Source organism: Helianthus annuus, chromosome 3 (assembly GCF_002127325.2).
Source record: "Helianthus annuus cultivar XRQ/B chromosome 3, HanXRQr2.0-SUNRISE, whole genome shotgun sequence".
In the NCBI taxonomy this organism is placed as follows: Eukaryota; Viridiplantae; Streptophyta; class Magnoliopsida; order Asterales; family Asteraceae; genus Helianthus; species Helianthus annuus.
The window spans coordinates 101,446,844-101,518,932 of record NC_035435.2 but is presented as its reverse complement, the minus strand read 5'-3'; the positions used below and the strand labels follow the sequence as shown (position 1 = coordinate 101,518,932).

General features: G+C 37.9%; 3 protein-coding genes and 1 non-coding gene across 16 annotated transcripts in view; 3 read left to right on the top strand and 1 right to left on the bottom strand.

The window, feature by feature from the left end:
• The window catches only part of LOC110929436 (ribosomal RNA small subunit methyltransferase E), a 6,263-nt gene extending 5,526 nt beyond the window's left edge, over nt 1-737 (top strand). For both annotated transcript variants that reach the window (XM_022172595.2, XM_022172596.2), the window contains exon 8: nt 363-737. In XM_022172595.2, coding sequence (XP_022028287.1) covers nt 363-514 — 152 coding nt within the window. In that variant the 3' untranslated portion in view covers nt 515-737. The remainder of the gene's footprint in view (nt 1-362) is intronic.
• Nucleotides 738-43,430: 42,693 nt separating this feature from the next.
• On the top strand, nt 43,431-44,003 carry LOC110927884. Its single transcript, XM_022171230.2, has one exon. It carries the CDS (start codon nt 43,579-43,581, stop codon nt 43,777-43,779), a length of 201 nt encoding a protein of 66 aa, XP_022026922.1. The 5' UTR covers nt 43,431-43,578; the 3' UTR covers nt 43,780-44,003.
• A 1,418-nt stretch (nt 44,004-45,421) lies between these two features.
• Nucleotides 45,422-51,304, bottom strand: LOC110929434 (carboxypeptidase SOL1-like). Of its 12 annotated transcripts, none has more exons than XR_004889621.1 (9): nt 51,177-51,304; nt 50,357-51,013; nt 50,023-50,276; nt 49,721-49,825; nt 49,336-49,611; nt 49,213-49,260; nt 48,914-48,938; nt 48,680-48,834; nt 45,422-46,111 (listed from the first exon to the last, which is right to left on the bottom strand). XR_004889621.1 is itself a non-coding variant. In XM_035988382.1 (8 exons), exons 3-7 carry the CDS (start codon nt 50,149-50,151, stop codon nt 49,213-49,215), a joined length of 381 nt encoding a protein of 126 aa, XP_035844275.1. In that variant the 5' UTR covers nt 50,152-50,276; nt 50,357-51,013; nt 51,177-51,304; the 3' UTR covers nt 48,559-48,938. The 12 variants fall into 12 exon arrangements, 5 of the variants coding, with proteins under 5 accessions (XP_035844275.1, XP_022028284.1, XP_022028286.1 ...); XR_002587086.2 differs by lacking the exon at nt 45,422-46,111 and having other exon boundaries at nt 48,559-48,834; nt 49,336-49,437; nt 49,565-49,611; XR_002587088.2 differs by lacking the exon at nt 45,422-46,111 and having other exon boundaries at nt 48,559-48,834; nt 50,023-50,129; nt 50,220-50,276.
• A 13,874-nt stretch (nt 51,305-65,178) lies between these two features.
• Nucleotides 65,179-65,285, top strand: LOC118490915. The gene has a single exon (XR_004890140.1). It is a non-coding gene; the product is annotated as a small nucleolar RNA R71 (small nucleolar RNA).
• The last annotated feature ends 6,804 nt before the right edge of the window (nt 65,286-72,089 follow it).

Below are 72,089 nucleotides of genomic sequence, written 5' to 3'. Positions count from 1 at the left end.
TTTATTTTATTCATTATAGGGTCGCCCTGTAATGTATATGTATTGTATTTAGGATGTGTCCTTATCATCCTTGAAAAATCAATTAAAAAAAGTACACATTAGAACCATGAAAAAAATTAGTTCAAACCACCGAACTGCCAAAATTAATCGCCAAACCAGCCAACCCGACCAACCCTACAGGTTTGGTTGTCGTTTTCCAAAACCTTAGTTAGCGGTTTGCTAGTTCGGTTTAAATTTTTCCTTCAAAACTGGCGGACCGGACCGTGAACGTTCCTAGGCTGACTCAGATACACACACATTTTGGCCCGTAACACAACCCATGACTGGTCCATGATGTTACATTTGTTGGTTTTATATTCCAGACTTCACAGAAGCCGAAGTAAAGTCGATAGTGGAAGCAGGAGCAACAGCAGTTGGGCTCGGGCCACATCGCCTTCGAGTTGAAACCGCGACAATCGCGCTACTGTCCACAGCGATGTTATGGTCCGATTCTCAGGGGTTATTTGATTCTTAATATATATTCACGAGATATGTCTTCAAATTTTGCTTTTGAAATTATGTGTTAGTTATACAAGTCTTCAAGATTATTAAATAGAAGAATTTAGAGCCTGCCTATGAAGTCATAAGTCATAACCGAATGTCTTTGTAGCGTAAGTATTACCCCGTTTGACTTTTGGGGTGCTATTTTTTATTAGTGAAGACTAGAATTATTTAAACCGGTTTCTCATTTATTCAAACTTTAATTTCCAAAAATAAGGAAAAAAAAAAATACTAAGTCGGCAGTCTATCTCGGCTGCGTCTATTCAATTTCAAATCAACAATAAAGATGATTATTTTTTTCATACCAAAAGGTCGTGAATGCAATCAAAGGACGTTTTAGTTATTGGGAACTTTGCTATTTTGGCTCCTATGCTATTCTAAGTTGGATTATTTAGCCCCTCCATCAATGTTCTCACAGTTTTGGTCCTTTGACTATTATTCGTAAAACATCACATTAAGCTTAAGCTCGGTTTGTTTAACTTTAGACGGTTGAGATTGAACTTGTCCTGTTTTAAGCTAAGGGGTTTATATCTAAAGTATAGGCTATGCTCGTTTATAGATAACTTTTGTTTTATTCTTTTAATTATATGATCATATTTTTATGTATTGTATCATACTAGTAAATTGTTTCACGCGTTGCCGCAATGTTTCGTAAAATTTTTACGTTAGAAACGTAGATCAACCGAAAACGTACATAAAGATAAGCACGAAAAACATATTATGTATGACCCGACTCATTTCTGGAAAAAAATACGTTGAAGTGTAAATCAACTTGAATTTACACACACACGTACATAAAAATAGAAATAAGCATGTAAAACTCGATTACAAAGTCTTTAGAAAGCTAAGGGGTTGTAAATATCAATGATGAAATTCTAGAGGTAAATGTATACAAATATACAAAAAGACAGAAAAAGTCAAAACACTGTTCACAATAGTTGGTATGTATATTATATATAATTATATTTATATAAATGTAATAGGTTCGTCACTCTAATCACGTTTGAGATAACGAAGTTTGGGCTCGAGCTCACTTATCAAATGAGCTACAACTTGAGCTTGGTTATGCTTGGCTTTTATTTGAGGATTTCAAGCTTTTATCAGGTGATCTGGAGTAACTTGTGATTAGCTTGACTACTTTACCCTTTAAACTATATGTTTGGTCAAAGATAGCTTTGGTCAATCCCATGCCTTTTTTTTGAAAATTACCTTTGGGCTTTGGCTCCATCCACGTAGTTTTTACCATCAACGCCATGGCTCAAGGACGCCTTGCCCCAGTAGAAGCATCCGTCATAGATGCTCACAAGGGTTTACGGATGAATGTGGCGAAACTTGATATTTTCGACCGGGGGTCGAAAACGTATATACCGAAAATTTTCTATAAAACCGGGGGTCGAAAACGCATATACCCAAAAATTTCTATACGAAAACTACATACTCTCCACTACTGAGTGAAAAGTTTGGGGGTCGGCCGCCCCCACCCGCCCCCACAAAGTTGCGCCCTTGATGAATATCCCCTGTTATGAATGCTCTTACTAAGAATTTATGAAGCCACATGCCTCATAGCTGCATAGTAATTGCGTATGAAGCCACATGCCTCAAAGTTGCATACTAATAGTAATTGCATATGGAGAATTTAATAAAAACGAATTATTTGGGACAACTTTTTATCTAAAACCTTAAGTTTAACTTATAAATTATAAGCTAATACTAAAGAGCTTATAGCATGTGGTATCAATGTGACGAAATGTGTCCTCCTTATGAGATTGAGGATTTAAGTCTTACAGTAATCAAAAGTCTAGATTTATAAGTATGTGTCCTTATGAGATTGAGGATTTAAGTCTTACAGTGATCAAAAGTGTAGATTTATAAGTAGCATTAGAGGTGTGTAAGTTAACAGGTAAATAAATGTTATAATCCTTTATAAAGCAAAAAGTCACACATCAATAATACACCACTAATTTTTTTAAGAAAATTTGTATTATATACTTTTATCCTATTTTTTATCATAAAAGGTCAAATCTATTCTAAACTAAATTTTGTAGAGAGCTCTAGTTGAGCTCCTTTTCGATTATTATTATTATTACTAGGTTATAATCCCGTATATTACACGGGTTGAATAAATATAATTTTATATATTAAATAATAAAAATTTATATCTTTAGAACCACGTATATTGTACGGATTAAATAAATGTAATTTTATATATATCAAATAATAAAAAAATTATATCTTTAAAAACCATGTGTATTATACAGATTAAAGAGTGAATTTCAAGGATTGTCCTTTATCTTTATACCCATTTTCAGGCGTTGTCCTTTATGTTCAAAATTGACGAGTTTTGTCCTTTATGTTCAAAATTGACGAGTTTTGTCCTTTATGTTTTCATATCATACACGTTTTGTCCTTTAGGCCTAACCCAGTTAGTTTTTTTCAGTTAAATTTGGTCATATGCTTTGCACATGAGGGCATTTTTGTCAATTCAAAGGTAAGTTCAACGACAGATTTACAGCTCAAAGCTTCTGAAACCTTTGAATTGACAAAAATGCCCTCATGTGCAAAGCACATGGCCAAATTTAACTGAAAAAACTAACTGGGTTAGGCCTAAAGGACAAAACGTGATTGATATGAAAACATAAAGGACAACGCTTGAAAATGGGTATAAAGATAAAGGACAATCATTGAAATTCACTCCAGATTAAATAAATGTAATTTTGTATACTAAATACTAAAAACGTCATATCTTTAAAAAAACCCGTGTATATCGGGTTGAATAAATCTACCAAATAATAAAAAATTACATCCTTAACCCCGTATATTACACGTGTTGAATAGATCTAAAAAAGAGTTATATCTTTAAAAACCATGTGTATTACACAAATTAAATAAATGTAATTTTGTATATTAAATACTAAAAACGTCGTATCTTTAAAAAAACTCATGTATAGTCGGGTTGAAAAATCTGCCAAATAATAAAAAAATTATATCCTTAAAAAACCTCGTGTATTACATGTGTTGAATAAATCTAATTTTACATAGCATGTTAAAAAGTTATATCTTTAAAAACTTCGTGTATTACATAGATTATATAAATGTAACTTTGAATAGCAAATAATAAATTTTTTTTTAAAACCCCGCGTTCTACACGAGCTGAATAAATATAATTTTGTATACCAAATAATAAAAAATTTATATTTTTAATAAATTAGGATAACATTTGATATTAATTTATTATTTATATATTTAATATAAAAAAAGTAGGAAAGAGAGGTATTTGTTTTAAAAATATATTAAATTAACAAGTTAGATTTGAGAATAATATTTTATTAAAGTATGATAAGATTTAATATTAATTTATTATTTATTTAGTTAATATATAAGATAAGTACAAATTTGAGGATACCTCCAATGAATGACACGTGTTAAAAGTTAGTTTCTTTTATTATAGTAAATACATTATTATTATTATTATTATTATTATTATTATTATTATTATTATTATTATTATTATTATTATTATTATTATTAAGTAATTAAATAACTTTGTTCAACTCAATATAAAATTGATAATGATCTTATTATATTATTTGACTTTTGGGAAGAATAGAGCGAAGTGTTCAATAAAAGCACTTTGATTTCGTAAAGAATAAATTTTATATTTCATAAATATGGTTTTTGTTGCACTCACTTGTTTCAAGAATACTTATACACAGTAACCTTTTTTTTAAACCTAAACAAGTTTAGAACATATCGAACCTAAAAATCGGGACGGGAAAGACCAAACACACTACATAATTACAAATATTACTTGATTTTCTTGTTCGTTACTAAGATCATTTCCAATGCAAGATTGAATTTTTTGTATAAAATTCTGACACATCATCTCACTATTCACTCTCTTTCTTTTTCTTCATTTAAGACTTCAGTACTCGCAAACCTTATTCTTTCTCCACAAATGCTTGCACTTAGCCAAAACTTTCTACTATCTCTCCACTCTCTCTCCTCCAACTCATCATCCATTTCACAAATGCATCTCAAATGTATTTTATTGAGTTTGGTCTAAATCATTTTCTTCGTCATTAGCATCACAAACAATCATCTCAAACTACCTCCTCAATCACCACTACCAACGCTTATGAGATATGACACATCTCTAAGCATCACAACCCACATACAAAACCCTTTTCTAGTTAGTAAAACACGTGTGAACGCTAATTAGTTAAAACTCACACAAGAACAATGCAAATCCAAACATGTCAAATGTACAGCTGAAACACACAAGAAAACAAAATTGTAAGTCAAATTAACCCTCCAATTTCTTTAAAACAAACCCCTAAATTGAATCCTCCAAAACCCATTAAAGTTCTTTCAAAACAAAACCCTAAATTTTCTATTGTGTTCAAACGTGTGTTCAAAGCCTGGAGCGTGTGCCATTGTGTTGGGCTAATATGTGAATAGGTGAACACGAACACGACTTGTATATTTATCTGTTTCATTGTCAGGCACACTTCAAATCGTGTCGTGTTCGTGTTTTGTTTAAGGGCGACCAATTTAATGTTTATTTGCGAATATGAATAACACGAAGTGACTTAATAACAATTTAAACAACAAACGACTTCAATTTGAACAAACCTTTTTGCAATTGTTTAATTTTTAAATTATTTTTGTTCCCGTGTCTCTCATTCTCACTCATTCTCATTTAACAAACTTGGTTTTGTGTCACACCCCCAAAATCCACAAGCGGAGTATCACCGCAGGAGGCGTGACTGACCAGGATCCAGCCACCAATCATATTGAACAACGTAATTTAATTAATAAAAGTCTAACCACACAATATAATTGATCTTCAAACAGTTAATCCAATTCAAATTATCAGCGGAAGCAATAAAGTTTAAAACCAAAAACAAAAGTATAAGTTTAAAAGTTCAAAGTTTACCATGGAACTCAACAGTCCATGTACCACAATGACTCCTGCTCCCCTGCAAGCTCCAGCTAAACATCTAACGACCTGCAAGGCATGTAACAACAAATCAACAACAAAGTTGAGCGAGTTCACAGTTGGTTATCCAATTTATAGTTGTTTCAAAAACCACGACGTCATTCAAAAACCTAGAGTTGTCCAATTCATTGTTTCCCAAACCGTAACTAGTGGGGGCTACCCCATGTAACCACTAGACCGTTACCATATCGACAACTGACTGAGAAAATTGTGCCCTACGTCAATGTCTATCATCATTGACTAAGTGCCCAGATCCATTAGTCCACGCCCGTCCTCCCGGCACGGTGTGAGGCTTGTCAACCCTAATAGCGCTATTAACTAATGACCCGCTCGCCATTGGCCCGGCGATTAAGTCGATATAAAAATGAGGGACTTAATGATAGAGTTTTGTCTAGTAAGTTATAGGTTGTCGTCCTTCCAACTGAGGACGGAGGTACGTAATCTATCCAAGGAGAATACGTAGGTTAATGTTGTCATCCTTCTCAACGAGGATGGAGGTACATATTCTATTAAAGGTGAATATGTAGGTTTCTTTTAGCTTTTTAACCCATTCCCAAACCACCGGGAATCCCATGCCTTATAGAAAGTGTGAACTCACCTTGGTTTGCTCGGTATGGTTAACTACTTGTTCACAAATATTCAGTCAAAGCCTATAGTAATCATACATTCGCAATCAGTTGACATCCACATTGTTCTCGTATAAGTCATGATCATAATGTGTATTCAGGCAACACTATCACATAGTACTTAACAATTATTCTAGTTCATATCAGTCTACAGTTCACATTTGTGTTTTGCATGCAAACTCATATTTCCTCAATCATGATCAACATCACAAACAGTCAATTAGTGAGCATTCAAGTTTCATACATAAGTTAAACACAGTCTGCTGTGAATCATACTCTGGGCGGCGAAACTCCAGGCGACGAAACCTCAAGGTGACGAAACCTCCCATGTTTCGTCGGCATCGTATGTGACAAAACTCTACAGAGTTTCGTCGTCAAGGGTGTTTCGTCGGGTGGGACTTTCATCGTTACTGTAACAGTTTGGCATACTCACACGATGAAAACCCTAATCATCATCAACTGTTTCACCATTATCATCAATCATACAGTTATCGTCCAAATACAATAAACATTACTGTTATTTATCATCAACACAAATACATCACAGTACTTAACATCTAGCATGAACCCCTAAATCCTAAAGTAACCATATATGATTCAGATTGCATCATGAATGTATTCGGTGATCAGTTCCATTCAACACAAGTACAATATCAAACAGAAGCATGGCTCCAATTAGCGAACATGAATACAATTCCATGAGTTACCATCATGCAGTTTCTAAACAAATCGATTTGCACAAGAACATCAAAACCCTAATTACATGATTTTCAATTTAAGCATTAATCGTAGCCAAATCATCTAGCAAACAATCTCACTTATAATGATAGTTATCTACACACGCAGTAACACGTAATCGAATCGACCAACGAGACTAACCGGTTGAGAGGTGAGACACAAGAACTTCTAGAGCTTCTAGAGAGATGATGGTTGTCGTCGGGTGCCAAAGAGAGAAAGAGAGTCAAGGGTTTCATGTATTGTGGCGTGTATAATATATAACGTAACTGCTGAATTGATTGGGCTATACCTGGGCCGAAGTCCATTTTGGCGAAACTCCCTAGTTTCGTCGTGAAGCACATGACGAAACCTCTAGGTTTCGTCGAGTGATAGTTGTGGCGAAACTTCCTAGGTTTCGTCGTGGAGTGTGTGTGGTGTGTAGCTCCCCATGTTTCGTCGATTGTGGAATTGTAATCTCAAGCAGTTAATAAATTTCTATCACTCATCAATCAAACAATAACACAACACCTCGGGCATAATTAAACATGTACAAATACAAAGCAAACAAGTTATACAAACACAACTGTGAAAAAATAACGTGTAGATGAAAGACCTTGAAAACTCGGCTTGTCACATCATCCTCAACTTGAAAGAAATTTCGTCCCGAAATTTAGCACGTGGTTACTGAGGAAGCTAGTTAGGTTGCGTGGTTTCTTGGTTTTCCTGGGATGTCACATCATCCCCCGTTGGTTTGGAATTTCGTCCCGAAATTCCACAGTAGCTTCAGCCTCAGTAGTGGTTGTACTTTCTCGAACAACTGGGGATACTTGTGTTTCATTTGGTCTTCTCGTTCCCAGGTGAACTCTGGGCCACGACGGGAGTTCCAACGAACTCGAACAAGAGGTATTCTGGTGCGCTTGAGAACCTTAACGTCTCGGTCAGTAATCTCTACTGGTTCCTCGACGAATCGCAGCTGATCGTCGATAGTGAGCTCCTTGAGAGGAACTATGAGGGTCTCATCTGACAGGCACTTCTTCAGATTTGACACGTGGAATACGTTGTGAACTCCACTGAGTTCTTCGGGTAGGTTTAGTTTGTAGGCTACCTTGCCTATTTTCTCTATGATTTCGAAAGGTCCAACATATCGTGGGTTGAGTTTGCCTCGTTTACCAAAACGAACTACACCTTTCCAAGGTGAGACTTTAAGTAGTACTCGATCCCCAACCTGGAACTCGAGTGGTTTCCTTCACTTATTAGCGTAGCTTTTCTGACGATCACGAGCTGCCGCCATTCATTGTCGTATCTAAGCAATCTTCTCTGTTGTGTCTACGACGAGTTATGGGCCAGTGATTTGGCTGTCGCTAACCTCTGCCCAACAAAGGGGTGATCGGCACTTACGTCCGTACAATGCCTCAAACGGAGCAGCCAGGATGCTGGTGTGGTAACTGTTGTTATACGAAAACTCCACTAACGGGAGGTGTCTTCCCAGCCATTACCAAAGTCGATTACACATGCCCGAAGCATGTCTTCAAGGGTTTGGATGGTGTGTTCAGACTGCCCATCCGTCTGTGGATGACACGCCGTGCTCATGTCTAATCGAGAGCCAAAGGACTTATGCATCGCTTGCCACAATTCAGATGTAAAACGTGAGTCACGATCAGAAATGATGGAGGTTGGCACCCCGTGCCTCGAAACTATTTCCTTTAGGTAGATGTCTGCTAGAGTAGAAAACTTATCCGTTTCCTTGATAGCCAGGAAATGTGCAGACTTGGTCAGTCGATCCACGATCACCCAAATGGTATCGTTTCCTCGTTGAGATCTAGGTAACCCAGTAACGAAGTCCATGGAAATTTGCTCCCATTTCCATGTCGGTATCTCTGGTTGTTGAAGTAGGCCTGATGGTTTCTGGTACTCGATTTTGACTCTCGCACAAGTTAGACATTTACTAACATAGGTCGCTATGTTAGCTTTCATGTGGGGCCACCAGTACGTAGTATTGAGATCGTGGTACATCGTATCCGAACCAGGATGTACCGAGTAACGAGACCTGTGTGCTTCATCCATCACAAGCTCACATAGATTTCCATACAATGGAACCCAGATGCGCCGTGTCACGTAGTAAGCGTTGTCTTCCTTTTGTTCTAACCGTTTCTTCGACCCTCGCAGGGACTCAACCCTGATGTTCTCTGCTTTCAATGCTTCAATCTGAGCATCTCGTATCTGAGCGGGAAGACTAGAGTGGATGGTAAGCTGTAACGCATGTACACGCTTAGGTTTAGTCTCGTTTTGACTGAGGGCGTCGGCCACAACATTGGCTTCGCCCGGATGGTACTTGATCGCGCATTCGTAATCATTCAAAAGTTCGATCCACCGACGCTGTCGCATATTCAACTCCTTCTGATCGAAGATATGCTGGAGACTCCTGTGATCGGTGTAAATGGTGCACTTGGTACCGTACAGGTAATGCCTCCATATCTTGAATGCGAAAACAACAACTCCCAGCTCCAGATCGTGGGTAGTGTAGTTCCTTTCGTGAACCTTAAGTTGGCGTGATGCATAAGCAATGACTTTCTCACGTTGCATCAACACACAACCAAGCCCTTGGATTGACGCGTCGCAATAAACCACAAAATCGTCGGTGCTTTCAGGTAACGAGAGAATAGGTGCGCTACAAAGTCTCTTCTTTAAGTGCTGAAATGCGGATTCCTGTGCATCACCCCAACGATAGGTGACGCCCTTCTGAGTTAGTGAAGTGAGGGGTTGCGCAATCTTTGAGAAATCCTTGATAAATCTTCTGTAGTAACCCGCCAAACCCAAGAATTGGCGGATTTCGGTTGGTGTACGGGGCGCAGGCCAGTTCTTGATTGAGTCAACCTTGGATGGATCCACATGAATCCCGTCCTTATTCACCACGTGCCTAGGAAATGGACTTCATGAAGCCAAAAGTCGCATTTTGAAAACTTAGCGTACAACTGCTCTGCTCGAAGAAGTTCCAAAATGAGTCGTAGGTGATGCTCGTGTTCCTCCTGGCTCTTAGAATAGATCAGGATGTCGTCGATGAAAACAATAACGAACTTATCCAGGTAAGGTTTGCACACTCGGTTCATGAGATCCATGAAGACTGCAGGTGCGTTTGTCAATCCGAAGGGCATAACCAGAAACTCGTAGTGCCCGTAACGAGTCCTGAATGCTGTTTTGGAGATGTCCTCGTCTCGGACTCTCAGCTGATGATATCCTGATCTCAGATCAATCTTTGAGTAGAAGCTCGACCCTTGCAACTGGTCGAATAGGTCATCGGTACGCGAGAGAGGATAACGATTCTTCACGGTCACCTTGTTGAGTTCACGATACTCAATACACATTCGGAAGGTGCCGTATTTCTTCTTCACAAACAAGAATGGAGCTCCCCAGGGCGAAGAGCTAGGACGAATGAAACCCTTGTCTAATAGCTCTTGTAGTTGGGTGGACAATTCTTCTAGTTCTGATGGAGCTAAGCGATAAGGTGCACGAGCTATTGGTGCTGCTCCAGGAGCTAGCTCAATTTGAAATTCGTTCTGACGATGAGGCGAAAGACCAGGTAATTCCTCGGGAAATACCTCAGGAAAATCGCGTACAATAGGAATGTCTTCTATCTTCTTCTCTTTCGTGGAGGTGTCAGTAACGATGGCTAGAATAGTAGTGTGGCCCTTTCGCAAACACTTCTGGGCCTTAAGGAAAGAGATGATGCCTACTACTGCACCACTCTTGTCACCACGAATCACGAGGGGTTCTTCACCAGAATGAGGGATGCGGACAATTTTCTCCTGGCAAAGAATTTCCGCTTGATGTTGAGATAACCAATCCATGCCAATGACAACATCGAAGCTACCAAGAACGATAGGAATGAGGTCGATAGAGAAGGTCTGATCAGCAAGAACAAGATTACAACCCTTAACTATGTGTGTGGCCTCTAAACTTTTACCATTTGCTAGTTCTACAATGTGCTTGGTGCTCAGAAGTGTTGGAATACGCTTAAGCATCTGACTAACTTTTAAGGACGCGTAACTAGTATCAGCACCCGAATCGAATAAAACAGTAACATAGAAGTCGTCCAGTAGGAACTTACCCGTCACAACATTAGGATCGTTCCTTGCATCACCCTGACCAATCACGAAGACACGTCCCCTGGCACCGTTGCCATCATTGTTACCCCAATTGTTGTTCTCGTTTCCTTGGTTGTTGTTGTTGTTCTGATTCTGATTCAACAGTGGATAGTGTCTCTTGAAGTGACCCTCAACACCGCACTGAAAGCATCCCTTATTACCCTCCTGTTGCTGCTGCTGATTCTGTGGAGCTTGTGGCTGCTGTTGACGATTCTGATTCGCAGGATGTGAACTCCTGCAATCCTTGGCTGCGTGACCCAGCTTATTACATCTCTGACAATGAATCTTGTTGCATGGCCCGCTGTGGTGCAAATTACACCGATTGCACTTAGGGTGATTTCCCCTGTATCCACCCTGACCCTGATTCCCAGAAGACTGCTGATTGGGGCTCTTGTAGTCGTCAGTTCTCCGGTGCTGAGACTGAGACTGAACAGAAGTAGAACCTTTGCTTGAATTTCCATCCCATTTACGTTTGTTGTCGCTAGGAGCATCTGAAGTAGCTGTAGCACTAATACGCTTGGGCAGCTTATTTTGCTCAACTGCCTGATCTGTGAGACGGTGGGCTAGCCGTATGACCTGCTGGATAGTACCAAGGTTAGCCGCAGTCACATGGCTCTAAATCTCTGGCACTAGATCCTTGAGGTACAGCTCGATACGCTTGATAGGAGGATCTACCATAGTAGGACACAGTGCAGCCAGTTCGTTCGATCTCTTCGTATATGCCTCTATTTCAGACCCCGTCATCTTCAAGTTATAAAACTCTACTTCGAGCTTGTGAATATCATCGCGATGACAGTACTCCTCTTTGATCAGATCTTTGAAGTCGTTCCATGGGGTGGCATTAGCAGCTGCCAACCCTAGCATTTGTACTTGCGCGTTCCACCATGTCAACGCAACATCTTCGAGTGTTCCAGTAGCAAATTTCACCCTACGAGCCTCAGGGCACTCACACATCTCGAAGATAGACTCGATCTTCTCGAACCAATGGAGAAGGCCTACAGCTCCTTCTGTACCGCTGAAGGTACTAGGTCGACAGTCCATGAAGGTCTTGAACGTACATACAGGAGGCTGAGCATGTTGACCTGTTGTGCGAGAAAGAAAAGATAAGGTTAAGCACAAGAGTTGGTTCGCGAGAGTAGGATTTAAACATCCTAAGTTAGGTCGGAATGGCAGGTTATACCTCCTGCAGGGGCTGCTGCGAGTGCCTCAGCCACTCGTTCGTTGATTAGAGACGTCAGCTAGGCTTGAGTTAAGTTCAAACGTCCACTTATGATCTTCACATCAAGGAAAGCACAAGTGAGAGAGGTGTCGCACAAGTGCATAAGTATGGGATGCAGAAGAGAGTAAGCACACAGGGTTTCAAACAATAGTCGTTACGTTGACTAAGCATACCATAAACAATGCATTAAGCAAACTAATAGACAGGTAATATAAACATAAACCATATCACCTATAGTGTTGAGTCTTGCACGTGGAGCGAAGCCTCGTTGTGGGTCGTTGAGCACTGTACATGTTATAGTCTGGTTTTGTTAAAAGCTTTCCCTTTTTAAAACCCAGTTTACTATAACCAATGGCTCTGATACCAATCTGTCACACCCCCAAAATCCACAAGCGGAGTATCACCGCAGGAGGCGTGACTGACCAGGATCCAGCCACCAATCATATTGAACAACGTAATTTAATTAAATAAAAGTCCAACCACACAATATAATTGATCTTCAAACAGTTAATCCAATTCAAATTATCAGCGGAAGCAATAAAGTTTAAAACCAAAAACCAAAGTATAAGTTTAAAAGTTCAAAGTTTATCATGGAACTCAACAGTCTATGTACCACAACGACTCCTGCTCCCCTACAAGCTCCAGCTAAACATCTAACGACCTGCAAGGCATGTAACAACGAATCAACAACAAAGTTGAGCGAGTTCACAGTTGGTTATCCAATTTATAGTTGTTTCAAAAACCACGAGTTCATTCAAAATCCAAGAGTTGTCTAATTCATTGTTTCCCAAACCGTAACAAGTGGGGGCTACCCCATGTAACCACTAGACCGTTACCATATCGACAACTGACTGAGAAAGTTGTGCCCTACGTCAATGTCTATCATCATTGACTAAGTGCCCAGATCCATTAGTCCACGCCCGTCCTCCCGGCACGGTGGGAGGCTTGTCAACCCTAATAGCGCTATTAACTAATGACCCGCTCGCCATTGGCCCGGCGATTAATCGATATAAAAATGAGGGACTTAATGATAGAGTTTTGTCTAGTAAGTTATAGGTTGTCGTCCTTCCAACTGAGGACGGAGGTACGTAATCTATCCAAGGAGAATACGTAGGTTAATGTTGTCATCCTTCTCAACGAGGATGGATGTACATATTCTATTAAAGGTGAATATGTAGGTTTCGTTTTAGCTTCTTAACCCATTCCCAAACCACCGGGAATCCCATGCCTTATAGAAAGTGTGAACATCCACATTGTTCTCGTATAAGTCATGATCATAATGTGTATTCAGGCAACACTATCACATAGTACTTAACAATTATTCTAGTTCATATCAGTCTACAGTTCACATTTGTGTTTCGCATGCAAACTCATATTTCCTCAATCAAGATCAACATCACAAACAGTCAATTAGTGAGCATTCAAGTTTCATACACAAGTTAAACACAGTCTGTTGTGAATCATAATCTGGGCGGCGAAACTCCAAGCGACGAAACCTCAAGGTGACGAAACCTCCCATGTTTCGTCGGCTTTGAGGTGTGATGAAACCTTGCATGTTTCGTCGGCATCGTATGTGACGAAACTCTACAGAGTTTCGTCGTCAAGGGTGTTTCGTCGGGTGGGACTTTCATCGTTACTGTAACAGTTTGGCATACTCACACGATGAAAACCCTAATCATCATCAACTGTTTCACCATTATCATCAATCATACAGTTATCGTCCAAATACAATAAACATTACTGCTATTTATCATCAACACAAATACATCACAATACTTAACATCTAGCATGAACCCCTAAATCCTAAAGTAACCATATATGATTCAGATTGCATCATGAATGTATTCGTTGATCACTTCCATTCAACACAAGTACAATATCAAACAGAAGCATGGCTCCAATTAGCGAATATGAATACAATCCCATGAGTTACCATCATGCAGTTTCTAAAAAAATCGATTTGCACAAGAACATCAAAATCCTAATTACATGATTTCCAATTTAAGCATTAATCGTAGCCAAATCATCTAGCAAACATGTAAGACCCAGTTTATAAGTCTAGATTTAATAATATTAGACCTTGCAATTCATGCCAAAATTTAGAGTTTACAAAAACTTTCAAGACTTAAAAACCCTAACTAGACACAACATTCACGTATTGATCCTACGAAACTATATTCAAGACAGAAACTACAATTGTTTACATAGTTTTATAACAAAAGATCAAGTGCGGAAGCGTTGGTTTGAGTGTTCGGTTCAGATACATGTGCTTGATCATCATCCTTCTACTTGAATACCTGAAAAACTGAACATTTTAGACAAGTATTAGTATTATGATCCTTGAAACTTATTATGATCGAAACTAGATCCGAAAACATATTCAAGAAATTAAAAATTAAAAATAAAATCACATTAAAACTGGGTGCTACCGTAACTTACTGTGGGCGCTACCGTAACTTACGGTCGCACCGTAAGTTACGGTGGCCGCTGTGAATTTGAGGTCTGCCGTAACTCAGTAAAAATGCACCGTAGCTGTTTACTGGCTACCGTAACTTACGGTGCTACCGTATGTTACGGTAGCTACTGCACACGTTTTCTTGTTTTAATTTTGCAGTTTTGCCGATTCTTTTTCCTGCATCAAAGTGGTTTACTTCGCACAAGGTTACTAATCGACTAAGCTAATTACCCATACCCGAATTTTTACCAATGATAACCCTTGATTATTCTCACGAGGGATTGCCTATGGAATAGTCTACAAGCTTGTTTCCAAGGCTTCAGGTTTGCCCTTTTATGCTACTTGTCAAACTTGCAACTTCTGAACTTTAACTCCTATAATAGGAGTTAAGTTCTCGACTTGTTTAGCGTGTCCGCCCCGCGGCTTACGCCTTATTTATAACCGTGCGTTAAGTATTGGTATCTAGTTTCGTGTTTACTACATGACATGTTTTGACCCGTTTGGATGCTGAATTAAGCACCATTGAGGGCATTCAAAATCCATGTTTATCACTTGCTTGACCCGTTTTACTTGTTTAAGATACTAGTCATATTCATGACACATTGGCAAATCTTGGTTATCTTGTTTCAGAATGATGATATAAGACTAACAATTAGGCATAATGTAACGAACGATAAATCTCGTACCTTTAGAGCACGCCTTTTCCCCGTGAATTCCCTCCGGCTTGTCCGCTTGACGATCCGGACTCTTTGCCTAGAAATTTCAGTTTACAACATGTTTAGAACTCTTTTCATGACCATAATCACATCATTATGAACCATGATCAAATCTGCGTTTTCATCCAAATTTTAACATTTAAATCCTCACTTAGGCATTTCAACAAACACCTAATAGGTCAGATTTTTTTACAAACTAAACCAAGTTCATATCTTGTAATTATCATCGAATTTCACTTTAATTAATCAACTTTGCACATATTTTAACATTAACATTTCAGAAATCACTTCCTAATTTCAGATTGTGCTTGAACAAGAGTTTTAAATTTTGCATTTATCAAGTTTCTTGGAGTTCACTACTCACCTACAATGGTGATTATGAAACCCTACAAGTATTATACAAGGTTATGTCAAGAAATCATCTAGGGTTTGTTCCTAAACCTCATAACCCTTCTAATTTCAGCCATGCATCAACAATCAAGTTGAATTTCTCGTTTTTCACACTTAACCTAGAATGCAAGATGTAGCAAAATACCAAATTTCTACATACCTGTTGATCCCTATGACTAGGTGATCGTTAATTCGTGTTTAGAACTTGATTTGGAGCAGATTTGCAGCTTCAATTTGTGAATTTTATGAAAATTCTAGGGTTTAGAGAATGGGGGTCGCCCTCTCTTGCTCCTGATCGACCAGACACACCAAAAATAGTGTGTTTGGTGAGTTTTGTTACTAATCAGCATTTAACTTTCATTCTTTGGCAAGTTTAGTCCCCCACTTATCATCTAGCTTTAAGTACTAGTGTTTTTAACCTAGTGTTAGTTATTTCTAGGCTTGTAATTTTAACTAGGTTAAAATTTCTAGTTGGTTAATTCTTGTTTATTAAATCTTTAAATTTCTAATATAAAGATTTATATTTTCAGGGTGTTACAAGCCCACCCCCTTAAAAAGGGTTTCATCCCCGAAACCGAATTACGTACCGAATAAAGTAGGGTAAAGCCGTTGCATCTCTTCTTCGGATTCCCATGTAGTATCAGCACCCTTCCTGTGTTCCCATTTGACCCTTACTTGATTGATCTCTTTATTTCTTAAGGTTTTCACCTTATGATCCAAAATCGCAATGGGCTTTACTACATAGTTTAATCTGTTGTCCACCTCGATGTCATCGTAGTGGATATAAGTTGTCTCATCCGCTAGACATTTTCGAAGAAGTGACACGTGAAATGTGCTATGAATTCCGCTTAGTTCCTCTGGTAGTTCAAGGCGATAAGCTACCTTTCCTACCCGTTCGATAATCGTAAACGGTCTAATAAATCTTGGGCTCAGTTTCCCTTTCTTTCTAAACCGAATATCTCCTTTCCATAGGGACACTTTGAGCATGACTTTGTCACCGACTTGAAATTCAATTGGCCTTCTCCGTTTATCAGCGTACGACTTTTGTCGGCCTTGAGCTGTTTTTAAGTGGGCTCGGACCATGTCGATTTTCTCATTCGTAGTTCGGATTATATCCGTGGGTGCTAGTCCGCGTGGACCCACTTCCCCCCAACATACCGGAGTTCGACACTTTCTCCCATATAACATTTCATACGGAGCCATTCTAATGCTCGCGTAGTAGCTGTTGTTGTAAGAAAACTCGACCAAGGGTAGATGGACATCCCAACTGCCTCCAAAGTCGATTATACATGCCCGCAGCATATCTTCCAACGTTTGTATCGTTCTTTCACTCTGTCCATCCGTCTGAGGATGGTACGCAGTGCTGATGAACTTTGGTTCCCATTTGTTCTTGGAAATCTTGCTAGAAATTAGAAGTGAATCGGGTATCTCTATCGGACACGATGGATACTGGTACTCCATGGCGTGATATTATCTCATTCGTGTAAACTTCTGACATCTTTTCTGACGTATAAGTCTCATGAATTGGAATGAAGTGAGCACTTTTCGTCAATCTATCCACAACTACCCATATAGCATCGAATCCGCGGTTCGTCTTTGGCAGTTTGGTTAATAGGTCCATCGTAATATGTTCCCATTTCCAAACCAGGATTTCTAGCGGTTGGAGTTTACCGTATGGTTTTTGGTGTTCCGCCTTGACTTGTAGACATGTCAAACACTTTTCCACGTATTTCGCGGTGTCTCGTTTCATTCCGGGCCACCAATAGTTTTGTTTCAAGTCATTATACATCTTGGTCGCTCCCGGATGAATGGAATAACGGGATTTGTGAGCTTCATCAAGTAGAAGCTTTTTAACTCCACATGTGTTAGGGACCCAAATTCTATTGAAACGAGTCTTCAAGCCGTGACTGCCTATCTCGAGATCTTTAACTTGGCCGATAATCCTTTCCTTTTTCCAATTTTCCGTCTTTACAGCTTCGTCCTGTGCTCCTCGGATTTGTTCTAATAAACCCAAGGTCACGGTAAGCTGTAATGATCGTACTCGTATTAGGGTATAATCTCCCTTTCTGCTCAACGCATCAGCCACCACATTGGCTTTCCCGGGATGGTAGTGTATTTGACAGTCGAAATCCTTGACCGTTTCCAACCATCGCCTTTGTCTCATGTTTAATTCCTTCTGATCGAAGAAATATTTCAAGCTTTTGTGGTCGGTAAAGATTGTACATTTTACCCCATATAAGTAATGTCTCCATATTTTTAAAGCAAACACTACTACTGCCAGTTCCAAGTCGTGAGTTGGGTATTTCTTTTCATGAATCTTCAATTGCCTCGAGCCGTAGGCGATAACCTTGCCTCGTTGCATTAAAACACACCCAAGCCCCAAATGCGACGCATCCGAGTAAACCACCATGTCGTCAACCCCTTCCGGTAATGTTAACACCGGAGCGTGGGTTAACTTTTCCTTGAGTGTTTGGAAGGCTTCCTCTTGCTTGATGCCCCATACAAACTTCTCCTCCTTGCGAGTTAATTTGGTCAAGGGTAAAGCAATTCTGGAGAAATCTTGTATGAATCTCCGATAATATCCCGCGTGCCCTAAAAAGCTTCTGATCTCAGAGGGATTTCTTGGAGGATTCCAATTTGACACTGCTTCTATTTTTGATGGATCCACTAGTACTCCATTGGCACTAATGATATGCCCAAGAAACTGCACCTCATGTAACCAGAAGGCGCACTTTGAGAATTTTGCATATAGCCTTTCTCGTCTGAGTGTCTCTAACACTTCTTGCAATTGATGTACATGCTCCGCTTCATTCTTCGAGTACACCAAAATGTCATCGATAAAGACAATTACCAACTTGTCCAGCATAGGTTTGCAAACCCGGTTCATGAGGTCCATGAAAGCCGCGGGTGCATTAGTCAACCCAAAGGGCATTACAAGTAACTCGTAATGCCCGTACCGCGTACGAAATGCCGTCTTCGGTACGTCTTCTTCCTTGACTTTCAATTGGTGATAACCCAATCTAAGATCTATCTTGGAGAACCAACTTGCTCCCTGTAGCTGGTTAAACAAATCATCGATTCTTGGGAGTGGGTATCGATTCTTCACCGTGAGTTTGTTTAACTCTCGGTAATCGATACACATGCGCATACTGCCGTCCTTCTTTTTCACGAATAAAACTGGTGCGCCCCACGGAGACACACTCGGTCGGATAAACCCCTTGTCGAGCAATTCTTGGGTTTGAGACATCAATTCTTGTAATTCCGACGGCGCAAGTCGATACGGCGCCCTGGCCACGGGTTTTGCGCCCGGAATCAACTCGATTCCGAACTCTACCTCTTGTTCTGGTGGTATCCCCGGCAGTTCTTCCGGGAACACATCTTCATAATCACGTACCACCGGTACATCTCCAATTTTGAGGGGTTCTTTTTCCGTTTCGCTTGCGTATACCATATAAGCCTTGCATCCATGTTTCATAAGTTTATGGGCTTCTAGCATTGAGCATATCACCGGGTTACCTCCTTTTTCACCGTATATCGTAACTTGCTTTCCGTTAGGAGACGTCAGTTTTATTTCCTTTCGGAAACAAACCACCTTCGCGTGGTAACGGGATAACCAATCCATCCCCACTATCACTTGGAATTCTCCCATCGACATCGGAATCAAGTCTATTGTGTAATCTTCGTCATCAATGCTCATTTTACAGTTTTCACATACATCACAAACAATAAAGCTCTTGTTATTACCTATCTCTACTTCTAAGGGCATAGGTAATTTTGTTAGAACAAATGAAGGATGCCGAATAAATCCATATGAAATAAAGGATTTATTCGCACCCGTATCAAATAACACACGTGCGGGAATTGAGTTTACAGTAAATATACCTGAGACCACGTCAGGTTCGACCTTTGCTTCAGCAGCGGTCAATTGGAAAGATCTTGCTTTTGCTTTCGGGGCTTCACCTTTCGAGTCTTGCCCATCTTTCTTTCCAGCCAGTTCCGGGCATTCCGATCTTTTGTGACCCGTTCGGTAACAGTTGTAACAGACAGTCACTTTCTCCGGACATGATATAGCCATGTGTCCCGTTTTTTGACATATGGGACAAGGCTTATCTTTGAAGCGACATTCGCCCTTATAACTCTTCCCACAAATTTTGCAACTTGGTGTACTACCTTTTGTATCCGACTTCTTTGTTGTTTCATTCATTCGTGCTTTCTTGGTAGGGCTTGGATTCACATCTTGTGCCCTTCGTTCACCCCGTTCTATGCTCTTTTTCAGTTCGATCTCCCTTTCCCGAGCAGCATTAATGATCTCGGTAAGGGTCTCGTACTTTGAAGGGGTTATGAACTCTCTATACTCCGCACTCAGCATGTTATGGTAGTAGTAGACCTTTTGTTCTTCATTTGTCACCAAATCATCACAGAACTTCATATTGTCCATAAACATCCCCGTGATCTTGTCTATGGATTCGCCCTTGTGTCTGAGTTGCATGAACTCTTCCTTGATTCAATTTATGACCGCTTTGGGACTATGGTGTTTAAGGAACGGCGTCTTAAACTCCTCCCATGTCATGGCCTTAGCCGCTTCGCTTCCAATTTCTTTCTTTTTGTTATCCCACCAGTCTTTCGCTTGACCTCTTAATTGACCCGTACCATAGGCTACGTAGTCATCTTCGTCACAATGAGTTCTCTCGAATACCCCTTCGATGTCACTTAGCTATCATTGGCACACAATTGGATCAACCTCTCCATTATATATGGGTGGTTTACATGCCATGAATTCCTTGTATGAACAAGGTTTTCGTCCTCCAGGCCTTTCCTTTGCTAGATTTGAATTGTCCTCTAACTTCTTGATTCTCTCGTCTACTATTGATAAAACTGTGTTTTGAAGTTTATCAATAAAGCCCGATAAACTGTTTTCGATCGCCTTTCCAACCTCTTCGGCAATCGTTTTCCTCATTTGTTCGGTGACTTTTGGCACCGCATCATCATTATCCCCATCCGCCATCTTTATTACTGAAATGTTTACATAGATTGTTAAACATTTCGTTTATAACACATGCTTTACTTGTTTTGATTCAATCAAGTTCACAATTTGATTTAATCGTTGTTTCATGCATTTCTTGTGTTTGAGTGAGCTTATTCACTCTTTTTCATGCATATTTGTTCGTGATTTATTTCTATATTTTCCAAATTTACTTAAACAATTAACTCTTACCGGATGTTTGATCAAGCTTGAACCGAACACTTATTGACAACCTTGAGCTCTGATTACCAACTTGTAAGACCCAGTTTATAAGTCTAGATTTAATAATATAAGACCTTGCAATTCATGCCAAAATTTAGAGTTTACAAAAACTTTCAAGACTTAAAAACCCTAACTAGACACAACATGTCACACCCCGATTTCCACGTGTCTCACCGGTGGGCCCGGTGGGGGATTACCGTGACGATGTTGGCAACAATATAGTCAAACCACACAATTATATAATGCACAGCGGAAGCTTAAAGATAAATAAATATATTTCAACCTCTGATTGTAATATCAAATGTATTACAGAAGTCGAATGTATCCACAGCGGGTCAAAATAAATAAATATTGTTCATTCAGATACGGCATCGAGTTTGCGAGACTATTCGTGATGCTTAGGCAGCTAATACCAGCCAATTTCGTCTAGCACCTGCACTTAATCGTTTTGGGGAAAATACGTCAGTTTACACTGGTAAATACATTCAACTGACACATTTGAAAATGTTTATTAAAATTGATTTGAATGCACAAGGCACGAACTCTTTTATAACTTGGGAAAATTATAATAAAATCTTGTGAACGTTTTACATGTTCTTTTATGCGTTCAGTAGCCCGGGTCGTGCCGGGTTAAAGATTTATAGACACACCACGTTTGCGTAAAACCGTAGTATAAAAACCAACGGCTACGTCTTTTAATTTAATGTCGACACTTTATACCGGGTGTACGCCTACACCGGGATGTCGATGGTCGTGGCCATTTCGTAAAATGATGCCAAGGATATCCGGGACAACGGTCATTAAACCCCCCAAAGGCTTATAAGCAACAAAACTGTTTAAATGAGCCGATCATATTATTTAATTAACCACCTAAGCGATGGATGAATATAATGCTCAATCAAGCGGTATTAATATACCGTAACCCAAGCCCATATAGGGGAAATAAGTTAAAGTATTTACCTTTGCAAGTATATTTCCTTATTTTGGATTAAATCACCGATAGCTTTTACTGGGGCTCCTAATCTGGAACGAAGGTTTTAATTAACCTCTTAGAATCCTAACGGGTCGTTATAATGGCCGTAGCCTAGACCGGTTGGTTCCGATATATAGAGATAGGGTTTAATCGCGTGAAAGGCGAAAACCGAGAATGGAGTGTGATTCTGACCCAACAAGTTCAGAGACTTGTTTCGAGTGGGTTTATGGTTCACACTCTGGATTTTGGGGTTCAAATAATATAATTTGACCTGTATCGGCTAAATTATGAAAACTAGTTTCATAAGCCGAACCGTGCGCGCAATAGGCGAAACGGTTAACCATGAGAGTCGTACGATTATTTCCTAAGTCAATATGCCTTAAATGGGTTGTGGTATCAGTAGGATACCTTCCGTGACGCCCGTAACGAGTTTAAGTTAATATTATGCCCCGTAGGGGCTTTTCGGTCATTTTAAAGACTTTAAAAGGGCTTTTCGAGTTCTACAGGAAATCTGAGTTTCCCGAACAGCTTATAAAGCTTAAAATACTTTATTTATTATTTAAAACCAGTAGCAACTGGAATCGGGTCAAAAGACCTTGTAGAACTCATGTTTTGGCCAAAAAGGGCATATTCGGTATTAACCGAACCGTAGCCATAACCGCAGGTTATGAGCAAGGTAAAATTATTAAAAATCTTTAAAATTCCCAAAATATTAATTTATAACAGTGGGTAAAAGATTTGGTGACGAAATCTTGGTTTAGATAGGTGTTATGCTATTTGCGCCGTTAATTACTAAAGTTTATTTAAATTGCGCTAATTAGCATAACTCTCATTCTAGACCTCGGATTGACGTGAAACTTTAAGGACATGCTTATAATTTAATAAGCAAGGTTCTGGTCCGTTCACGTGTCCGAAATACTCGTTTAAATTTCAAAAGGCCGTTACGGTCAACTTTTAGGCGAATGACGGAAATGCGCAAAAGACTCGGATAACTCATGAACCGATCACAGAGGTTTATACCAACATGTGACCTGGTCCTAAGAGAGTCCTAAGGCATATCTATACCTCACTAAAACGGGTCAGAACTGAAGTCAAAGCAAAAGTCAAACTTTTGCGACATTCGGCTCCGAACCGGTTCAATATAGCAAATGGTCGGTTCAAACGAGCGCAAACAAGTTCATATACTTAATATCATGTTTTATAAGTGTCAAAACAGGTTTCATAACATATACTTTACAGATTATGCATAAATCGCTAAAATAGCTTTCTGTTGACTTTTTAACCGCACGTTTGACTCGATATTTGACATAGTTAGAGTGGTGATCAGGGGGAACCCTTTTAGAGGTTTATTACCCACATAATTACCTACTCAAAACTACTTTTGATCCGTCATAAGACTGAACCATTTGCAAGTTATTGTAATGACAACCGTTAGTTACGACGGTTGTGTTTATAGGCTAAAACTATGGAAGTGTATGATCAAGATGGTTATGAACGACTTACAGAAGTGTGTTCTTGCTTATAGAGCAGAGATGGAAGCTAGAGAGCTCTTAGAATGATCAGATAGAAGTGTTTGTGTTGTGGTGAATGTTATGAACCAATGTGGCTATTTATAGTGTTCAAAAACCTTCAAGATCATTACAACACATGCTATACTTGATCATGGATCATGGGCAGGTGTCCCTAAGTGGTATGGGTCGTGTAGGGGGCACCCATGCTCCATTAATTGGTTGTTTGATCGTTCAAATGCTCCAAAAGGCAAGAAACTACAACTTTCTGCATCTGGGCACTTCACGCGACCCGCATGGGAGTTCCCATGCACTTTAACGCGGGTCGCTTGAGTTTAAGAAATCAGACGCGTAACTGAGGTGGCTCGCGGCCCGCCTCAACTTAAGCCTAACCTTCACGCGGGTCGCGAGAGGTCTGTTTTTCAGATTTTTAAAATCTTTGTAATGATTATCAGAATCCGGTAATTAATAACGAAATCTTTCGTAATGATTTACCTGACCTTTCGGGTTTGAAGGGGTAACTTTGCGGTTTGGCCCTCGGTTATTTACCGATAGGGGCCTCGTGTTATTTACCCGCATTATTAAGTCCCCGGTTTATTTATTACTTATTCAGAAAGCCTTAACTTCTGTTATTGACGCTTTTAACCCTTCTCATACGAATTTGAGTATAACTCTTTCGTTTTAAGACGGAACTTCGCGGAATTTATACAGTATATTCTAGTGAGCGTATAATACTGTTACGAAGCCTTGGGAACGTTAAAGGGTCACTCAGAGGTATAATTAAACATGTTGACACAGTTAACCCCTGTAGCTCGTAATCTCTCACTTTCTTCCGCGTTTCGCTTCCGTATGATTTATGATTTATTCGTTTGAAGGTACAAGCATTTATTTAGGGTTACTATACAGTACATTTACCCTTGTTGACATTTATAACCCTCGAATTTATATACTTTCAAGGTTTGTCAAAATTAGTCCTTTATTTATTATGGATGCCACGTGTAATCAAATGACACGTGTTAACACATCATTGGACACAAAAATTCGAGGTGTTACATCCTCACCCCCTTAAAATAAATCTCGACCCGAGATTTACTCAAATAAATAGGGGTACTTTTCTTTCATTGTAGCTTCGACTTCCCACGTATATTCAGGACCTCTACGAGCATCCCATTTGACTTTTACAATCGGTACGTGCTTTCTTCGAAGTTTCTTCACCTGTCGATCTTCAATCGACAAAGGTTTTTCTATAAACTTTAAGCTCTCATCTATATGCACATCTGTGTGTGGAATCACCAATGATTCATCGGCGAAGCACTTTTTGAGATTGCAGATGTGGAATACGTTATGAATTCCATTGAGCTCTTCAGGCAAGTTCAGTTTATAGGCAACTGATCCGACTCGTTCAATGACCTCAAAAGGCCCTATGTATCTCGGACTCAGCTTGCCCTTCTTGCCGAAACGCATCACCCCCTTCCAGGGTGATACCTTAAGCAACACCTTTTCACCTACCTCAAAGTGAAGATCCTTACGTTTTGGATCGGCGTAGCTTTTCTGCCTATCACGGGCAGCCTTGAGACGTTCCCGGATCTGGACAATCTTGTCCGTTGTCTGGAAAACAATCTCTGGTCCTGATAATTGGACCTCCCCTACTTCCGCCCAACAAACAGGCGATCTACATTTCCTACCATATCGTGCCTCGAAAGGCGCAGCCTTTATGCTGGTGTGGTAGCTATTATTGTAGGAGAATTCGATCAGGGGTAAATTCTTATCCCAGTTACCACCTAAATCGATCGCACATGCACGAAGCATGTCTTCTAGCGTTTGGATAGTACGCTCACTTTGACCGTCCGTCTGTGGATGGTAAGCCGTACTAAAGTTTAAACGCGTGCCCAAAGATTGCTGGAAACTCTTCCAGAAGTGAGATGTATATCTAGTATCCCTGTCGGAGATAATAGACACAGGTATGCCATGTAAGGCTACAATCTTGTCAACATAAAGTTGGGCTAACATATCGGAGCTATACGTCTCCTTGATGGGTAGAAAATGAGCTGATTTAGTCAGCCTATCGACTATGACCCATATTGTATCGTTTCCTTTCCTGGTTTTGGGTAACTTGGTTATGAAGTCCATAGTTACGCATTCCCACTTTCACTCGGGAAGTTCAGGCTGTTGTAGTAAGCCAGACGGCTTTTGGTGCTCGGCTTTGACTTGAGCACAAGTCAAGCACCTTGCTACGTGGGCGGCTACAGACTTTTTCAAGCCTATCCACCAATAATTCGCCTTCAAATCTTGGTACATTTTGTCTGCACCAGGATGGACTGAGTATTTGGAACTATGGGCTTCCTGGAGGATAACATCTCGTAGTCCTCCATAAATTGGAACCCATATACGTCCGTTTAACCTAAGGATTCCATCCTTGCTAAGAGTCAACTGCTCCTCAGTTACTCCCAGCTTTTCATTAGGATAATTTGCTTCCAACACAGCCTCTCGCTGTGCAGCTAATATCTTTTCAATTAAATTGTTCTTGACTTCAATGCTCTTGGCATTGATTCGAATAGGTTTTACCCTTTCCTTTCTGCTCAAGGCATCGGCGACTACATTCGCCTTGCCGGGATGGTACCTGATCTCGCAGTCATAATCATTCAGGGTTTCCATCCAACGGCGCTGCCTCATGTTCAACTCCTTCTGGTTGAACAGGTGCTGGAGGCTTTTGTGATCAGAATAAATCACAAATTTAATACCATAAAGGTAATGCCTCCACAATTTCAGTGCAAATACAACGGCACCCAACTCCAAATCATGGGTGGTGTAATTCTTTTCATGCACCTTTAATTGCCTTGAAGCATAGGCAATCACCTTGCCCTTCTGCATAAGCACACACCCCATGCCCATGTGTGATGCATCGCAGTAAACTACGAATTCATCTGTACCTTCTGGTAATGTCAGCACAGGTGCGTTGCTTAGCTTCTGCTTCAGTATTTCAAAGGACTCTTGCTGCTTTGGGCCCCAAATGTACTTTTCTTTCTTCTTGGTCAAGGAAGTCAAGGGCGCAGCAATCCTCGAAAAGTTTTCAATAAATCTCCGGTAGTATCCTGCTAACCCCAGGAAGCTACGGATTTCGGTAGGCGTCTTTGGCTCTTGCCAGTTCATGACCGCCTCTACCTTAGCGGGATCCACTTGGATACCACGCTCACTCACAACGTGTCCTAAAAATTGAACCTCTCGTAGCCAGAATTCACATTTCGAGAATTTGGCGTAGAGTTTCTCACGCTGTAGTAATTCGAGAATGCAACGGAGGTGCTTCTCGTGGTCAGCTTGGTTCTTGGAATAGATAAGGATATCGTCGATGAAGACTATGACGAATTTGTCCAAGTACGGCTTGCAAACGCGATTCATGAGATCCATGAACGCAGCCGGTGCATTTGTGAGCCCAAAAGGCATCACTAGGAACTCGTAATGACCATAGCGAGTCCTAAATGCTGTCTTATGTACATCTTCATCTCTGACCCTTAGTTGATGATAGCCCGACCTTAAGTCGATCTTTGAGAAGTAGCTCGCTCCTTGCAGCTGATCGAATAGATCATCGATCCTTGGTAAAGGATATCTATTCTTTATGGTAACTTTATTTAGTTCTCGATAGTCGATGCACAACCGCATCGATCCGTCCTTCTTCTTTACAAATAGGACAGGAGCTCCCCAGGGAGATGAACTAGGTCTGATAAAACCTTTCGCCAGCAGTTCATCCAACTGGGTCCTCAGTTCTTTCATTTCCGTTGGAGCTAGCCTGTAAGGTGCTCTTGCTATCGGAGCTGCTCCAGGAATGATGTCAATTCTGAACTCCACCTGTCTATCTGGCGGCAAACCAGGTAGTTCTTCGGGAAAAACTTCGGGGTATTCAGAAATGACAGGAAGATCCTCGATCTTCGGCTTCGGTTCTTCAATTATCACCTGAGCCATGTAAATTACACAGCCTCTGTTCAAACACCTAGAAGCTTTGAGCATAGATACGTCCTCGGGCAATCCGAACTGCGTATCTCCTCGGATGGTAAGTGATTCACCACTCGGAGTCTTTAAAACTATATGCCTCTTGCCGCAAATGATTTGGGCCTGATTACGGGATAACCAGTCCATGCCTAGCACAATGTCAAAACCCGCTAATTTGAAGGGAAGTAGAGATAAAGGAAAAGAATGGTTCCTAATGGACATTTCACATCCTTCTAGAACAGTTGAGACGGTTTCTGTCGTACCGTCTGCTAACTCTACTTCGTATTTCGCATCAAGGGTTTTGATAGGCATATTTAGTAGTTGGCAAAATTTCTGGTCTACAAAGGATTTATCAGCGCCAGAATCGAATAGTACTCTTGCAAATATATTATTTACGAGGAAAGTACCTGTAAGCACATTGTCGTCCTTAACCGCTTCCTTTGCATCCATGCGAAAAACTCTCGCATTTGACTTCTTTGTTTCTTCCGCCTTCTTGGCATACTTTGGGCAGTTACTCTTGATATGCCCCTTTTCATTACAACCATAGCAGGTTGCATCCTTGATTTTCTTGCACTCCACAGTCTTATGATCCTTGGACTTGCATAGTCCACAGGAAGGAGTCTTTGATTGCGACTGTGAGTTTGATGCAAATCTGCATTTCCCAGAGTGGGGTTTCTTGCAGATCTTGCAGTTGGGCCTTTCACCAGTTTGCCCATCCTTCTTTGCCTCCGACCCTCTTTTGCCTTCACCGCTTCCACGGTGCTTCTTCCCTGATCTTCGTGAGGTATCATCCTCACGTTTTCTCTTCTCAGCCTCCTTGTTCCTTAGTGTCCTCAGACGGACAGCGTCTAAGGTAAGAGACAAGGAAAGGTCAGTAACTGACCTGAAGGTCGTCGGCCGAGAGGCCTTTACACTCGCCTTTATTGCGGGCTCCAAGCCCCCAATAAAACGGGCGATTCTTCTGGGTTCTGGTGTCACAAGGTATGGAACTAGACGAGACATGGTATTGAAACTCGTCAAATAAGCCTGGCAGTCCAGGTTCGTCATCACCAGTGAGACAAAATCAGCCTCTATCTTCTCAACCTCGTGCTGAGGGCAGTAGTTTTCTTTAATGAGAGCAATAAATTCCTCCCATGTCATCTTATACAAAGCAGACTTACCAGATGCCTGCACCAACGCCCTCCACCATGCCAGGGCCTCGCCCTTAAAAGACTGGGACACATACTTCACCACATCCCTCGCTGCACACCCGCTGATGTCCACAATAGTGTCCATCTCATCTAGCCAGGTGATGCAATCAACAGCACCTTTCTCCCCTGTAAATTCCCGGGGCTTACATGATACAAAGTATTTGTAGGTGCAACCCTTAGCACTGGATGCATCAGTATATTCTCTATCGCGATGAACGCTGTGCTCAGTGGACGAGTGTTTGTCGTCATCTTTCTTGGGTTCAGAGGGTGGTTTGGAGTGTGTCTTTGGTTTAGAGGGTGGTTTTGACACGGTTCTGCCTTGGGACTCAGTATATTGACGATCAATAGCTGCCTGAACAGCATTGTCAATCAGAGCCTTCAGTTGTGCGCCTGTCAGATGCACTGGCGTATTGTCATAGTCATCTTCATTTGTGTGGCTGTTCTCTCCATTGGGATCCGCCATCGTAACTTGAATCTGTTACAGAAGATAACAAAATTTTATTTAGGCGATTATTATATAATTGTCTTTTATGACAATTTGTCAACCATGGTACAGAGACCATATTTGGTTAACTTATTATTTCATTAAATATTAGGATTTGAATATATCCTATTTCAGCTACATAAATAGTATTGGCGGCATAAAGCCTAATCATGATGATGTTTTATAATATTAGCCGAGATTTCAGAGAATCAAAGGCATAGAGGTTCGAACCGTAGTTCTCTTATCTCTTTCTGACAGGGAGTCATAGACCACCACTGCCTTTTGTCGTTATAAGACAATTATTACGGCCCATAGGCACTACACCTCTAATGGATGTTTTAATATGGTAGGCCCGTAGGCACTACATCTCTAATGGATGTTTTAATAATACTGGCCCGTAGGCACTACATCACTAATGGATGTTTTAATAATATTGGCCCGTAGGCACTACATCACTAATGGATGTTTTAATAATACTGGCCCGTAGGCACTACATCACTAATGGATGTTTTAATAATATTGGCCCGTAGGCACTACATCACTAATGGATGTTTTAATAATACTGGCCCGTAGGCACTACATCACTAATGGATGTTTTAATAATATTGATCACCTTCATTGGTGATTTAACCCTCGATTTATAAATCATTTAGTTGGGTTTTGAAATCCTTAAAGGATTATTGTATAAGAATGACGTGCGTGATTTTAACGAATCACATCTGCCATGATTGTTAACATGCGTACAGAGGTTAACAGGGAATCAGAATCTTTTCAATTAGGTCGTACCATCTTGACTGGATCTTAAAAGACACCAAGCTAGGTTTCACCTTTTAAGATTCTTTATTTAGGCAGATCAATATAAAAGGAATGGTTTTGATTTATTTTTATACATATTAAAACAAAATTCGTAACATACATTCCAAAATCTCAAATACAATTACATATTGCCCTAAACGGGTCTTTCAAATAGTACATACCTCCATAGAGGTTTTAAAATAAGTGACAAGTCCACGCAGGGACTAATACAAGATAGGTGTCCATGTAAGGACTAAAAGATAAGTCTTCGTAGAGACTGAATTACGATAAGTTGTCCACACAGGGACTTATTTCAAAGTAGAAATTACATTCGTACAACTATTAAGGGCTAATGGTCACGTTTCTTCTTTTTGCCCTTTAGTAGGTTTGCCAAGCCTTTGAGAAATCCTCGGTGGCTTTTCTTCTCTTCCTCGAACTCTCTCTCCACACGATCTAGTCGATGGATTATTTCTTCCTGTTCAGGAGGAGAGAAACGTGGTTGTGGCGCTTGATGCGGAACGGGAGGTCTGGGAGGTATTGGATACCCATGAGCTGAGTAGTCCGGTGGTCCCATGTTTCCATGTGCTCCGTCAGGGTAGCGCGCATTATATCTTGCCGACACCACATATGGGTCGCGCTCATAGCCATAGTTGTATTGTGCTTGTGATGGTTCGAACGGGTTGTAAGCCGTTGGACCCGTGTAAGCAGGTATGGGTTGGTCATACCCAAATGGTGGCGAATTTCGTGCAGCTGGTGCGGAGTTCGCCTCCTGTATAGGACTTGAAGGTCCTTCTTCTTGTAGTGGCGGATAGTGGCTACTACTAGAATGTCGAGGAGTGCTGAAGTGGATACCCCCTCCTCCTCGTGTAGACATACGAGCATTTGTCCTCCTACGCCTCGGCGGATCAGGTATTACTGGTTGTGCCGGTGGCGGAGGTGGTGGCGTAACTGCCTCAAAGCGTGAATCCTCAGAGGGATCCTGTGGATGTCTCGGTTGTTGAGATGTCTGTTTAGGTGGTGTGTAGTACCACTCATGTCGGTCAAACATCGCTTGGAAACTGTCAGGTCCTTGATAGGGCGTTCCATGGAAGGATGACCCATCAGAAACTTCTATCGGATGCGTGGGCGTACCACGCGCAGGTTCAGTTGGATCCTCATCTTCCTCCATGGGATCTTCAGAAAAATGGTCTTGTGGCCCTAGTGGAACAAAACCTGAAGGTTCCTGTATGTAGTCAGCCGGATTAAACTGACCTGTGTAGTAGGGAGTAGGGTCGTCATAATTCCGGTGTGATACCGAACGTTGTAGAGGTATGAAGGAAGGTTGTGGGTTATTGGGATCATTCTCTGAGTTTGGTCCAAAGGAGTGCCGGTAGGATGGCGTCGAGCTGTGCGAGGTGGAATGCCTCGCGGGTTCGTAAAGATCTCTTCGTCGTTGTGGCTCTTCGCTCCGTGTCATCGAAGGATGTCTTGTACCTGATGGTCCAGCTTCGTTATCGTGATGTGTCACGATTTCTCCTCTGCCTCTTCTTCCCCTTCCTCTTCCTCGGAATATAACAGGTGGCATTTTCCTGCTCCAAAACTTATTAAAAATTGAATTGAAAATAAAGACAAAAAGGAGTATTAATCCGAATTTGTCCTAAGTTCTTGTCTAGACTCAAGTATGTGCAATTGTGTCATTGAGATTAAACACAATAGGGTAGTGTTTAATTCACTCAACGTTGGCTCTGATACCAACCTGTCACACCCCGATTTCCACGTGTCTCACCGGTGGGCCCGGTGGGGGATTACCGTGACGATGTTGGCAACAATATAGTCAAACCACACAATTATATAATGCACAGCGGAAGCTTAAAGATAAATAAATATATTTCAACCTCTGATTGTAATATCAAATGTATTACAGAAGTTGAATGTATCCACAGCGGGTCAAAATAAATAAATATTGTTCATTCAGATACGGCATCGAGTTTGCGAGACTATTCGTGATGCTTAGGCAGCTAATACCAGCCAATTTCGTCTAGCACCTGCACTTAATCTTTTTGGGGAAAATACGTCAGTTTACACTGGTAAATACATTCAACTGACACATTTGAAAATGTTTATTAAAATTGATTTGAATGCACAAGGCACAAACTCTTTTATAACTTGGGAAAATTATAATAAAATCTTGTGAACGTTTTACATGTTCTTTTATGCGTTCAGTAGCCCGGGTCGTGCCGGGTTAAAGATTTATAGACACACCACGTTTGCGTAAAACCGTAGTATAAAAACCAACGGCTACGTCTTTTAATTTAATGTCGACACTTTATACCGGGTGTACGCCTACACCGGGATGTCGATGGTCGTGGCCATTTCGTAAAATGATGCCAAGGATATCCGGGACAACGGTCATTAAACCCCCCAAAGGCTTATAAGCAACAAAACTGTTTAAATGAGCCGATCATATTATTTAATTAACCACCTAAGCGATGGATGAATATAATGCTCAATCAAGCGGTATTAATATACCGTAACCCAAGCCCATATAGGGGAAATAAGTTAAAGTATTTACCTTTGCAAGTATATTTCCTTATTTTGGATTAAATCACCGATAGCTTTTACTGGGGCTCCTAATCTAGAACGAAGGTTTTAATTAACCTCTTAGAATCCTAACGGGTCGTTATAATGGCCGTAGCCTAGACCGGTTGGTTCCGATATATAAAGATAGGGTTTAATCGCGTGAAAGGCGAAAACCGAGAATGGAGTGTGATTCTGACCCAACAAGTTCAGAGACTTGTTTCGAGTGGGTTTATGGTTCACACTCTGGATTTTGGGGTTCAAATAATATAATTTGACCTGTATCGGCTAAATTATGAAAACTAGTTTCATAAGCCGAACCGTGCGCGCAATAGGCGAAACGGTTAACCATGAGAGTCGTACGCTTATTTCCTAAGTCAATATGCCTTAAATGGGTTGTGGTATCAGTAGGATACCTTCTGTGATGCCCGTAACGAGTTTAAGTTAATATTATGCCCCGTAGGGGCTTTTCGGTCATTTTAAAGACTTTAAAAGGGCTTTTCGAGTTCTACAGGAAATCTGAGTTTCCCGAACAGCTTATAAAGCTTAAAATACTTTATTTATTATTTAAAACCAGTAGCAACTGGAATCGGGTCAAAAGACCTTGTAGAACTCATGTTTTGGCCAAAAAGGGCATATTCGGTATTAACCGAACCGTAGCCATAACCGCAGGTTATGAGCAAGGTAAAATTATTAAAAATCTTTAAAATTCCCAAAATATTAATTTATAACAGTGGGTAAAAGATTTGGTGACGAAATCTTGGTTTAGATAGGTGTTATGCTATTTGCGCCGTTAATTACTAAAGTTTATTTAAATTGCGCTAATTAGCATAACTCTCATTCTAGACCTCGGATTGACGTGAAACTTTAAGGACATGCTTATAATTTAATAAGCAAGGTTCTGGTCCGTTCACGTGTCCGAAATACTCGTTTAAATTTCAAAAGGCCGTTACGGTCAACTTTTAGGCGAATGACGGAAATGCGCAAAAGACTCGGATAACTCATGAACCGATCACAGAGGTTTATACCAACATGTGACCTGGTCCTAAGAGAGTCCTAAGGCATATCTATACCTCACTAAAACGGGTCAGAACTGAAGTCAAAGCAAAAGTCAAACTTTTGCGACATTCGGCTCCGAACCGGTTCAATATAGCAAATGGTCGGTTCAAACGAGCGCAAACAAGTTTATATACTTAATATCATGTTTTATAAGTGTCAAAACAGGTTTCATAACATATACTTTACAGATTATGCATAAATCGCTAAAATAGCTTTCTGTTGACTTTTTAACCGCACGTTTGACTCGATATTTGACATAGTTAGAGTGGTGATCAGGGGGAACCCTTTTAGAGGTTTATTACCCACATAATTACCTACTCAAAACTACTTTTGATCCGTCATAAGACTGAACCATTTGCAAGTTATTGTAATGACAACCGTTAGTTACGACGGTTGTGTTTATAGGCTAAAACTATGGAAGTGTATGATCAAGATGGTTATGAACGACTTACAGAAGTGTGTTCTTGCTTATAGAGCAGAGATGGAAGCTAGAGAGCTCTTAGAATGATCAGATAGAAGTGTTTGTGTTGTGGTGAATGTTATGAACCAATGTGGCTATTTATAGTGTTCAAAAACCTTCAAGATCATTACAACACATGCTATACTTGATCATGGATCATGGGCAGGTGTCCCTAAGTGGTATGGGTCGTGTAGGGGGCACCCATGCTCCATTAATTGGTTGTTTGATCGTTCAAATGCTCCAAAAGGCAAGAAACTACAACTTTCTGCATCTGGGCACTTCACGAGACCCGCATGGGAGTTCCCATGCACTTTAACGCGGGTCGCTTGAGTTTAAGAAATCAGACGCGTAACTGAGGTGGCTCGCGGCCCGCCTCAACTTAAGCCTAACCTTCACGCGGGTCGCGAGAGGTCTGTTTTTCAGATTTTTAAAATCTTTGTAATGATTATCAGAATCCGGTAATTAATAACGAAATCTTTCGTAATGATTTACCTGACCTTTCGGGTTTGAAGGGGTAACTTTGCGGTTTGGCCCTCGGTTATTTACCGATAGGGGCCTCGTGTTATTTACCCGCATTATTAAGTCCCCGGTTTATTTATTACTTATTCAGAAAGCCTTAACTTCTGTTATTGACGCTTTTAACCCTTCTCATACGAATTTGAGTATAACTCTTTCGTTTTAAGACAGAACTTCGCGGAATTTATACAGTATATTCTAGTGAGCGTATAATACTGTTACGAAGCCTTGGGAACGTTAAAGGGTCACTCAGAGGTATAATTAAACATGTTGACACAGTTAACCCCTGTAGCTCGTAATCTCTCACTTTCTTCCGCGTTTCGCTTCCGTATGATTTATGATTTATTCGTTTGAAGGTACAAGCATTTATTTAGGGTTACTATACAGTATATTTACCCTTGTTGACATTTATAACCCTCGAATTTATATACTTTCAAGGTTTGTCAAAATTAGTCCTTTATTTATTATGGATGCCACGTGTAATCAAATGACACGTGTTAACACATCATTGGACACAAAAATTCGAGGTGTTACACAACATTCACGTATTGATCCTACGAAACTATATTCAAGACAGAAACTACAATTGTTTACATAGTTTTAAAACAAAAGATCAAGTGCGGAAGCGTTGGTTTGAGTGTTCGGTTCGGATACATGTGCTTGATCATCATCCTTCTACTTGAATACCTGAAAAACTGAACATTTTAGACAAGTATTAGTATTATGATCCTTGAAACTTATTATGATCGAAACTAGATCTGAAAACATATTCAAGAAATAAAAAATTGAAAATAAAATCACATTAAAACTGGGCGCTACCGTAACTTACGGTAGCACCGTAAGTTACGGTGGCCGCTGTGAATTTGAGGTCTGCCGTAACTCAGTAAAAATGCACCGTAGCTGTTTACTGGCTACCGTAACTTACGGTGCTACCGTAAGTTACGGTAGCTACTGCACATGTTTTCTTGTTTTAATTTTGCAGTTTTGCCGATTCTTTTTCCTGCATCAAAGTGGTTTACTTTGCACAAGGTTACTAATCGACTAAGCTAATTACCCATATCCGAATTTTTACCAATGATAACCCTTGATTATTCTCACGAGGGATTGACTACGGAATAGTCTACAAGCTTGTTTCCAAGGCTTCAAGTTTGCCCTTTTATGCTACTTGTCAAACTTGCAACTTCTGAACTTTAACTCCTATAATAGGAGTTAAGTTCTCGACTTGTATAGCGTGTCCGCCCCGCGGCTTACGCCTTATTTATAACCGTGCGTTAAGTATTGGTATCTAGTTTCGTGTTTACTACATGACATGTTTTGACCCGTTTGGATGCTGAATTAAGCACCATTGAGGGCATTCAAAATCCGTGTTTATCACTTGCTTGACCCGTTTTACTTGTTTAAGATACTAGTCATATTCATGACACATTGGCAAATCTTGTTTATCTTGTTTTAGAATGACGACATAAGACTAACAATTAGGCATAATGTAACGAACGATAAATCTCGTACCTTTAGAGCACGCCTTTTCCCCGTGAATTCCCTCCAGCTTGTCCGCTTGACGATCCGGACTCTTTGCCTAGAAATTTCAGTTTACAACATGTTTAGAACTCTTTTCATGGCCATAATCACATCATTATGAACCATGATCAAATCTGCGTTTTCATCCAAATTTTAACATTTAAATCCTCACTTACGCATTTCAACAAACACCTAATAGGTCAGATTTTTATACAAACTAAACCAAGTTCATATCTTGTAATTATCATCGAATATCACTTTAAGTAATCAACTTTGCACATATTTTAACATTAACATTTCAGAAATCACTTCCTAATTTCAGATTATGCTTGAACAAGAGTTTTAAATTTTGCATTTATAAAGTTTCTTGGAGTTCACTACTCACCTACAATGGTGATTATGAAACCCTACAAGTATTATGCAAGGTTATGTCAAGAAATCATCTAGGGTTTGTTCCTAAACCTCATAACCCTTCTAATTTCAGCCATGCATCAACAATCAAGTTGAATTTCTCGTTTTTCACACTTAACCTAGAATGCAAGATGTAGCAAAATACCAAATTTCTACATACTTGTTGATCCCTGTGACTAGGTGATCGTTAATTCGTGTTTAGAACTTGATTTGGAGCAGATTTGCAGCTTCAATTTGTGAATTTTATGAAAATTCTAGGGTTTAGAGAATGGGGGTCGCCCTCTCTTGCTCCTGATCGACCAGACACACCAAAAATAGTGTGATTGGTGAGTTTTGTTACTAATCAGCATTTAACTTTCATTCTTTGGCAAGTTTAGTCCCCCACTTATCATCTAGCTTTAAGTACTAGTGTTTTTAACCTAGTGTTAGTTATTTCTAGGCTTGTAATTTTAACTAGGTTAAAATTTCTAGTTGGTTAATTCTTGTTTATTAAATCTTTAAATTTCTAATATAAAGATTTATATTTTCGGGGTGTTACAAAACAATCTCACTTATAATGATAATTATCTACACACGCAGTAACACGTAATCGAATCGACCAACCAGACTAACCGGTTGATAGGTGAGACACAAGAACTTCTAGAGAGATGATGGTTGCCGTCGGGTGCCAAAGAGAGAAAGAAAGTCTAGGGTTTCATGTATTGTGGCGTGTATAATATATAACGTAACTGCTGAATTGATTGGGCTATACCTGGGCCGAAGCCCATTTTGGCAAAACTCCCTAGTTTCATCGTGAAGCACATGACGAAACCTCTAGGTTTCATCAAGTGATAGTTGTGGCGAAACTTCCTAGGTTTCGTCGTGGAGTGTGTGTGGTGTGTAGCTCCCCATGTTTCGTCGATTGTGGAATTGTAATCTCAAACAGTTAATAAATTTCTATCACTCATCAATCAAACAGTAACACAATACATCGGGCATAATTAAACATGTACAAATACAAAGCAAACAAGTTATACAAACACAAGGTAATGCAGAACGTTTCACTCAGCGTTTTCCGAAATCCTGAATAAAATTCCCGATTAGAAGCAAAATTTCAATAAAAATAGATTCAAATACAACACCGGTGGCCGTTAAAGTTGACGGAGGTGCCGTCGGTGAGTTGAAGTTCATGGCCGGTGGTATCGAGTGGGAGTGAGAATATATCGAAGGCGTATCTTTATCAGCCTAAATTGGTGAATATTATTGTGGTTGCAGGGGTCGATGATATGGATTTAGTGATTATGAAGATGGAGAAGATGATCAGATGAATGGGTTTCATGATGATTGGGGTTAACGGGTGATACTGGGAACTGGGAGGCAATGGCTTTTTTATTTTTATTTTTTTTGTTTTTTATCTTTTAATTCATGGCTTATCTTCATATCAATAATTCAATATGGACGTTTCTGGCCGAGAAGAAAAAAAGGTATGTTGCAAAGGATGCTTGATTTTTACGAGGACATGTGGCCGTTTGAGAAGGTGGAGATGGTGGTGGTGGTGAAGAGTGGGGAAGATGAAGTGAGTAGGGGTAGGTTGTGTGTCCCACATCAATTATTTAATATTAATTATATTTTTTTTAACTTCTAGGTAGTAGTTTAACAGCAAGGGTATTTTGGTCATTTCACATTCACATTCACTATCCGGGAATGAAATTGCAAAACTTAAGGACTATAGCTGTAATTTTAGAAAAGGTAGAAACTATCCGAGCATTTTTCTCTAATTAATAAATAAGTTGTAGGAAATGAAAAATATTTAATGGGGAAAACTAAATAAAAATCATTTTTTTTAATTTTTAATCTAAACTAGTATTAAGGTCTCACGTGTTGCGACGGGGTCGTAAACCGTGTTAAGTAGAACCAATGCTATATCACTGTCAGCGACCAGCAACACCGAAAAAATGAGTAAAAACAAAATAACAAAAAAGAAAAAAATAACACCGAACGAAAAACATACATAAAATCGTTGAACCATGCATGCCCGTTGTGTCGTGTTAATGCGAAAAAATTAGACTAAAGCGTAAAACATAGAAAAGAATAACTAAGTCGATCTAGGACCCCGCTCGTTATGACGAACCTGTCAAATAGGGAAATAAAGACGCATTGCGACAGACCTATCTAATGGAAAAAGATAGACAAAAAAACATTGAACCCACACGCACGTTGCGGCATATTCACTCGTAAAATTCAGAATGAAACGTAAAACGAAAAATTTACAAAACATAAAAAGTATGGGGGATCAAAGTGGAAAACAAAAAAGTATTAGGGGTTAACTTGCAAAAGTTGAAAAGGTTTGGGTAAAAGTAAAAAAAATCAAAAAGGTAAAATCCATAAAAATGAAAACCTTTAAATTAATTAGAAGTGAAAAAATCAACTTTTTTTGAAAAACCCCCTATGCTTAGAGTACAATTTTATGAAGCACCAACATGTTACTAATTTATAGTATGAGAATAGGATTTTTTTAAAGAACTTTTTAATTGGTTAATCCATTTATTAAATGACTAGTATTCAGACTAGCTTATTTAATAAACAAAGTATATTAGCCAAACTAAAACTTGTCGGAAAAAGATAAGTAATTATTTTTGGGAGTAGGATCAAGTACAAACTATATTTCGGATACAAACTATAAGAACCATTTAAAAAGTGTCACCTGTCATTCAACCAATTATAGAGAAATGATAAAATAATATCCTAAATAATATCAATTATATTAAATTCCTTATAAATATGCTAACAAGCAATTAATTCTTTTTTTGTATCTTTCTTTTGTTTTCAATGTGCTGATAAAGAAAAGTGCTGATATCATTCAAATATGTGCTAAAATCAATTATCGTTATTAATTTTCATGAGCTAATATAATTCAAAAGTGCTACTTTTATGTATGTATTGTTTTGTATGTGCTTAGGGTTGTAAACGAACCGAACGAACACCAACAAGGCTTTGTTAGTGTTCGTTCGTTAAAGAAATAAATGTGTTCACGAACGGTTCATGAACACTTACCGAATGAGATTTTATGTTCGTGTTCGTTCATTAAGGAAATGAGCGTGTTCGCGAATGGTTCACAAACACAAACGAACACAAATAAATTTGGCGAACGCGAAGAAGGATAAAGATAGATGGCCCAGAGAGTAGCACTCGAACATCAATCCCTCATTGTGGAACGGAGGTCAATCGTATTCGACGATGTAAATAATGAGAAATGAAAGGGAAATGATGCGTAAACAAGGTGAAAGTGGGTTTTCTAGTTTAATTGTTAGGGTAATAAAATAAATAAAGTTTAATAATATAAAAAGTACAAATAAAATATAAGAAAGTACAAAGATCTTCAATTAAAACACAAACATACGAACATAAACGAACGCAAATCAACGAATGTTCACAAACACGTTCACGAACACCTTACCGAACGTTCACGATCACAATCGAACGAACGAGACTTCTGTTCATGTTCGTTCATTTAACTAATCGAACGAAATTTCTTGTTGATGTTCGTTCGTTTATTAAACGAACGAACATAGACGAACTTCCCGCCGAACGGTTCATGAACTGTTACCTGAACGTTCGGTTCTTTTACAGCCCTATATGTGCTAATTTAACTTTTTTAAGTGCTAGGATCTGTTCTTACGATTTGTAGAATAAATATGGTTTGTACAGGAACCAACCCCATCCCCATTATTTTTGTATCGTGTTTTCCATTATATTAGAAATCACCCTTCCCGAGAAGGGTAACAATGGTTAGCTCACGTGCAAAGGTAGGTGTTCAAAACTTGTTTTTCTAGGCCATTCACAATACTTTTACATTTTTCATTACATTCTTTCATTTCACGTAAGCTTTCACTCATTTTTTTTTTACGTTTGTGTTTATGATTTTATAAGTTTTCACTACCCAATACCCATTAAAATAATATTTATATCAAATAAATTAAAAAAACATTAAAAAAGGATTAATTTGATTTGTTGAGAGAGAATAAGACCAACAAACCTTTGCCATACACGTCGTGGCTGCACCAACGCCATTTGGTTTTAACTAGGCTTTCACGCCCCTTGCTTTGGCATTTAACGCCTATTAAAAGCCACCTCATCAAGTGTGTGAGTCCATAATAAGATCATGTGTAGTGGTAAAGGAAGACCTTTGGGCATTATTCGTTATGTGTCGGTCCAGTCAGCAATGGGGCATTATGAGACGTGTATCTAAAATGAGTGTAGTGGGATGTGGGCATTGTGAGACATTATGTTAAAAAGAGTGTAAAAAATTAAATAAATAAAAAACCATAAAAAAGGTATTTAGCAAACAAAAAGAAAGATAAATGTGATTGGCCAACAAAATCTTCATCAGTCGTTTAATTTTGCACAACCCAACCCAACCCATTTTTTTGAAGAAAAACGCCCCCGGGAGCGGTGCGCGGCGTTTTGGGACGTTTTAGAGGCAATTCACGTCCAAATAATGCCCCACTACAGGTGGTCTAAGACCACCCGTAATGGGCGTGGTCTTTTAAAATTTTTCAGTCAAACACGCCCAATCTCGCCCCAGCCCCACCCCCATGGCGTGTTCGGGCTTTTTTTTTTTTTTGAAAAAATTCGTTCCAATGTGTTTTAAAACACGCTCAAATGGTATTTTGGTGGCTAATCAGATGTATCCAACTTTTTCTTGACCAAACCCCTTTTTTGTTAGTTTTTGTTTTATTTAATTCTTTAAACCCCTTTTTAACATAATACACACATCCCTATTAGGCTATAGGGTGTGAGGATCATGGTTGAGACATGATTTGCCACCTAGGAACATGAATGGAAGGCTACACCACCCCCTTGATTGATCCACCATGGTTTGCATGGATTAAACCATGACAACCATGGTCCTCCTTTCCATTTTTCAACAAATCATTTCCTTTTTGTTTAGACAAAGATAATAAATAAGGGGCTAATGGTTTGGGTCATGACCACACCCTTAGGGTAGTGGTTTTGGATGGTGGATTAAAGATGAGTTACATGACACTAACATGGAGGGTCATGGTGGTCATGAGGGTCATGACCACACCCTATAGCCTTACATCCATTTTAGAAAAACACCCAATAATGCTTCTTGCTGACTGGACTGTCACATGACAGAAAACGCCCAAAAATAACATTACGAATGGTATAAGTGTACTTAATGCTTCAAGTGTAAATGCATTTTTACGTTTATCTTTATCATCTTATTAATGACTTTGACCAGACCTAAAAAGGTATAATATCATCTTTTCAAGACTTAAATAAACGGTACAATTTTATTGGTTGATACAATCCAACAAAACTTGAACGTTATTGATTTTTTAATGATACCTAATAATTTTAATACATACCCAGTATTATGAATTATGTTCAAATGAATCCACTATTGATATATTGTTGACGGATTAACGTTTATTATTTAATCATATTAATATAGTATATACTATGTGACAATGTTACGCTCAACTTTATAAGTTTGATGCATAATTATAATATTGTTAACGCACAAGTTTTATAATGTAAGGTAAAGTTCTTGTACAAATAATATTAACATACTAAACATACAAATTGAAGGAAAACTCAAAAAGAAAAGGTGGCATTTTTGTAATTATCAATAACTATCAAAGTTACTCTACAAATATACCTAAAAAACCCTAACCACTCCCCCCACCCCCAAAAAAAACCTAAACCCCCCACCCACCCCCAAAAACCTAAAAAAAAACCTAACCCCCCCTCCCCCCACCCCCAAAAACCTAAAAAAACCTAACCCCCCTCCCCCCCCCCCCCCCCACCCAAGCTAAAATGCTAAAAACTAAACCCCCCAAAAAACCTAAAAAAATAAAAAAAACACACAAATTATTTTATTTTATTTTTTTAACATTTTTTATTAAAAAATCGCTACTTTTAGTAGCAGCCAAAAAAAAAAATTTTTTTTTTTTTTTTTGCTAACGAAATGTAGCGATTTTTTAATAAAAAATGTTAAAAAAAAATTGTGTTTTTTTAGGTATTTTTGGTTGTAACTTTGATAGTTGGTGGTAACTACAAAAATGACAACTTGTCTTTTTGGGTTTTCCTTCAATTTGTATGTTTAGTATGTTAAGATTATTTGTATTTGATCTTTTGCCTTATAATGTATGTCTTACATGTTATAACCCGTGTATTTCTTACATACTATAACAGTGTATTTGACTTGTTAGGTTTGAGTCGATATAATATATTTTGATATACCAATATATAAAAATATATAATTTATTATAACCATGCATCAAACTCTACAAGCTTGATTCGATGTTATAATGAGTTTTTATGTTCATATTCGAATTACCTCATCAAATCCGATAGCTTGATTTTCGCTTGGAAATTCCAAAATGCAAACACAATTGAGGTATTTACATACTACATTTAAAAAAAAACACACAACCTTAAATTGTATAAACAATCTAGCTGTGCTACATTTCAATTGACGAAAGAATACAAACACTTTTGACATGTAAACATAGACAATACTAAATCCATTCTATTTTACATTGATAATTACATAATAACATTCAAATCAAACAAAAAATATGAGCTCAAATGTCAAACACAAATTACCGTCATCGTCTATTTCAAGACTGAATCAAACCGAAACATTCGTTACCAGTAGTAACAATACAAAAAATCGTAATCGTCATTGAGAGAAAAACATCATTTTCAAAGAACAACAACAAAAGCAAACCAAAAATCTTTCAATTACCTCCAAAAACCACATTAAAAAAAATAAAAATAAAAAAATAAAAGGTCACATGAGACACTTAACTAATACCACAAGGACTCAAACAAACATTTCACTTTAACAACATTTGAAAAAACAAACAATATAAAACGCATTCAGATACGCAACTAATTCCATAAATAGCTACTAAACCATTCAAACCTTAGGTCCTACTACTTGACAGTTTGTTACAACTCTCCTCTTTCTTCTCTCTCTCTCTCTCTCTCTCTCTAAATAATACATGTATAAAAAATATTTCCATATGTAACACAACAATTCATTTGAAATCTAGCAGCAAGGATGACGAATGGGTTTGAGAGTTTGATCCAGACGATCAAATCAAAGGTGAAGGCGTTGAAGAAGAAGAAACCGAAGAAGGTGTACATGAAGATGGATAAAACCAACAGTGTTAGGGTCGAGATCCGCAGTCGTCAAGCTCGGAAACTTATTGATAAAACTCTACAGGCTGCTGATCGTCCTGGCAAGCGTCCCATTCCTTGATTTAACAACTCTTTTTTTTTTTTTAATTTATGGTTTAAAGTTTTCTTTTTCTTGTTTGTATAATTTGGTAATCCAATATTGGTTTGTGATGAGGTAATCTAGACGTCTTAAGTTTCTTCTAATTAATTTCTTTGTCTGTTAGTAAATGCTACTGTTTTATTTTTTTTTCTCTCTCTCTCACATATACTTTTTGAAATGTGATATTGCTAGAAATGTTGAATAAATTCACATATCGCTCTCTTTAATATCTCTCTATACATACATAGATATATATTAAGAGATAGAGTGAAAAAAGATATAAAAATAAGATACATGGGTGGTGTAAGAATAGTGAAAGACTAAATATATTATGATTTTGTTTAGTATTATAGAGTTATTAACTTATTATGTAAAATTTACGTGGTTGTGTTAAATGGGTTGTGTTTGTGAAGAGTGAGCTGAATCTAACACGCACGAACTCTTATATTGTATGAATCGTTTAAATTTATATTTTTGTTTGCATATTAACATTTTTAATCCCTTTTAAATTTATTCTAAAATTATAAATTTTTGTGAATTTCTCTTTTAGTTTTTGCATTTTCGTCTAACCAACCATTTTAAGTAATAAAATTAAAAACATATTCCTGACCAGGGTCCAATGGGTCATCTATAACAATTGTTTAGCCTGGGGGGGGGGGGGGGGGGAAGGGCTTTGTCTTTGGTAGATTAGGGTTTGTAATTCAGAAAGGGGGGGGGGAGGGCTTTGTCTTTGGTAGATTAGGGTTTGTAATTCAGAAAGGGCTGACGTATTCCTGACCAGGGTCCAATGGGTCATCTACAACAATTGTTTAGCCGCGGGGGGGGGGGGGGGGGGGGGGCAGGGCTTTGTCTTTGGTAGATTAGGATTTGTAATTCAGAAAGGGCTGACGGCGTAGCTTGTTGCCTGTCTATTTTCTGTTTTTATGTAATTTGACAAGTATGAATGAAATATCCTATTGAACTTAAATTAAAAAAAAAAATATTTTGAAAATTATAAACACTGACATGTAATGAGTCACCCGTTTAGGCATCCCTCAGTTCGTTTAGCTGAATGTGTTAGCTTCTTTGGCTCGAATCAGATCCCACCCTGTTTGGATTAAACTCAAACATACTAATTTTGGGTTTGTTTAATGATTTTACACCCTTATTATGAGTTTAGAGTATAAAGCATTAGTTCTCATTTTGTTCTTGATGCAATTAAATTTGAATTGTATATGACATGGTTTAATTAAATATATATGTATATATATTTCGAGATTGAGAAATTTACAGGATTTTAAACTGTTAGCATAATCAGATTCCAATCTAGTAATTAATTTGATGCCACAAGTCTTTGTTGAAATATTATATGTTTTTGTTTATTTTTAATTATATTTGTTTTTGTATTTGGTTGACCTTTTGGTTATTAAAAGCAATTTATTATATTAACAAAATATTTGGTGAAGGTTATCGATGCCACACGAGTGAAACATGGTATATTTTGTAATTCCTTACATTTTACTAAAATTAGTTTTTAATCAAGTAAGGTCAAAATAAGACGCCTTGAAAGTCATAACAAAAGTTCCTCTTTATATCGTAAACAACAATAATGTGTGATTACTATAAAATAGTTTGTGCTTTTTTTTTTTGATCGGCCAACAAAAAATTTTTATTAATCACAAGGTTAACAACACATTAACCCAATGTTACAGCCACCAAGCGCATTACACATTCATACAAATCAAATCAAATCAAACATACACCAGTTATCCCACGTAAGCGAGATAGCCTTCGCCCTATGCTTTAGCCACAAAAATCCCATCACTTTAATCTCTTCCACCACCCTATCCGCAACTGGGCGTTTATTGTCAAAAACCGCCTCATTTCGTGCCCTCCATATACACCAAATCGTAGTTTGTACTACCGTATATAAGGCTCTTTTCCATCTTTTTGACCCGCGACAGTGAGTATGAAGTTGAAGGATGTCCTTTGCACTAAAAAAGAAGGCCGAGGAAATACGACACCATCTTGCGATTTCATCCCAAATTACCTGCGCAAAGCTACATGAAGCGAATAAATGATCTGATGTCTCAACAAATTCACCACACATACTACACAGACAAGATGCAAGCTGGATATTTCGCCTTGATAGTAAGTCTCTTGTAGGAAGCCGATTCAAGTGTAATCTCCATGTCAAAAAGTTGACCTTTAACGGGCACCAACCATTCCATAACTGCACCGACTCCTGGCCCACATCAGAACTGGGTCGCATCTGTTTTCTAAAGGCCCGGACAGAAAAAATTCCTGATGAGTCAGCGGCCCATTTCCACCTATCCTGCTAATTCGAAAAGGTTAACAGTTTAATTAAAGTATACAATTAAAAAAAGTGGTTTAAAAAATCGGACACGTTGGATCCAAATCTACAAGCATTTAAAGCATCCTAATGTATACCGTTAATAAACAGATCACGTTAGTTGCCACATCATATTTATTCTATACTTCAAACATATTCATTTTCTCTTCAGTGTTGATCCAGTTTCAAACATGTTTTTTAAATTATAATAATGACATTATATATATGTATGTATACTAGCAGAGAACCCGCGTTATGTGGCGGCGGCGATAATTTAGAACACGATATTCGTTTTCTGTTATGATAATTGTAAAGTACGATAGAAACTTTAAAGTTATCACATTCCGCTACACTCATCAAATGGGGATGTCCCACTCTCCCATCGAGTCCCACGTTCAAATTCTGAACATCCAAGCAAACGCCATCTTCAATGGGGATGTCCCTTTTCGCCATCCTCATTTGTGCTACGTCCTCTCCACGTCGTTGTCTTCTCTCCATCAGAGAAGTTCTTATGTGTAGGCAGGTGAACTCCTTAATATTAAACATGTTAAAACTTCTCTGGACCGATAAAAAGCATTAAAATTAAGCTAAATTGGTCAGAATTGTAACAACTTGGTGTAAAGATTATTGTACTGTTTTTAGGGCACCTGTTTCGATATTCGGCCAGTTTTTAAACCTTAGTTTAAAGTTAATAGCGTAGTCATTACATATGTAGATGCAAGCAAATGATATTTTTATGTGAATACCAACATCTTGGACAACTTCAAATAATAATTTATACTATCTTATATAACTAAAGAGATTATCCACACTAACAATTTTACACACTTGGAATGGGGATGATCAAAATTTTATCATTGCAAGGGATGTTAAAAATCACAGTACGAACCATGTTTAAAAGTAATAGTTGGTTCATTTCTAGGGTCTTTTTACAATATCACTAGTTATCTCAACGAAAATGATTGTAGCCTAGCATCATCTGTTGTAAAGTTGTACTTTCACATGAGTTTGAGGGTTTATGTCCCATGGTATACAAATGTATAGATCTATGAGTAGAATTAGAGAGGGTATCTGCTAGTTGTTGAAAAAGAAGTAGTTACCTCATTCTTTTTTTTTTTTTTTTTTTTGAATAAACTTTTTTCTTCTTATTTTAGATAAATTAACGTATAATAATTTACATCGAGATAGTTGGTAAACGGGCAACAAGCTGCGCCGCTACCCCTTTTTGAATAGCAAAACTAAGCCTTTTAAAAACTACGTCCATAGATCCCGGGGTCATAACATTACTATGCATGACCCTTTGAGATTTATATTTTTATACAAAAAAAGTAAGTTCCAAAAATGCATAGCCAAGCCAACCCATGGAAACCTTAAAGATCGGAGAGATATAAACTATGACACTAAATGCTAAAGAAAAAAGCTAACCTTATGAGAAATAAACACACGCGTTAGATCTCGAATAGTAAAGCAAAGAGTTGTAGTAACATCATGAAGCATTGTAGTAGACAAGGGCGTTGCACTACAAGTCTACATGAACATATCCCGAGCCTAACAAAACCACTAACATCAGAAACCACATATGAGAAACTATTTTGTGTACTAGTTTGTGTTAGCTTTTCATTCGTGTAGCACAATTTTTTCCAATCAATAGATGCATAATTGCATACAATACGCGTGTTTGGTTCGCGGAATGTTTTGAAATGTATAGAAATTGGATTTGGAATTTAAACATTCCAATTGGAATTGGAAATTTTGGAACTGGAATCTTGTTAAAATTGAAATATAAAAAGTATATCTTTCAGTTTAATATCAAAATAATATATCTAATATGTTTTATGTTTTTATTGTTACATGAGGTTGAGTGGTTTGGACTTAAAAAGGCACTAGGCTTGGAATGTTGCTGTGCTGGGCTGTTTGGCTGCTTTGGGCTTGGAATGAAGTGTAGAAGTTTGCAGTTGTTAGAAGACCAGGTTGTTATAACAACCCGGATTACCCGGATCATCTCAAGTGGATATTATATTATAGAAGTGTCCAGTATATATCAATTATTCAAGTTCATTTGTTCATCTAGAGCCTTCACTACAAAAAAAAATGCCATCTAGTGGCATGCAAAAAGTGCCACAGAAAAACAAGAAAGTGTCACTAAAGAACCTTGTGAGAATGGGCGGCACACAAAAAAAGTGCCACAAGAAGCGCTGATGCTAAAGCCTTTTAGTGGCACTTTTTCAATGTGCCGCACAAAGTTTTTAGGCTTTTAGTGGCACTTTTTTATCTGGCAGTACAAACTTTTGAGCTTTTAGTGGCACATATTTTTTGCCACAAAAATCACATCAAATTAAATGCCATTGACATTTATGATATTAATTTTAATTAATTACAATTATCATTTATTTACATTATAAAATAAAAACAAAATTTTAAAATGTAGAAATCATAAAATAATAACTTCAATTAAAAGTTCAATCAATCTTCTAAAGATTCCAAATATCTAATAACTGTAGATCTAAGTCTATTGATCAAACATTAACTAACAAGTGTATGAAAAAAAACCTCAAAACTTCATTGTATTCATGAATCTCTTTCATAATCTTCTTGCGAGTTAAATAATCATCGTGTTAACGTTTTCTTAGTAGTCATACTTCCACATCATAGTTCCCAACACTTACTACTTATTGTCGCTACATCAGCCAACTGACTTACTCAACCTGAAATTTCACAATTCATGTTAAATTGATTAGATCTGATAAACATAGCTATCAAAAGATTGGGTGGTTTATTCAATACCCCTGGTTTTCGGAATTGCCATCACCTAACATCAAAAGAATTCATGATGAGAATGTTTACCCTTCAGTTTATAATTTATAATGAGTTGAATTGAGTTATCTTCTATCTTAGACAGGTCAATTGATGAACGAAAACATTGCTAAAAATATGGTGAATGGGTCAATAGTGTCAAAAGATGCCCAAAGTATATTATTTAAGCATGCAATCTCTATTTTTTGTACCGATATAGTTTATTAATCAACTAAAATCCGCTAACTAGAAGTTACACCTCTAGATGGAGTAATAGAACACACACATACCTATAAACATGGTAGGCTCTTAGTATCTTGTTCGGTAAAAAAGCCACCCTAGAGAAAATGCATAAGTGAATTAAAGTTAATACAACACACCTTCAAATTTGTAGCATATATAAGATGAGTAACCTTAGTTGCAATCAGCGGTTTCAAAACTTGTGCCCCCATCAATTCAACCATGCTTTGAAATATAGCACATAACAAAAGTTTCGTATGATGTAAATCCATTATCTTGCATAATAAGAAAGTTTGCAGTAAAAATAGCAGATTGAAAATACTATAAACATTTGAAATTATGTGAAGAAATTAAAACGATGGATTATAAAATATATAATATTGCTTGTTAAAAGCTGCTGACCTCTTATCTTGGGTCCCATCCCATGGATAATTTGCAACAAGTGCTCCCTGGGAAATTAAAAAAAAAGTATATTTTAAAATATTTGTCATGCAAATAGGCTATATAATATATGGATACAGTGGCTAGTAAAGTTATTCAAAGTTTTAGATTGATTACCCCATGAAGACTAGCAGAGGCTGTGAAACGTATCTTTTTTATCCAATTCATGGTCGCTTTTGTCTCAGGTCGTCTTTCTGTGAGATCATCATTCATTTGAAAAAACTGCATGTAATGTCAGTTTAGTGCTTTCAACAGTCAATTACATCAACCAAAGGAAGTATTATAAAATGAAAGTGACAAAGTAAATGTCACCCTTCAAATTCTCATGGAGTAAAAAAACAGTTGGAGATTCCAACAGAATTGTAACCGAAACATTGCATCTTACAAACAAATAATGGAAGGAGCCAAGGATGAAATACCCGGTCTGAAAAATCACGATTGAGATCAACTTTGTTTGCGTTACCACACCGCCTCAATGAAAACCCGTTAGGATTCATGGACGGAAGGATGTGAGGGTGCACATTATCTACAATAAGTGTCGTTTGCATTGACCATTTACTCGTAGGTCAGAGTGAGTCAAAACTGGAAATAGGCTATACAGATCGCATGTTTTAACCTTAAAAGCAGGTTTAGCCTCTTCCTTCCCAGGCTTGTTAGACATTTCAATCGCCCACTGCGTTAGATAAAACAGAAGAAAGTTTGAGGATATTTAACTCTGGTGATTAATAAAAGCAAAAAAAAGAGAGTAATAACTGTTTTCCCCCAGCCAAACGCATCAGGAATGGCACATGTCCCACGAGCACCGAAGGGAAAAGGGCATCAAGAACACGCTGATACATGGAATAGATGGTTAGAGTATATCGAGGGTCAAACGCTCGATGATAAAAAGCTAAATTAACATAAACGTTGTATAATATAACTAATGATATCTTAACTAAATTCCCCGAATATAAACTAAATTCCGACCAATATGAGTGCGTTCACATATACAATTTGCAACTTTAGAGGTCAAAAATATCTTAACAATTAAATTTTATCAGTAACTTATGTTGCTAAGCAGGATTCATCCGAGCTTTTCGAACATAAGCGAAAATCCCACAATCTTCAACCATTGGTCCAACGTCACCAATCGGCTTCAACGGATACTCTTTCCTGGCCGTATGATAAACCAAATGGCTATGCTCAAGCTAAACTATCACCACACCTCTAGTTTTTCGCTCAACACAAACCATAACATCTGATTCTAACTGATAAATCTCTCCCGTTGTAACTGAATTCCCAAAATATATCCTCGCGTATGACTCCGCCACCACTAGCGCTACTCCCGTCGTTCCCAACGTCGACATATAGTGGACGAACTACAGTCGATCACACAAGTGCATAATTGAAATCAATACTTGGATGATGAAGCTAAGATAAATAAAAATGACGACAAATTAGGTAACCCTAGAACAGACAAACGATTGATGATAATAAAATAAATAAAAATGATGATAGTTTATGTAACCCTAAAATAGATAAACGAATCTTTGCGAAGAAGTATCAGAAATAATACGATGAGAGGAAGTATTACCGTTCAATTGACACGACGAGGAAGCTGATGAAAAAGTATTATGGTACCAGCATTGTTCAATTTGACTGAAGGATATACCAATGGATAACTGAAGGGAAATTTGGGGGAAAATAAGGCGGCCTTGAAAAAAAAACAAAATTTTTGAGGGAGGGAAAAAAGCCGCCTTGAAAAAATGGAAAAAAAAAATTGAAAATATTTTTTTTTTCATAAAACAATCGTTTGAGGGTGTTATGAGTTATGATTATGTTATTTAATTAACCATTTTTCTTACTCCATCTTGAGTTACACTATATTATTTGATTAACAACAATACTTGTATTACATTTTTTATTTAGTGACATAGAATTTAAAAGTAATAATTGAAAATGTGTGTCAAGCAAATATGGCCTACATAAAATACTATTAAGGATCTAAACTAGTGTTATAAAAGTTAAATTTATTTGATTAACAACAATACTTGTATTACATTTTTTATTTAGTGACATAGAATTTAAAAGTAATAATTGAAAATGTGTGTCAAGCAAATATGGCATACATAAAATACTATTAAGGATCTAAATTAGTGTTATAAAAGTTAAATGCCGCTAAAAGTGTGTATCAAGCAATTATGGCATACACAAAGTGCCACTAAACACTTAAATTAGTCTCATAAAAGTTAAATGTCACCGAAAGTATGCCGCAACCAATTATAGCATACACAAAGTGCCACTAAAACTTAAATTAGTGGCATAAAACATAAATGCCACAAAAAATGTGTGCCACTATATGGCATTTTTTTTGTAGTGCTTCTTCCTTTCCTTTCTCTCTCTTCAGTACGATTCAAGTTCATTTGTTCATCTAGAGCCTTCTTCCTTTCCTTTCTCTCTCTTCAGTACAACCTAGGGTTTTCTGTAAAAGCTTTTGATTCTCTTTGAATCAGAGTTTATAGAGTGTTTCCTGTTGTAGTTCGTAAGAGATTATCACTTTGATAATCTCTGTGTGTTAAGAGTTGTATTTGGTGGATTTGCGTCTAGTGTTCTTGATTCGACAGTCTTGTATCAGAATATTTCTTGAGCGTTCTATTGATTGTTTGTGATACCAGTTATTTTGACATGGTATCAGAGCCATAGTGGCTCTCGGTGTCTTCTGTTCTTCTGTTGCGAGATTGTTTAGGGTTTGGTTAGATCAGATCTGAGTAGATCTGGGTTGATCAGTGAAGATCTAAGGTGTTCCGGGGTTTCTTTAGATCTGATTGTGTTCAGATCTGATCATCTTGGCCTTCTTGGTGTTCGTGCTGGTGATAAGGGTGATATCCTAGATCTAAGGTTTGAAGATCTCAAGGTTGTCAAAAGGGTTTTTCTGATCCAGTTGGTCTCTGTAATCCTTGAAGGTTACAGGCAAACCGACGGATTCCTATTGCTAGTCTTCTGTCAGTATTCTGTAGCCCTAAGTGAAGGCTACAGATCTGACTTGCCTGGAGTTATACGCTATCAGGTGCTATTATTCCTTTCTTGAGTTCTTTTTCCTTTCCTTGCATTAGATATACTTGGTGCCGGACTTGTGATGACTGTCGAACGGGTCATGCAAAAACCTATTTAACCTAATAGATAGGGTAAGCAGGGTATCGAATCCAGAGGAGTCTGGTGGAAAGCGTTATGAATTAAGTACTGATTAACTAATTGCAAAAACGTAAACTCAATTGTTGGTTTGTTTGATTAAACTAAAAACTAAAAACAAGTTGTAAACAGTTAGAGAGAAGGTGATTCCTCCAAGTTTCAGATTCTAAGTGGATTTCATATGATCAGTTTTAACTGAGAAAATCACATAGACATGATCCAGATAGTTAATTAGCTGATTGTGATAAACGAGGACTAAGTACTTTGATTGATTAACAACGAAAGGTTATCACACGATTATCAATTGAAGATTACCTAACCTAGTCCCTATCTAATATATCCCAATTACTAGAACTCTCGGGAATTGAAAGAATCAACACTAGGTTTTAAGTAAAATCAATTGTTTATAATCAAACAAATAAATCCCTAAGCAAAAAGCATCGAATGCTTAGATTGCTAGTCTCAATTACAAATAAAAACTTAAAACAATCATCCACTTACAAGAATCCTCCACTTGGAGGAACCACAAAAGATTTAGCCGCTCATGCCGGTTGAGTGATCTTTGCAAGCTTGATACCTGGTTGAAAACATCTTTAATCTCATTAATATTGTGAGATTAATTATAGTGATATGGCTTATGAGACAACCCCCAAACATATCTCTTCGTCCAAGAAAGTCTGCGTCGAAGATGATGTTTGATATTGTTGTTCTTTCTGTTGTTCACGTGATGCCCCAATCTCCTAAGAAGAATCCCAGCCGCCAAAGATGATGATGAGTTGATGTGATGTCCCCCCAAAAGTGCCCTCCTGTTATGTCTTTCCCGTGCCCACTTTAGGGTTTTTGTTTAAACCTTTTTCTTTTAAAACATCTTAAATTCCATCCCCAAAAAGTGAATATATTTACGTTGTGTTTATTTATTTCGTAGCCTACGGTTATTGACCATAGGTTACACTCGGAATATTCTGTTTCTTGTTCTTTTTTCAGCCGTAAGCTATGCACCACCTACCATAAGTTACGTTTCACTCATGCTATTCCTTTTTTTCTAGATATCAACTTTCAAGAAATGACCCGTAAGCCCCTCAACTTCATTCATGCCCATTTTTCTTGTATGTTCAAGTTAATTCTCGACCCGAACAAATCCAGAATGATGTGATTCACTTGATTATTATTCCCGAATGTTTCGCTTCATCACCGAGCCTTTAATTTTGCCGATTTAAATGATTAACCTGTAAAACCATAAACTCTCGTAGTTATCACATTCACGTCATATAATCACTTAAAAGACACTCAAATACGTAATATAACACACTTTAACACTCTGGTTCACACTCTCCATCAATTTGTTGGGCCGGTTGTTTCCTTTCCTTGCATTGGATATAGTTGGTGTCAGACTTGTTGGGCCGGTTGTTGTTGGGACACATGGTGGGCCATCCTCTATTGCGTTATCTGTGATATTCATTACATCTCAATGTTGCATTATCTGTGTTTTTTGTGTTTGGTTCTTAGTTGTTATTTTCTGGTTTTGTTTACCTGTTGTGTTATTTGTGTTGGTAGTTCTAGGTGGCTTCCTTGACACGGCTTGCAGTGGCACCTTGAGTGACGAACCACTGATCTGACCCTCTGTTTTGGCTTAGCTTGTTTTGTGTTGTTTTGATTCTTTTTGGTGATACTATTTGTGAGTTAGTGTTTTTACTGATCAAGTATGGTTAATGGTCCTGTGGTTACAACCGGAGGTGGACTTGGTCCTAGTGATCCACCTCCTGAGACCTTAGTAAGTAAACTGGATGCAAGTGATCCGTTGTACTTGCATCCGTCTGACTCTACTAATTTGACTATTGTGTCTGCGAAACTAAAAGGATCTGAGAATTACACAGTTTGGTCTAATGCAATGTAGTTAGCATTACAGGTTAAAATAAATGGGGTTTTATTGATAAAACTTGTATAAAATCTGAGAATTAGCAATTTAAGGTCCCAAGTCATACCCGTCCCATAGACTGATACAATCAAGATTGACAATCTGACAATTAGATAATATATTTTCAAAACAACTTTTAGACTTGCCTAACTAAAACTAACATGCTTATAATACTACACACATGCCACACGCCCCTCACAATAATCACTCCTCTCGGCTTAATCAAGACTAGCGTGTAATGTGTTAGTACAATTTAGATAATAAAACTGTTTTCTTTTCTAGAGATGTAAAGTTCTTTGAAACTGTATTTCCTTTTAAAGATAATTTTTTTTTACAACAAGTTAATAATAACAGTTTTAGTGATGTAAATAATCTGAATTTTTTTATACCTATGAAAACACAAAAACACAACTTAAAAGTCCCGATGATGAAGGAAAGGAAGTTAGAGATATAGGGACACGGGAGTCATCTAGTTTAGATGATAAGGAAACTGATACTAAGGACACGACTTCTGGCGAGCACTCCAGTATGAGGGAACATGTCACTAATAGGGATGAATCTATGATACCTATACTTGAAGAACAAAATATTTCTGAGGGTAATCGTAGTGAAGAGGTAGGTGACCAAAGCCAACTCAGGAGGTCTACTAGAAGTTCTACACTACCTAGAAGTCTTAGTGACTTTATAGTAGAAGGTAAAGTTAAGTATGTATTAGAACGAGTAGTTTGTTACTCTAACTTGTCGTTGGAACATAGGTGCTTTACTTCTGTATTAGATAAAAGTTTTGAACCGAAAACCTTCTTTGAGGCTTCTAAGGATCCTAATTGGGTGTCTGTGATGAATGAAGAAATTGAAGCTCTTCATCGAAACTACACTTGGGATCTGGTTGAATTGCCTCAGGGTAGAAGTGTTGTTGGGTGTAAGTGGGTTTATAAAATAAAGTACAAGTCAATAGGAGAAGTCGAAAGATATAAGGCTAGGTTGGTAGCTAAAGGTTATAGTCAAAAGCATGGTGTTGATATTGACGAAACGTTTTTGCCGGTTGTTAAACTTGTTACTGTTAGATGTATACTTGCTATTGCTGTTGAAAATAATTGGAATTTATATCAGCTAGATGTGAATAATGCGTTCTTATATGGGAACTTGTATGAAGATGTGTACATGTCATTACCTGATGGTTATTATTCCAAAAATGAGCATAGAGTGTGTAAATTAAAAAAAAATCGTTATATGGCCTTAAACAGGCTCCTAGAATGTGGAATGAGAAGTTAGTGAATCTACTATTTGACCTAGGTTTTAGTCAAAGTAAGTGTGACTACTCATTGTTCTACAAGAAAACTGAAAGTGTAATAATTTATTTGCTTGTGTATGTTTATGATGTAGTTGTTACTGGGAATGACTTTGATGAAATACAAGTTGTTAAAGCATGTCTCAGATCAAAATTTTTGATTAAAGATCTGGGTGAACTAAAATATTTTCTTGGCATTGAAGTTATTAAGGTAAATAAAGGTATTTGTCTTTCACAAAGAAAGCGTTGCTTAGAATTACTTGTGGAGTATGGTATGAGTGGATGCAAACCAGTAAGTAATCCAATTAAGCAAAATCATGTTGTGTTAAATTTGCGTAAAGAAAATGGTGATATGTTAGATAATATTACAGGATATCAAAAATTAGTAGGCAAGCTAATTTATCTTGCTCATACCAGGCCTGATATATCATACATTGTACATTTCCTTAGTCAATTCATGCATTGTCCGTCTTAAGGTCATTTGAAAATAGCATTCTGATTACTTAGATACTTGAAATTGTCCCCTGGAAAGGGTATTTTGTTTAGTAAGGGGTCTGAGTTTAAGTTAACATGTTATGTGGACTCTAATCGGGCTAAGTGCCTAATATCAAGAAAATCTGTAACTGGGATTCTTGTGTTTCTGGGAAACAGTTTAGTTTCCTGGAAAAGTAAGAAACAAGCCACAGTTTCAAGGTCATCTGCTGAGGCAAAATATAGATCAATGTGTGCATGTGCGTGTGAAATAATGTGGCTGAAAAACATGCTGAATGAATTGGGAGTTGTTGTAGATGTGCCAATATCTTTGCATTGTGATAGTTCTGATGTTATCTCAATTGCTGCCAATCCTGTCTTTCATGACAGGCCTAAGAATTTTAAGATTGACCTTTTCTTTCTAAGAGATTTAATTTCAAAAGGTGTTTTGAAAACATTGGGAGTTGAATCTAAGAATCAGTTTGTTGATCTTTTAACTAAAGGTTTGTTAATACAACATAATGAGTTATGTTGTGACATAAACATGTTTGATCCTTTTGGATATTAAACTTGGGGGGGGGGTGTTAAAATTGAAATATAAAAAGTATATCTTTCAGTTTAATATCAAAGTAATATATCTAATATGTTTTATGTTTCTATTGTTACATGAGGTTGAGCGGTTTGGACTTAAAAAGGCATTGGGCTTGGAATGTTGTTGTGCTGGGTTGTTTGGCTGCTTTAGGCTTGGAATGAAGTGTAGAAGTTTGCAGCTATTAGAAGACCAGGTTGTTATAACGACTCGGGTTACCCGGATCATCTCAAATGGATATTATATAATAGAAGTGTCTAGTACATATCAATTATTCAAGTTCATTTGTTCATCTAGAGCCTTCTTCCTTTCCTTTCTCTCTCTTTAGTACGACCTAGGATATTCTGTAAAAGCTTTTGATTCTCTTTGAATCACAGTTTATAGAGTGTTTCATGTTGTAGTTCGTAAGAGCTTATCACTTTGATAATCTCTGTGTGTTGAGAGTTGTATTTGGTGGATTTGCGTCTAATGTTCTTGATTCGACAGTCTTGTATCAGAATATTTCTTGAGCGTTCTGTTGATTGTTTGTGATACCAATTATTTTGAAAAATCTCAATTCCCCTTTTCCATTTTTGATGTGTTTGGTTGTCAAATGAATTAGAATCCATCACCCCGGCACCCACCACCCCCGGTTGGGGTCGAAACGGTACGGGTGGAAACAATTCGTGTCGAAATTGTTTGCATCTAAATAGTTCGGGTCGAAATGATTCGCGTCGAAACGGTTCGGGTGGAAACAGTACAGGTTGAAAGGATTCACGTCGAAACGGTACGGGTCGAAACGGTTTGTGTCAAAATGTTTTGCGTCTAAACAGTTTGGGTCGAAATGTTCGTGTGGAAATGATAGGGGTGGAAACGGTACGGGTGGAAACGGTTCAGGTCGAAAGGATTTGCGTCGAAACGGTTCGGGTTGAAATAGTTCGCGTCGAAACGGTTCGGGTGGAAACAGTACAGGTCGATAGTATTCGCGTCAAAACGGTTCGGGTTTAAACGGTGCAGGATGAAACGGTTTGGTGAAAACGTTTCAGATAGAAACTGTACGGGTCGAAATGGTTTGGTTCGAAATGGTACGGGTCGAAACGGTACGGGTCGAAACGGTACGGGTCAAAACGATGCAAGTCGAAACGGTTAAATATTCCAATGAATTTACTTTAATTTCTTCACATGTAGAAAGGATTTTGAATTTCTTTAGTTAAAGGAATTTGATGGAAAGGATTTTGAATTTCTTTAGTTAAAGGAATTTGATGGAATTCATGTCAAATTCCATTTCTAATTCCATTGTCAACCAAACCAATGAAGATTGGAAATGAGATTCCATTTCCAATAAATTCTATGAACCAAACATTCTAAAAGATTAAACTGAGATTTTAATTCTCTTAAATTCTGTTGAATTTATACGAACCAAACGCACCCTAAATCATGTAGTAGTTTTTCACTCATTTATCATCCGCAAACATCCCTTAGAGGAAAGCTAGCTAACAAAATTTATAATAAATACATAACTTGAAATTGCGTATCAGCCATTTTCTTCGCGTGCGTATTAGAGGTGAAAATTTCTTCGCGTGCGTATTAGAGATGAAATGACAACAAAAATACTTAAAGAACAAAAAAACAATACAAAGGCCAAAAAGTGTTGACAATGACATCACTACACACATACGCTTCGATGGATGGGATATATATAGGATGAATATATATATAGAGGCCGGTTAATGTACAATATTCTTTAACATATGAGGGTACGCTGTGAAATTACGCAGGTTGTGAAACTCAAAACCCTAATCACGCATGTGAAAAACATATTCACGCATGTTGACATAAACTCGGAACACTACTTCGCAAACTCGGAACCTACTTCATAAACTCGGAATCTCTTTGGCAAACTTGGAACCTTCATTCAACATGCGTAATTATCTTTCAACATGCGTAAAAGATCATAAACTCGGAATTCACAAACTTGGAATCTTTATCCTTTCAACATGCATAATTATGTTTCAACATGCGTAATTTCCACAGTGTACGCTCATACGTTAAGCAAGTGGGTTTTTCCTAGAAAGTCTAGGAAGCAATGAGAATGTGACACGTGGCATGGAGGGATTTTAACTAAAAGGGCACTTGTGTAATTTGACATTTTATTTTATTTTTGGAATTTTATCTCTCATTAACTAACAATGCCTATAATTATGGAAACTGTTTCTCCAAGATTTTTTGTATTTCGCAACCTTCTCCTTCTTCGTCTTCGTCATCATCAAACACTTCTCCATCTCCACCATCTCCGAGTTCATCATCACCATTCAAATACTGTTCGTATCATCTCCGTTTTCTTGATGATGTGTTTTAACAGCAAGCAAATTAATACAGTTGTGTTTTAGCGGCAAGCAGATTCATATAGTTGTGTTTTAGCATTCTGATTCATACAGTTGTGTTTTAACAGCAAGCAGATTCATACAGTTGTGTTTTAGCATTCAGATTCATACAATTGTGTTTTAACAGCAAGCAGATTTATACAGTTGTGTTTTAACAGCAAGCAGATTCATACAGTTGTGTTTTAGCATTCAGATTCATACAATTGTGTTTTAACAACAAGCAGATTCATACAGTTGTGTTTTAACATCAAGCAGATTCATACAGTTGTGTTTTAACAGCAAGCAGATTCATACAATTATGTTTTAGCATTCAGATTCATACAGTTGTGTTTTAACAGCAAGCAGATTCATACAGTTGTGTTTTAGCATTCAGATTCATACAGTTGTATTTTAACAGCAAGTAGATCCATACAGTTGTGTTTTAACAGCAAGCAGATTCATACAGTTGTGTTTGAGCATTCAGATTCATACAGTTGTGTTTTAACAGCAAGCAGATTCATACAGTTGTGTTTTAGCATTCAGATTCGTACAGTTGTGTTTTAACAGCAAGCAGATTCATACGCTGTGTTTTGCCATCCATGCTGGTAATGCTGGAGGATTTCTTGACGCTGTGTTTTAACAGCAAGCAGATTAGCAAGCTGATCAATACGATGTGTTTTCTTGATGTGTTTTGATGCGTGTGTAGTGTAATATATTTTAGATGTATATTTAAGCCCTTTTTACACTTTTAGCCAAGTTTTAAATTTATAAAAACACGATATTTACTAACACTAAACACACATATGGGCAAGTGCACCCATCGTGGACGTAGTATAGTGTTGGTAAGATACCGAGGTCGTCCAAGGACACAAGAGCTTTTAATACCGGTTTATCCTCAACGTCTAACCAAATCAAAAAGTGAGAAAAATGTTTTAATCTAAGAAAATAAAAACTAACTAAATGCTGAAAAATAAAATAAAATAAAAACAGATAGACAAGATGAATCACTTGGATCCGACACGTGTATTAGTACAACCTTTGATTATTTTCGCACTTTTGCACTTGTTTAAGAGATTATCTTAGTTATTGTAGTAGGCCCCTCTTTTGAAGGCGACGTTACCCTCAACCCAGTAGTTTGAGTCAGCAAGGATACAATCCTAAAGGGTCGGATTATTGAAAGATAACGAATTAAGTTATTAATGCAAATTGTGGTAGGCCCCGCTTTCGGCGGTGACGTTACCCTCGGCTAAGTAGTCTGAGTCAGCAATGATACAGTCCTAAGTAGCCGGGTTATAGTATTAATAGTAGTTAACTTATGAGGGGGTCAAAGAGTTTGGATCCCCGCCATCCAATACCTATGGGCATTGAAGGAGATCCTACTAAATTTGACCCAGGTCCCAAGCAGGACCTCTAAACGCTGAACAAGGGCAAGACCCTTACCAAACCGTTCCCTTAACCCCCGACCAGGTAGCCAACATACCTCCATATAGACCGTGGAGATATGAATGGTGAAAATCTTTTATTTTATATAGACAGTAAAATAACGCCAAGACACCACGGACAAACGATAAGGAAAGATCACCTTCAACATAAGTAACTAGTTATTAAAGTCATTAATCCAAAACCAAATAAAAAGTGCAAAAGATTAAAAATAAAAAGTATTATACTAAACACTTGTCTTCACCAAGTGATGTAAGAGACTTAGGCAAACATGGCCTTGATTGTCAAGAACTCTTACGATCAATCTTGGATCCCGAGACGACTCACACACTCTACGATGGACAATGGATGATGGTGGTGGATGATGGTGTTATGGTGTGGTGGGTGGTGGATGAAGTGTGAGAGAGGTGGTGTGCCAAGGGATGAAATGGAATGAAGCCAAGCACCCCTATTTATAGGCTGAACAGAAGGCTGGGCACGGCCCCGTGTCTGCTGGACACGCCCCCGTGCCCGTCTGACATTCTCTCTCTTCATTAATTGCAATTCGCAATTACAATTAATGCGCCTGCTGTACTTTCACCACGCCCCCGTGCCCGCTGGACACGGCCCCGTGGTGGGCAATGGAAGCTTCTACTGATTTGTCTTTTCTGCTGCTTCCTGGGCACGCCCCCGTGTTCGCTGGACACGGGGCGTGTTCAGTCTCTGTTTTCTCTTCTTTGCCTTGGGAGGTGCCGTTGAGGGTCCGGGCAGTCTACTTTTGTTCCTTTTCTTGTATTTATGCTAGAATTAGTTGTCTTTTTGCTTCTTTTGTGATTTTGAGCTCATTTCATCCTGAAAATACAAAAGGAAGACAAAAACACTCTTTTTCCAACATTAGTACTTAAAAAGGGTTAGGTTTATGCCTTAATTGATGTGATTTATATGTTGCATTTTACACACATCAAATACCCCCACACTTGAACTTTTGCTTGTCCTCAAGCAAAACTCTTTAAATGTGGCTTACACTCCCAAATGGAATAGGTAGAAGAGAAAGTTTTTAGCTTGTCCTAGAGTGTCGGGAATCCCAGGTCTTTGTAAGTTTTATTTTTATTTATTTACAATCCTATTCGTTATGATTTATTTTGAACGTTTCATAAGATAAATTACTTATTTGGGCATAGCATGCCTTATTAAAATTCCATTTATATACAAGCTCACATACCTCACGGGGGATCACTCAACACTCGGCCGAAGGTGTATATTTTTAGTGAATCACTCGAGAGCGGCATGGAACTTACGCCTTCCATAGGCTTGCCAAGCAATCAATCCTCCTCCTTTTTAACTTTTTACCTTTGTAAATATCAAGAGGACTTTTGGGTGAAGGGTTAGGCTTGGGTTAAAGGTGGGTGGTTGGGTTAGTGGTTAGTAAAAAGGGCGAAAAATCGTAAAAGCGTCGGTTTTCGTAAAATACCTTGTCTTTAGCGACTTTTTATTTTGAAGTATTCCTCCAAACAAGCTTTTATATAGCTTTTGTTTGTTTTTGACTTCATCATTTTTTTTTCACATAAAAAGGCGAGTTTACGAAGAACCGAGCTTGTTACTAAAATAAAGGGTGAAAAATAAAAATGGTTTTTGGTGGTCGAAAAGGGTTTTGGGGTAATGAAATGAAAGGTTTAGGCTCAAAGGGGCTATCTAGGGGGATTTTGGGTAGGTGATAAAAAAAATGAAAAATAATGGTTTTGAAAGAAAAATGGTTAGTCCTAATGCCTCCATCATTTACTTACTTGGATTTAAGTTGGTAAGGACCGGGAATGTATCGTCGTGGCAAGTTCTAGAGTTGTAAGAACCAAGCGGCTATTCACACAAGAAACGAAAAATGAGCATTTAGTCTAAATATGTATATTTTTATGCTCAATAAAGGCTCAAAACTCACTTTTGTGGGAATGGGTTTTTAATGTGATCAAGTATATATAATCGAATTTTTAACTAGACTTGTTATGCCGTTTCATAATTTTCTTATGTTGGTTCTTTGTTATCACGACGCTATTGGTTGTAAACTTGTAAAAATATAACATTTTTAGAACTTGTTATTCCCAACTTAAACTTAAGACAAGTAAATAAAAAAAATGAAAAAGTTTTTTTGAAAAAATTTGGGGTGTTTAGCGGTTCCAATAGAGTTTTGTGTAAGGCTTGTGTTTAGGATTTGCAAAATTCAAGGTTTTAGCATCCCCCCCCCCCCCCACACTTAAATTACACATTGTCCTCAATGTGTCCAAAAATAAGGTTTTTGGTCGATTAGGATGTGTAAAAGTGGTTTAAAAAGCAAAGATTTATGTTACTGGCATCCTGGACACGGCCCCGTGGTGACCGGGAACGGCCCCGTGGTCAAGTGCCAGTAACAAAAATTAGAGAATTGAAACAGAAGCCTGGACACGGGGGCGTGTCCGCTGAACACGGCCCGTGTCCAGTTACCTGAACTGGGTGTTTTCCTGCAGGTGGCTCAGCACGGGGGCGTGTTGGTTGGGCACGGCCCGTATTGAGCCTTCTGTGATGGAGATTTGTGTCGGGTTGCTCTGTTCTTCGTGCATGGTTCCATTTTTCTCGTTCCCTTTTTCATCCATTACCACCATGAGTGTGTTTTATTCTGCAAAATAAGACTAAAAGATTAAACTAAACTAAGGATAGTTCCGCGGAATGCCTCCATGGTGCGCCACGTTTATAAGGGTCCTTGGCTAGACCCGATTCGAGGTTATATATTTTCTGAGTGGGATGCTTGGCGTCCCATGTTACACCGTCGGAGAGCAGCATCCAAGCTCGAATCAATAACCTTCATGTAATTGACCGGGTCGTCATCTTCTATTCTCTTCCCAACTCCGAATCTCACTTCATCATCCCCATACCTCAAGGTGAGTGTCCCGTCATTCATATCCACCACTGCTTGGGCTGTGGCAAGGAAGGGTCTCCCTAGTATAAGTGGGACCTCGGTGTCTTCCTCCATATCGAGTATGACAAAGTCAGCTGGATAAACGAATCTGCTTACCTTTACCAAGACATTCTCGATGACACCTTGTGGGAATTTGACGGATCGATCAGCGAGTTGTATGCTCATTTTTGTAGGGCTCGTGGTTCCCAAGCCGAGCCTTTTGAACATTGACGAGGGCATGAGCTTAATGCTAGCTCCTAGGTTGGCTAAGGCATTGCGAACGGGCGATTCCCCTATTGAGCATGGAATCGTGAAGCTTCCGGGATCGATTTTCTTTTGGGGAAGTTTTTTGAGCACGAGAGCAGAGCATTCTTCGCCTAAATTAACTAATTGCAAATTTTCAATTTTCCTCTTATGCGTAAGGAAGTCCCTCATGAATTTAGAGTATTTGGGCATTTGGGTTAGGACTTCGATAAAAGGAATATTGACGTGCAATTATTTTAACAGACTTTCGAATTTTGCGAATTGCTCATTTGTCTTTTGACGAATTAACCTACTGGGGTACGGAACTCGAGGAGCCTTGGTCGGCTCTGGTGGTGGAGGAGAGTTCTTCTCCTGCAGAGGTGTTGGTATTGTTTCTTCCGTTGGCGGTGGCACTTCTGCAGGCCCTACGGTGCGATTTCGTAGTGTGATGAGGTGAACTTGCGCCTTTGGGTTTGTTTCGGTATTGCTGGGTAATGCGCCTTGTGGTCTCTCGGAAAAGTTTTGAGCTATTTGATTTAATTGTTTTTCTATGTTTTGAATGCTAGCTTGTTGATTTCTAAAATTAGATTCTAATTGTAGAAATCTTTCCGAGTTTTTCTTATCAGTGTCAGAGACGAGGCGAGATATAGTATCTTCGAGCCTTTCTCGTCCACCTTGTTGTTGAGTGAAATTTTGTGACTCATTTCTTGGTTGCTGAAAATTTGTTCGTTGGGTTTGTTGGTTACTACTATTGCCGGGTTCCCTCCAACCAAGGTTTGGGTGGTTTCGCCATCCTTGGTTGTAAGTCCCCGTTGGGGGACCCGACGGCCTAGGTCTATTATCAATGTAGTTTACCATTTCTTGTTGATCGTCTGTTTCTTTCATGCAACTCCAATTTTCATGTGACCCACCACACCCTTCACAAGCCATAACCGAGACTGTTTTTATCATTTCCAATTTTTTTATCTTTGAAGAAAGAGCCTCGATTTGTGCTTGTAAAGAAGTGCTTTCATCGACCTTATGGGCGCCCGGGGCGATAGACTTATTTCCCCGGGGGGTGTGCCATTGAAAATTGGTTTGAGCAATTTCCTCAATTTGATTATATATTTCGTGTGGGCGTCGATTACCTAAAAGTCCCCCGGAGCTAGAATCAAGTGTCTGCCTAGTGTGTGGCAACAATCCATTATAGAAAAGTGGATACTTGTTGCCATATTGCGAGGCCGTGATGGGGACATTTGCGTAATAGCTCCTTGAACCTTTCCCAAGTTTCATATAAGGATTCCCCGTCCTCTTGTGAATATGTATTAATTTCAGCCATTAACTTAGCAGTTTTAGAAGGAGGGAAATACTTATATAGAAATTTTTGGGCTAGTTCATCCCAGGTGTTTACCGATCCAGCTGGGAGGGTGTTGAGCCAAGCTTTCGCTCGGTCTTTTAGTGAGAAGGGAAACATACGGAGGCGGATGGCGTCGTTTGATGCTCCATTGATCCGAAAGGTATCACATATTTCCAAGAAATTAGTTATATGTAGATGGGTATCCTCGTCCGCAAGCCCATGGAAGGTTGCGGAGTTTTGGAGCATTTGTATCAAATGTGGCCGAAGTTCGAAGTTACTGGCTTCGACATTCGGAGCATTGATAGCGGCGCCTAGATTACCTACGGTGGGTCGTAGATAATCTATAAGGGTACGTTGGTCCGCCATTGGAGGTGGATCACCCGAAACCTTCTCTTGGTTTTTGGCTTTTAACCTTTTTCTGAGAAAGCGTTCGGGTTCTTCTAGTGGTTCTTTTATGTCTTTATTGGAACTGGAGCTCATACACTACGTGAGGGTGGCGTCGGGTTCCAAGTCCTGCAATAAAAACAAAAAAGAATATTGGTCAGAAGGTTCACCACGGCCCCGTGTTGAGCGAACACGGCCCGTGGTCGGAATTTCAGTGATTGTTTTCCAGATCCCAGTTACTGGAAGTTGGACACGGCCCCGTGTTGCACCGGCACGGCCCCGTGGTCAGCCTTCTGTAACTTGGAAAACAAAAACTGCCAGTGACGATGCTGAACACGACCCGTGTCCGACCAGGCACGGCCCCGTGTTGAGCTCTGCAGAAGCTGAAAATCTAAGAAAAAATCCTAAAAAATTAAAGAAAAATAAAAATATGATTAGGTCGTTGATTCCTAACTTTCTTAAAATCCTTGTGTCCCCGGCAGCAGCGCCAAAAACTTGATGCGTGTGTAGTGTAATATATTTTAGATGTATATTTAAGCCCTTTTTACACTTTTAGCCAAGTTTTAAATTTATAAAAACACGATATTTACTAACACTAAACACACATATGGGCAAGTGCACCCATCGTGGACGTAGTATAGTGTTGGTAAGATACCGAGGTCGTCCAAGGACACAAGAGCTTTTAATACCGGTTTATCCTCAACGTCTAACCAAATCAAAAAGTGAGAAAAATGTTTTAATCTAAGAAAATAAAAACTAACTAAATGCTGAAAAATAAAATAAAATAAAAACAGATAGACAAGATGAATCACTTGGATCCGACACGTGTATTAGTACAACCTTTGATTATTTTCGCACTTTTGCACTTGTTTAAGAGATTATCTTAGTTATTGTAGTAGGCCCCTCTTTTGAAGGCGACGTTACCCTCAACCCAGTAGTTTGAGTCAGCAAGGATACAATCCTAAAGGGTCGGATTATTGAAAGATAAAGAATTAAGTTATTAATGCAAATTGTGGTAGGCCCCGCTTTCGGCGGTGACGTTACCCTCGGCTAAGTAGTCTGAGTCAGCAAGGATACAGTCCTAAATAGCCGGGTTATAGTATTAATAGTAGTTAACTTATGAGGGGGTCAAAGAGTTTGGATCCCCGCCATCCAATACCTATGGGCATTGAAGGAGATCCTACTAAATTTGACCCAGGTCCCAAGCAGGACCTCTAAACGCTGAACAAGGGCAAGACCCTTACCAAACCGTTCCCTTAACCCCCGACCAGGTAGCCAACATACCTCCATATAGACCGTGGAGATATGAATGGTGAAAATCTTTTATTTTATATAGACAGTAAAATAACGCCAAGACACCACGGACAAACGATAAGGAAAGATCACCTTCAACATAAGTAACTAGTTATTAAAGTCATTAACACAAAACCAAATAAAAAGTGCAAAAGATTAAAAATAAAAAGTATTATACTAAACACTTGTCTTCACCAAGTGATGTAAGAGACTTAGGCAAACATGGCCTTGATTGTCAAGAACTCTTACGATCAATCTTGGATCCCGAGACGACTCACACACTCTACGATGGACAATGGATGATGGTTGTGGATGATGGTGTTATGGTGGTGGTGGGTGGTGGGTGAAGTGTGAGAGAGGTGGTGTGCCAAGGGATGAAATGGAATGAAGCCAAGCACCCCTATTTATAGGCTGAACAGAAGGCTGGGTACGGCCCCGTGTCTGCTGGACACGCCCCCGTGCCCGTCTGACATTCTCTCTCTTCATTAATTGTAATTCGCAATTACAATTAATGCGCCTGCTGTACTTTCACCACGCTCCCGTGCCCGCTGGACACGGCCCCGTGGTGGGCAATGGAAGCTTCTACTGATTTGTCTTTTCTGCTGCTTCCTGGGCACGCCCCCGTGTTCGCTGGACACGGGGCGTGTTCAGTCTCTATTTTCTCTTCTTTGCCTTGGGAGGTGCCGTTGAGGGTCCGGGCAGTCTACTTTTGTTCCTTTTCTTGTATTTATGCTAGAATTAGTTGTCTTTTTGCTTCTTTTGTGATTTTGAGCTCATTTCATCCTGAAAATACAAAAGGAAGACAAAAACACTCTTTTTCCAACATTAGTACTTAAAAAGGGTTAGTTTTATGCCTTAATTGATGTGATTTATATGTTGCATTTTACACACATCATGTTTCTTCATGAAGGATAGAAGGAAGAGAGAGAGAGAGAAAGGGAGAGAGAGAGAATTGCATGAAATGTGGAGTGGTTATGGAATGACAATTATTTCCATATTTAAAAGAAGCTAAATGACATATCTACCCTTGATTAATTAAATAATCATATTTTTAAGATACACATATTACCAAAATGCCACCAAGATGATCTCAACCATTAAACACACCCATTGGATGACCCAGATCGCTTCCTAGACTTTCTAGGAAAAACACGCTTTCCGTAGGATCCGCACTCTATATATATATATATATATATATATATATATATATATAGAGAGAGAGAGAGTGTGGTGCATGGGAGGTTTTGTTAGCCATGAGGGGTTTCAACCTTGTCCTTCATAGGGAGACTCTAAAACACCAATTTATGTTTAGGCTTCGAAGAGTGTTTGTGGCCTACACTAGTCTCATTTATAAGACTAGGGTCCCTAGGAGTAGGATCAAATACAAACCATATTTCGTATACAAATTGTAAGAACTATTTAGAAAGTGACATGTAGCATCCAACCAATTATAGAGAAATGGTAAAATGATAACCTAAATAATATCAATTATCTTGAATTCTTTATAATTATCCTAACAAGCAATTCTTTATTTGAATCTTCCTTTTATTTTCAATGTGCTGATATCATTTCACATATGTGCTAAAATCAATTATCTTGATTAATTTTATTGTGCTAATATAATTTAAAAGTGCTACTTTGATGTATGTATTGTTTTAGTTTGTGCTAATTTAACTTTTTTAAGTGCTAGGATCTGTTCTTACGGTTTGTAGGATAAATATTGTTTGTACCGGAACCGTCCCCATGGTCCCTAACCTAGTAAGCCCATAATTATTATAAAACCTACGATTGGTTCACACGCCTCATGTCATCTTGGGTTTCATATCCCATAGACATCGTGGCATGATCTCACCACCATTGATGGTGGAGTTTTTTTTTTTTCCAAAGTAGTGTTGATGAAAAAAATATCTACCAAAATAGTGTTCCTTGAAAAATATTTACCAAAATAGTGTTTTAAAAGTTAGCTCTCTCTTCATCTTATTAAATAGAAACTAATTCATGAATTTTATTATTTATTTTAATCAACACTTTATTTTTTGAAACCCAACGTAAGACTTCTACTTTATTACTTTTTTATAATTTTTTTCTTTTATTGGATCAATATAATAATTTTTTTACTCCAATCAACCCATATAGTTTTTTTTATATTTTTTGCCACAGTTTATAACTCTTCTCTTTTTATTATTATTATTTTTTCAGTAAACTCATGTTAAATAAGAATATAAATATATTAAATACTGAAATAAAACATCATAATTTTATTCGTTGCCCATCTTTAAAAATGATCTTTTTTAAAAATTTCAACTATTTAATAGAAAAAAATACTTTTCACGCTCATCTAGGCTAATATGCTATTTCTTTATTGTTAACTAGGTTTGAACCCCGTGTATTATACGGGCTGAATAAATGTAATTTTATATACTAATTAAAACAATTATTCTTTAAAAATCTCGTTTATTACACGGGTTGAACAAATGTAATTTTATATATTAAATAATAAAAAAATTATATCTCTAAGAACCTCATGTATTGTACTGAATAAATGTAATTTTATATACCAAATAATAAAAACCCGTGTATAGTACGGGTTGAATAAATCTAATTATATATACTAAATAATAAAAAAAATTATATCTTTAAAAACACTGTGTATTACACGGGTTAAATAAATGTAATTTTGTAACCTTGTATATTAATATTACACGGGTTGGATAAATGTAATTTTATAAACTAAATAATAAAAAAATTATATCTTTATAAACCCCGTGTATTATACGGGTTGAATAACTCTAATTATATATACTAAATCATCATCATCATCATACTCAGTAAATCCCACAAATAGCAAAGCAAAGGTAGGGTTTGAGGAGAGTAAGATGTAGAGGTTGCTTTCAGTAAGACCCCCGACTCGATAGTAGTTTTGCATCAAGCTTTGGACATAAGGCACATAACACTTAGCAATTGGGACAAAGACCGATTAATGCATGTTCCCTTTTGTCTTTCTGCTATCAACGCCACCACATGATGATGATGCATTATTAACCGTCCACCGCTTTTAATGTTATTTTCACAAGTTTAGTGAAATAACGTTAAAATTAGTGCAATTTTACTTTTGCCCTCCGAGCGTCCACACATATATACATTATTAAAAGTTAGATTAGATCATATATGAAATTAAGTGTATAACAAAAAGTCTTTATAAATTTCACGTGGAATTAATTGGAATCTTTTATTAAAAGTAGGTTAGATTATATATGGGCTTATACGTGTGAGTAATTGTGATTATTGAATGGTCGAATTTTGAGGGTTTTGAAATGTGAATTTGATTATGATAGATTATATTTTAGTTTTAAAACTTCTAGAATGATTGAATCAAATAAAAGGATTATGATTTCCTAGAAACAAAAATAACTGAGTTTTTTTTTTTTTTTCTGATCATTTTGAAGATGAGCAAATAGAACGATAGCATCTTAATAAAAAAAATAACTAATTACAAATGTTAAACCCAATAATTTTACTTCTGTCCCATTTGAACGGAAAATATAAGTACAAACTAAATTTTTAAAAAAATGCAATATGAAAATAAGAGATAGAATAATCGATATATTTTTTTTCATAAAATATGAGATAAGGGTAAACTAAATAAAAAAGTGTCAAGTTGGTAAATAATAATATTAAGTATGAAAAGGTAGGAAATTACAAATGTAGACATATTCAATGAATGACACGTGTCCAAAATCAGGTTTCTTTTATTATATAGTATAGATTAAAACTACCAATTAAATAAAATCATTATCATTATAAATATTTAAAATGCTAATATTTTTTTTTTTGTAGATTTTAACAATTAATATATGATTATAATAATTAATATATTATTATCAGTTATCTTTGTCTTTATCATTAAAATGTCTTCTACAAATTTTAAATTTAATATTATTAACAATTGACTTTCCATAATAAATATTTAGAAAAATAATTAAGACTGCCTCATAGAACGCCATGTGTCCCTAACATGGTTTCTTTTATTATATGTATAGATTAAATTAAAAAAAATGTGATGTATTTTTGAACAATTAATCTACTTAAAGTCATATCAATTTGTACAAAACAAACAACAATTTTATTTTTATTCATACATTTTTATATTAACTTATATTAACAGATATACTAAACGATTTTACTGTTTGCTTTTATACAACATTTTGTATAATCAATTAAGTTAATATATAGTGTTAAGGTTTAAACCTTTTTTTTTCAGTGATCGTTATATTGTTCTTTTTTTCCTTATTTTTTGTTTAATAAACATACAATATGTTTTATCCTTGTTAATAGTAGAGAGACATAAGTAATTGTTTTTTTAGGGTAAAGGATGTAACTAATTGTTTAAAACACTATATTAATAAATACTTTTTAAAGAACACCATTTTAATAAATATTTTTCTCACCAATACTCATTGATGGTGCCACACTATCAAAACCCGATGACATTTTGTGGTAAACCCAACAAGTAGGACAGGAATGAGGAGTTATTGGAGTACATTTAGTTATAGTCACATGTCTGGTATAAGGGTAGTGGGGATGGTCTGTGATGGGCCATTTTTCACGCGTGGAACAAACAAAAAGTCCACCACCACATAATAGTTCAACGCGTGATGGTTTGTATGTGATGGGTTTCCGTGATTTTTTTTCACGCGTGACGGAACATTTTTTTAACGGCTGATTTTATTAAAAAAGACGAGCTAGCAAGAAGCTAGATCAAAAGAATGAAGTTTACAAAAAATTGAAGCTACACCAATCCGACCAATCTAACATATGCATTTTAGCCCTATGTTTAACCCAAAGAAAGCTAGTAGATTTGATTTCTGCCAAGAGGTCTTGTGATGTCCACTCGATTGCCGGAGAAGATGAAATCATTACGAAGTTTCCATATGCTCCAACAAGAGATAAGGACAATAGCATGAACAAGTTTTCTCATGATCTCCGATGCGTTAATATTCTTGTGTATCTGAAGGAGGTCCTCGATGGTGAAAGCATAAATTGGGGGATCTTCATCCAACTCGATATCATTTGCCAAGAGCTCACGAGACATTCCACAAAGAGATGAGAGGTTGA

Excerpts from the sequence above, each read along its gene's own strand:
- LOC110929434 (XM_035988382.1), bottom strand. The coding sequence starts at position 50,151 with ATGCAAACGACACTTATTGTAGATAATGTGCACCCTCACATCCTTCCG. Across the intron at positions 49,826-50,022 it reads ATCGTGATTTTTCAGACCGG|TTTTTTCAAATGAATGATGA; the intron begins GTATTTCATCCT and ends CATTACATGCAG. Across the intron at positions 49,261-49,335 it reads AACCGCTGATTGCAACTAAG|GGTGGCTTTTTTACCGAACA; the intron begins GTTACTCATCTT and ends CATTTTCTCTAG.
- LOC110927884 (XM_022171230.2), top strand. The coding sequence starts at position 43,579 with ATGACGAATGGGTTTGAGAGTTTGATCCAGACGATCAAATCAAAGGTG.